Source organism: Anabas testudineus, chromosome 5, assembly GCF_900324465.2.
Source record: "Anabas testudineus chromosome 5, fAnaTes1.2, whole genome shotgun sequence".
Classification (NCBI taxonomy): Eukaryota; Metazoa; Chordata; class Actinopteri; order Anabantiformes; family Anabantidae; genus Anabas; species Anabas testudineus.
Genome location: NC_046614.1, coordinates 334,508 through 406,596, shown reverse-complemented (window position 1 = coordinate 406,596; position 72,089 = coordinate 334,508). Strand labels below are relative to the sequence as shown.

General features: G+C 42.2%; 3 protein-coding genes and 1 non-coding gene across 4 annotated transcripts in view; 2 read left to right on the top strand and 2 right to left on the bottom strand.

Moving 5' to 3' along the window:
* Positions 1 to 2,632, top strand: part of snrpe (small nuclear ribonucleoprotein polypeptide E) — a 3,754-nt gene extending 1,122 nt beyond the window's left edge. The window contains exons 4-5 of the mRNA XM_026344572.2: positions 407 to 485; positions 2,431 to 2,632. Coding sequence (XP_026200357.1) covers positions 407 to 485; positions 2,431 to 2,486 — 135 coding nt within the window. The 3' untranslated portion in view covers positions 2,487 to 2,632. The remainder of the gene's footprint in view (positions 1 to 406; positions 486 to 2,430) is intronic.
* Positions 2,633 to 3,154: 522 nt separating this feature from the next.
* Positions 3,155 to 14,423, top strand: cdc42 (cell division cycle 42). Its single transcript, XM_026344585.1, has 6 exons — positions 3,155 to 3,260; positions 7,711 to 7,851; positions 8,474 to 8,546; positions 8,778 to 8,887; positions 9,192 to 9,389; positions 12,591 to 14,423. Exons 2-6 carry the CDS (start codon positions 7,747 to 7,749, stop codon positions 12,678 to 12,680), a joined length of 576 nt encoding a protein of 191 aa, XP_026200370.1. The 5' UTR covers positions 3,155 to 3,260; positions 7,711 to 7,746; the 3' UTR covers positions 12,681 to 14,423.
* Positions 14,424 to 26,634: 12,211 nt separating this feature from the next.
* Positions 26,635 to 49,860, bottom strand: wnt4 (wingless-type MMTV integration site family, member 4). Its single transcript, XM_026344711.2, has 6 exons — positions 49,201 to 49,860; positions 34,058 to 34,139; positions 30,198 to 30,351; positions 29,759 to 29,890; positions 29,347 to 29,489; positions 26,635 to 28,537 (listed from the first exon to the last, which is right to left on the bottom strand). The coding sequence occupies exons 1-6, from the start codon at positions 49,275 to 49,277 to the stop codon at positions 28,067 to 28,069; spliced, it is 1,059 nt and encodes a 352-aa protein (XP_026200496.1). The 5' UTR covers positions 49,278 to 49,860; the 3' UTR covers positions 26,635 to 28,066.
* Positions 42,471 to 42,543, bottom strand: trnav-aac. Its single transcript has one exon. It is a non-coding gene; the product is annotated as a tRNA-Val (tRNA).
* Positions 49,861 to 72,089: the final 22,229 nt, after the last annotated feature.

The following is a 72,089-nucleotide window of genomic DNA, read 5'->3' as shown; positions in this document are numbered from 1 at the left end:
AATGTATAACCATTACTTGTTTCCTATTTGTTTTGTGTGCAGGCTTTACATTAAGAAAGTAACATTGTGTCTGTATAGAAGTTGTAATGTGAATAGTAGAGGGTGTAGATCATCCATGTTTGTGTATATATACGTGATTATCTGCTGATTTCTGACAGCAAGACTTGAAGGAACACAACAGGTGGTCTTACATAGCAGTTATGTAACTCTGATTATGCTAACAATCAATCAGATAACAACACGAGGTGGCAGTAATCAACCTAAAACAAGCTGTGTACAATAAGTTTGCACAGTTGGTGAATTCAGTAACGGCAAGCTTCATAAGAAAACATCAGCTAATACAGGTGGAAAGTGTATGTGGCCCATTGCTAAAAATGTTTGTCTCACCGTTACTTCTTTGTGTTAGGGATTTGATGAGTACATGAACCTGGTTCTTGATGATGCTGAGGAAGTCCACATGAAGACCAAGAACAGAAAGCCACTGGGTAAGATGCCATACCTGATTTTGTGACTTGTCTTCACGTTCAGCTTTGATGAGCTTTGCCATTTTGCCTTGCCATAGCAGGAAGAGTAGTCGGTGCTTAACTTTTTTTTTTTTTTTTTTCACCTTTTATGTTACAGCTACAGCCTTAAATTAATTATTTTCCTCAAATTTCTACAAAAGATACCCCAAAATGTCAAAGTGAAAGACGTTTGTTTGAAATCCCTGCAAATTTATTATAAATAAAAAAAATAATAATAAATGTAGGTATACTCTCTTTGCTTAATGTTTAAAGCACCTTTAGCATGAATTACAGCCTCAAGTCTTTTTGAGTATGATGCTAAAAGCTTGGCACACCTGTTTTTGTGCAGTTTCTCCCATTCTTCTTTGCAGTACTTCTCATACTCCATCCGATGGATGGAGGAGTGTCAGTACACAGACATTTTTAGATTTCTCCAGAGATGTTTTTAAATCAGGTTTAAGTTTGGGCTCTAGCTGGGCCACTCAAGGACACTCCTTTGTTATCTTGGCTGTGTGCTTGAAGTTGTTGTCCCGAGTCTGAGGTCCAGAATGCTCGGGAACAGGTTTTCATCAAGGACTCTCTGTACATTGCTGCAATTATCGTTCCCTCGATCCTGACTAGTCTCCCAGGTCCTGCTGCTGAAAAACATCCCCACAGCATGATTCTGGCACCACTATGCTTTACTGTAAGAATAGCATAGGCCTTGTGCTGAGCGGGGCCTGGTTTCTTCCAAACATGATGCTTTGCATTAAGGCCAATGAGTTCAATCTATGATTCATCAGACCAGAAAATCTTGTTTCTCATGGTCTGAAAGTCCTTCAGGTGCATTTTGGCAAACAGGCCTGATTAGTGGAGTGCTGTGGTTGTTCTTGCCGAACGTTCTCCTCTCTCCACGGAGAAACACTCGGGCTCTTTGACCACCGGGTTCTTGGTCACCTCCCTGACTAAGGCCTTTCTCCCTCCTTTGCCTGGGTGGTCAGCTTTAGGAAGAGTCCTGGTGATTCGAAACCTCTTTTAAGGATGATGGACGCCACTGCGCTGATCGGGATCTTCTGTACCGTTCTCCACATCTGTGCCTCGATACAAGCCTTTCTCAGAGGTGTACAGACAATTCCTTGGACTTCATGGCTTAAAGCACTGTTAACTGTGATAACTTATATAGACAGGTGTATGCCTTTCCAAATCATGCCCAATCCACTGAACTTCCCACAGGTGGACTCAACACAAGTTGTTGAAACAACTCAATGATTAGCTGTGCACCAAAACTCAATTAAGTGTCATGGTAAAACCATGACCATATGTATGTGTGTTTTATTTTTAATACATTTGTAGAGATTTTAAACAAATGTCACTTTGATATTTTGGGGTATTGTTTGTAGGATTTTGAGGAAAAATAATGAATTTAATCAATTTTAGAATAAGGCTGTAACATACCCAAATGTGGAAAAAGTTAGACACTGTATACTTTCTGGATGCATTGTAGACCAGACCAGTTTGAGCAGTCTTAACTTAAAACATGCATTCATTTCTGAAGTGTCAATGTAAATCCATCTGCATACTTTGATCAGACTACTGATGCTAACAAGCAGGTTTCCTTCTTGAAAAGAGAATTTTCGAGTGATTACCTCATGATCTGGGCAGTTTTATTCAGTCAATATGTCACCCATGGAAACACTCAGATCAGTTCAAGGTCCTGTTGAAGTCTTTTTAGATGTTGTTGGTCAGACAGGGCCTGTGTCTTTGTGTGCGTGTCTTGCAGTTCTGGGGCAATTTCCTTGTTTTAAAACCACTAATTTAGGAAGCAAACTCTAAAGTTAATTCAGATGACATAAGGAATACCATGCCCCAGTTTTTCTTATGCTAATCCAGAATATGCAAATATCTAAAAGTGAACTGACGCTCTTTCTCCCTCTGTCATGTCTCCCAGGGAGGATCATGTTGAAAGGAGACAACATTACCCTGCTGCAGAGTGTATCCAACTAGGACAATGGAGACGCCTGCAAATCTTGTCTTTAACAATACTTTCCCTTATTTTGTTTTTGCAAAACTTGAGTATGTTTGTGTTGGTTTAACATGAATATTATATTTTTTTTCTTTTGACCAAATGGATCAATTTTGGAATAAAGTGTTTTCTTATTTCTTACTGCTGTTGTCATGGATGAACTTGTTCCACTGTAAATAGAACCCAGGTATTTGGGTCATTGAACAACACTGTCACCTAGTGGCAGACACCAGTACTGCAGTTTAGTTATGTAGGTCAATCCTCAGGCGCTAATGCAAAAAATCAGAAAGTACAGTTGCTTGAAAGACAAATAACTTAATAAACGTCTTTGTTGTAGGACCTTTGCTATATGTGTAAAAGAGAGAGACGGCATTATAGTGGTGAGGGGCCAACACTGCATTTAATCACATGAAATAATAAAAGCTTTATACGTACGTAATGTATGTAGGCTAACACTGAATGAAGGGAAGTACTCTCACAAAGTGGGGCGGAACACCCAATTTACAAATAGCACCTGTAGCAGCAGTTAACATTAGTTTGCAGATTGTGATGATCGTGTTGAAACCAGACAGGAGCTGAACAGCTGAACAGTTTTCTCCGTGTGCGTGATGCTGGCCGCAGCCCCTCAGTCCAACTCATTGACGTAACTACGTAGTACGTCCCTACGCAGCTCTACGTGTCCCTGTTCTGTTGACTGGGAAGCCCCTAGCGCGGAGCTGCCAACGCCCGGCGTAAAGACACAAATAGAGGATACGGTACGGGAATAATGTTTATCTTGGCTATTACTGAGACGTAGTTGTGATTTGCTTTTAGTCTGAACTCTGTCAACGTGATCTGTGTTGTATGTCTGTGGTACATGTGCTGTGCGTCTTTAAGTTGAAATATGCCATTCAGCAACAGCATCCGCTAAGGGTAGCTCTGCCAGTTAGCTAGCAAGCTAATTGGGGGCACAGTAGTTAGCATTGCAGGCAAAATACCGTAACAGTGAACCGGCTAGTAAATAAACATCTCGGGATTGTGTATTAACCACATTTACATCAGCGATTTTAATGTTATGAATTTTTTATCTCTTCGCCTCTAAACAAAGTAACGTTATGTATCAAAGGATGCAACTAGTTACCAGTTAGCGCTTAGCTGGTTAACCAGCAGAATAAAAACGTAACGTAACAAACGCTAGAGCTAGTTAGCAGTATTTATAGTCTAAGCAGAGTCTCGGACGATGTGCATACCGTTATGGCACATTGATAAGGACTGTGCTGGCCTATAAAGAAGATACACAAGCGGGAAAGATATTAAGTTTATCCTTAGGGGTTAACCAACCGGCAGGAAATTAGGCCAGATTGAGGCCGGGATGTGGCCGAAATTCAGAAGCTAATAAAGCTAGCGCATCCAAAGTAACGTTAGTTCTTAATAGTTATCTCTGTGGTATATGTTTGGAGTGCTTCGTGTAATTATCGCTATAACATACGTATGTGCCAATGGTAACAGTCCACCACTCGTGGTGAATAGTTAAGTGTCGTAAGTATTAGCACTCTTTTGTAATAATCAATTGTTGGACAGCTGCGCATAGATTTTTATGTCGATGTCACAAAAAATGCGTATCAGTATTAATATTTGTATGTGTCAAAGGAACTTGCAAAGAAACTGTAATCGGTCACAATGTTGCTATATCCGATTTAATTCCTGTCATAACATTGCAAGTGTAAAATAGTGTATTATACATGTAATAAGCCTGGCAGCATTATTACAGCTGCAGTCACCATCTGTTGTCCATGGCCATCATCTTACCGAAGTTTTTAACTTTGAATTTGGCTTTCATATTTTACACATAATCCCACTAGAAGAATTTTTTCGGTTTCCCTCTGTGTCATAGTTCAATGAAAACCATTCCTTCAGACTATGGCAGGGTTTCACCTTTCTCAAAAATTGTTTTGATTTGGTGCCTAAGGCACAGCTATCTTTGTTTTTTTGTATTGGATTATTGTAGATCACAGAATACCCAGCCTAATAATCCATCTAAACTTTGGCATTCAAAATTTCGTGTAATGTGGTCGATTTACGTTAGATTTTTTTTCAGGGAACACTGAATCCTGAGCACATTACACAAATGTTTATAACACACAATGGATGAGATAGTGTGTTGTAGGAAAGTGAAATTTAATCTGCAAACAAACAGTCCAGTCCACAGCAGAAGTTACCAGAGCTCATATTATTTGTGATGAAGTCCAGTTAACAGACAAAACAAATATATAACTTTGAAATTATACCCAACAGAGAAAATTACATATCTCAGCACCTGAAGTTATTGATCATTTACAAAATATTGTGTTCGCTCAATGTTTTTGTTTTACAAAATAAAAATTTAACTGGTCTGTCACAAGCATTACTGGGTGGAAGTGGCAGTGATTAGCTCTGATTATGTTATGTTATGGTTAAGCTGGAGTGTATTGCTGCGAAATCTGGTGGAACTGTGGGGTAGCTGTGTGTGTGAAGTGAACCATCATGCATGTAAAAATCACAGATTTGGATATCTAAGACTGACTGGCTAGTCACTGGTCATGGTCCATTAACCTTAAATGCGTCGAAAGTTTCTACTGTGTCATAAATTAATGACAATCAAGCGAATCTTAATCTCAAAACTGACCAATGCTCATCTCAGGCTAATCAACTGGTTCATTAGAAACAGGTCAGTGTGGCGTTCTTTGCGGTGAGCAAAATACATCCTTTTGGAATGTTAAAAAGAATATTTTGTACTGCTGATTAAAAATTCTAACGCGTGATGGTTTCTGTAAATGTCTGAAACAGTGGGTTTGATATTCACACTCTCCTAACCCAGTGGTTGGGCAGCTGTGCAAAACTGAGAAAGGAGCTAGGGTTTGAGCATTCTTGACACAGCTATTTGTGGCACTACATATACTCTGTGGCAAAACTATAAATGTATTCCAGGAGATGATGTATCCTATTATCCATGTATATAAACAGTATCACATCATCCCCTCTCTATAATGGCTAGATTTTCACCCACAGTGTGTGACCCACCTGAACAACGATATACCCAGATGCCAAAACAACACCCACAACTACTTTAACCTGTAAACATATCACAATAGCGAATATTTTAACAGTTCATATAGTATTTAACAATGTTGAATAACAGATAAATCCTGCAATACTACACCTCCTTTGCTCTTTTCCTTCATTGGCACATGGAGGATGCAATTTTTTTGGACTTGGCACAGTGAGCTTGCCTTAGTTATTATGATATTTAATCTGCTTTGCAACTGAACAAGAAATGCTTCTTGGTACAGGTATTGGGAGAATTCACGTTACTCTACAGTTGGATGACACTTGATAAGATCTAGACTGAGATTTTACCCAGTGACAGTTAATCAGCCTCAGGTTTCAGACGTTTGGTCTGTCACTTCTACTGAATATTTGAAACACTGGACACTATATTATATTTAATGTGATGCTAGTCTGTTTTGCAAAGTGAGTAGTATCAATATAATGCATTTGTTTCTGCAGGACACCCACCTGTGTTCTGCTCCCTTGTTAAAACATGTTCATGCTGTAATATATGGTACCTTCAGCTTCAGTTTTGTCCCTTCTGCTTTTTTCAATGACATCCCTACCTCCTCTCACAATGGTGCAGAGCTCTGCAGTGGTTTAGCGCTAACATACCCTAAGTCGTGGAGGAGAATCAGGGGAGTACTGTGGTCCACATACTACATACCATATGTACTTATCTTCAAAACGCTCTGCATTGTCTTAGTGATTCAAGGTCAACATTTGTGGTTTTACTCAGACGCCTTTTCACCAAGGACTTGTCTTGGTATGAGAATAAAGACAGATGGCTGAATTGGCTTGGCTGTATTGCAGTGGACAGTTGATGTTGTTAAAGACTAATGTATATAAATAATTTTCTATTTCCATTACTTATTTAGTCTATAATATCTTTACCTCAGACATCAAGTGAAAATGTCTGAAGTGAAAAAAAAAGTTCCCTGTTGAGATTTCTTGTGGACAGCACTGTTTTATCTTGGTGGCAGTGGAAAAGGTACTTTCTGGTTGCTAGTGTGCAACTGAACAGTTTACTTTTTTAATGACATTGCTAGTCTTTAAGTCTAATGTTTGATGGTTCTTTGTTCTCAAGTCCCCAATTTCTTTTAATATATGTCTTGCACGGGCAGTTTTGCCCAAATACCAGTTTCAAGTGTTAAAATACGTTTTAATAGACATGTCACTGTTCATTAGGTTTACAGTAGGTGCCAAAGAAAAGCATACTACAGACATTCACAGTTAACTGCCTAGAGAGACATACACAGTTATTTAGTAGACTAGGGCAGACCATATGTCAGCTTTGATAACCAAACAGCTGTCCTTGAGTCTTAACCTCCATTGAGTTTACTATGAAATAGTGAAAGATAACATGTCACTTCTGTGCGATTGTTAAACTCATTTTTTTACCCTGCTGAATTTACTTATCTGTAAATATGAAGCCCTAATACATAGCCCCTGACAGTCATAATAATTTGTGTCTTAACACTAGAAGGAAATGAGAAAACACAAATTCAGTGTCCCTCCCCCCTTTCTTTCACATTTCCTCCACCTAAACAATGTTAAATATATGCTAGCATTGCCAGAATATGCCCAGTACCTAGTACATTACAGTATGTCGGCTGTGTCTGTGATGAAAAAGTGGACTGGACATCTAGACACTTTGTTTGACTCCTGTGGTTGATCAGGGAGGGTGAGTTATTTATCAGTGACTGGACAGAGTTATCTCCCCATAAATCTCTCCGGATCAAGTGGGTAATGAGATTTTTACACAGGGTTGCCTTAATTTTCAGGCTTTGGTCAAGCTTTAATTTTATAGCCACTTTGAAAAGTGTTTCCAACGAACCAACAGTTTGTCATTGACAGCTGATGAAAATGCCATCTGGTGTGTAGCTTTTCAAGGGCTTCCCCAGATGACTTGTTGTCCTTATCTTATATTGTCTTCTCACTCTGTGTGTCCTGTTCACACAAAATGTCAAATTTATTTTACTATTAAACTGGAAAAAAACACTAATGCATCTACTGCAAATCAGTATTTTCAAAGAACTCAAGTCTGTAGGGTGTGTACTCCTATAGGCAGGACTGTTTTACCTTTGCTTATGGCCAATGTGCTGTTAACTAATGAAATAATATGTTTTTCTGTTCCAGATCTTGAATGATTAGAGAAGACTGTAAAACACAGCTATGCAGACCATCAAGTGTGTTGTAGTTGGAGACGGTGCTGTGGGTAAAACTTGCCTGCTCATCTCATACACCACAAACAAATTTCCCTCTGAATATGTACCTACGGTAAGTCTATCAACGCCTGTTTTACTGACAGGACTAAAGGAACATACAGTTTATATTTGTATAAGTACATGCCCATAGTGGACAGATGATGATGTAACTTTAGAATTAGTCAATGGTGTTAATATTGTTCTTGCTACCAATTTTGTAACTTTTTTTGAGTTGAAACACCCTATGAACAAACTAAGCCTCTGTCATTGACCGTAAATGAAAAGTTTCAAAATTCCAGACACGCAGTGTCAGTCATTATGCTGGATTTAGCTTATTGTTTTTAGCCAGCATTACTCTTAATTGTGAGCATAGATAAAAATAAAAACAATCAGAATTTGAAGACCCAGATCATCCACTGTACCAAAGTATATGATCGTGGTTCTTTAAAACGTAAATTAATTTCGTATTTAAACCAAACTGTAGTTCTTTTACAAACCAGTTTTATTGTTATGTGCATGTATTAAGATGTGTAGTTTGAAAGATATTACATTATATTGACAAACAGATATAGCAGCTTGTATACAATATATATGGTTAAATAACAAAAACATGTTTGTCAGAATTTTTACTTTAAAAAATAATATAGACAACCCACAGCATAGGCTAACGATTGGTATTACTCTGTGTGTTGTAGGTGTTTGATAACTATGCTGTAACTGTAATGATTGGAGGTGAGCCCTACACTCTGGGCTTGTTCGATACAGCAGGTTTGTATTCTCTTTTTCACCTTAGGGTGCTTAATCAGTTAGTGAGTAAGGGGTGTCCAGACTCTGGAACTAGTAACTTTTCTTTATATTCCATCTACAAGGTAGTATGTGGTTTTGTTAACCCTGTCGTGTCCTGCTGACAGAGATCTTCTTCTTTGTCCAGTATATCATTGTTGGCAACTTGATGGCCAGACTGTGTGGGTTAAATATGTTTGTGTGTGGCTTCTCCAGGTCAGGAAGACTACGACAGGTTACGACCTCTGAGTTATCCCCAGACAGACGTTTTTCTTGTCTGTTTCTCCGTCGTGTCCCCGTCTTCCTTTGAAAATGTCAAAGAAAAGGCAAGTCTGGCCCATTGCGTTTTTAATTTCATATTGTCCAAGATGGTAATAGATGAACATTTTATATTGTATTGTGCATTAAATTTGTTATTAGCTTTTGACAAGTTATGTGAGCTTGTCAGTGGCCAATTTGTAATTAAATGTATCACAGATGTGATCACAGATCACATAAGATTGAATTTGTAAAGTTTCCAAAAAAAAAAAAAAACACAGCACAGACAGAATTTTCTCAAACAATGGGCAACTGTTGAAACTTCTTTGGCAAGATGTGTTGATTGGTGCATAACACTGTTTGTACATCCAGTGGGTTCCAGAGATCACACACCACTGTCCAAAGACCCCCTTCCTGCTAGTTGGGACTCAGATTGACTTGCGGGACGACCCCTCCACTATAGAGAAGCTGGCCAAGAACAAGCAAAAGCCCATCACTCCGGAAACAGCTGAGAAGTTGGCAAGAGATCTCAAGGCTGTGAAATACGTGGAATGCTCAGCTCTCACACAGGTAATAAACAAAATAGCAATTTATACTCACAAATAGATGCACTCTTTGTCACACAAATGTGATTCATACCCCATTGGCAAGAAATAAGAAAGTGGAGGAAAGAGGAACATGTCTGTTTACACCCTGGCCTGTGCATGCTGTGGTTGATGAGTTGTGTTCTGCATGCAGGTTTTGGTTTTGGGGCCTGCCCCAAATTCCCAACTCAGCTGTGTTTTTCAAATTCTTGCTTTGGGTCAGTGTCTCCTGCATTTAGTTGTAATGACAGCATTAAGTAGTAGAGTCAGCAGTGGATCACAGGGGTGTCTTTTAGGGTTTGACATGTTAACTACAAGCCTCTCCAGAATAAAGTCTGATTGAGAGTGATGTTAATCTTGTCCTGAGAATATCCCCACACACTCAATATGTTCCAGACACTCAGAGTTAAAGCTGAGCAAATAAAAATTAAATGAATAACTAGTGAAAGACTTCAGTTTTTCATTTGGATATAAATGACCCTCTGAATGAAAAGCTGTGTCATGATGTGTGAAAAGGCTGTTAGTGAAGTACAGTTGGCTTATTCAGTTGCATGTCTGTGTTTTTAATTTCTATGTACTGTTTTTCAAGAGAATTGTACTGGCTGTGTGATTCCTTTATTGAAAGTTTTAAAATGGAACAGAAAGAGGGAAGCAAGCAGAGGGAATGTGGCTCACAGAAAAGATGAGTTGGGCTTCACTCAGGCAAAGAACAATAGTGTTGATGGAGCTGAGGTGTAGCCCCCGCCTCCTTGCTATGCGCCTTCCTTCCTCTTCCCCTTTCTCTCTCTCCCACAACTGTTGCATAGCTGCTGATGTCATTTCCTGTTTCCTGCAAGGATCTGTGTTCTGGGTCCACACCTTACTCGCAGCCCACTGTTCACTGCCTGCCCCTCCACCTTTTGCAGTGTCGACACTTCACTCTTCTTCTCCTTTGCAAACCTGTGTGCCCTTTGACCTTTCTCCGTATTCGACACAAATCCTCTCCCCCTTGTTCTGTCATGTTCCTCTTATCCTCCCACCTCTCTCTTTTTTCCTCTGTTTGCTGTGTTAATGCTGCTGTTCTCTCCCCTCTCCTGTCTTCATAGCGAGGGCTGAAGAATGTATTTGACGAAGCTATCCTAGCTGCCCTAGAGCCTCCTGAGACGCAGAGAAAGACGAAATGCTGTATATTTTAAACTCTGTGCCACTGCTCTCATCTGTCTTTCCTCTAATTACCACTACTTTCAGCTTTTTTTCATTCTTCCATTTCATCTCTCTTCTGCCCTCTCTCTGTTTACATGCACTGCTTTTGATATGGAGACCAGTTTCTGACATCTAACTAACCAACTCATCAGTCACACACTGGTTGAATTGCACCCAAACTACAGTTATATTGTGAAAGTGCATCACGACTAATCTTTAACCTTTTAAAGATATTAAGCCCGAGCACCCTAGGTATCGGGGGCAGCCGGCAACAAAGCCCATTTAAAAGCCCATTTAAAAGCCTACTAATGCAGCCACCTAGACATGTTGCATACCCACATAAAGCTAAAGCTCAACTATAAGCCCAAAACAGCAATTTTGACCTAAAAAATACAACTCCAACACCAAGCAAGTAAATTAGTAAGCAACAAAAACATGTTAACGTGACAGGCCTGCAAAGTGGGCGCTAGTGATTGTGCAAGTCTAAGCCACAGGTACAAACAGCATATTGTACGAAGGCTAAGGCTTTTAAATGGTCTATGTTGCTGGAAGCGCAGCTGCCTCTGACATTGGGGGCGCTCGGGTTTAACAGGTTAAATAGCCTGATTCACTGACTTAAGGCCTTTCTACACTTCAGTGAGTTGCTGTATTCGTAATCTGTAACTGCTGACATTAGTTTTTTACTCCTGAAGTGGTTTATGTCTCTTTACTTTTAAATCCTAACTCATTCATAGTTTTCTGACTGTGGTTCAGTGCTTATTAATGTGGCTCCTGCCCAACAGCAGAGCCGTATCTCACAGAGGATGTAGGATGTAGCTATTGTGTTAGTTGGTCTTTCCTTTCTGTCCTGTGATCGCAATTATTATCAGGAGGATTTGAACTAAAGCGAGAGTGGTGGCTACACACTGAGAAATAGAGCTTCCATTTCTAATGCAAATGTATATTTTGTACTTCTGTCGATGTCTGAATAAACAAGTTTGGAGTCTGACTTGGAGTCTGCCTTGGAGTCTGAGTATACAGGGCTTCTAAACATCATATATAGAGTGTGCTTTGGCATTCCACACCAAAATTAGTAGTTTTTACCTGTTATAATTTTTTTGAATTAAAATGAAATGTCAAATCAAATGTGCCATTAAACATGGTGCATATCCAGTTGTACTGAAAGTTGAATTAAAACAAAAAGCTATAATTGTGTGAATTGACCTGTGAAATGAATTAATAAAGGATAAAGTAACTTGCTGACTTCTCTCTGGTTCCCTTCTTTTTCAGCACTTTGTTAGCAGGGTTAGTTGACTGAGTTGGGCAGCACAGAGGGGTTTATTGGTTCTCTGCATAGCACAGGTCTGTGTCAGAGCAGCAGGACCCTTCACATGATCAATCTCATGGTTGTAAGCAGCTCTGCTCATGGGCAAATACAAAGAGATGAAACCATTCACTTCCTGAGTTTGGAGTCAGTTTGTACTGATTGCTACTTTAAAATGATTTTTTTCCCTACATTAAATCTGGATGACCTTTTCACTCCAGAAAGCAGAACCAGTGACGTCAAGAACAAAATCAGAAAGTGTGGAATTAAAATCCTCCGGTTTAATTTTTGTCCTGTGTCAGGGTTGTTCTCTTTTCCCTCCACTTTCTTGTTTGACTTGCCTTTGATTTTAGCTGCATGTTGCACTCGACAGGCATGATTTGTGTTGACCCTTAACCTGCCTCACACCTAACTGCAAAATGTATTAGAAAACAATAGTCCCCTAACTTGATTTGATTTCAGCACATAGAAATAATTTTTTTGCTTACCAACAGCTCAAATCCTGTTTCTTGTGATATCCAACTAAATGTTTAATGCTGCCTTTGTTCACCCATTGTTTCTCCTCTGTTATGCCCCTCATGTCCCTCCCCAGCCAAAGTGTTTTTTTTTTGTTTTTTTTTATTCATTTATTTATTTTTTGACCTCTGTGTGCATTTGCGTTGCCCCCTTATTGAGCCTGTGTTTCTGTGTTTGTGTTCACAGAAAGGCCTAAAGAATGTGTTTGATGAGGCGATATTGGCTGCACTGGAGCCCCCAGAGCCCAAGAAGAAACGCAAATGTGTGCTGCTATGAGAGGCTCCTACCTTTTTTCAAAGCGCGCGTGCACACATAACACATTTTAAACACATACACACACATAACCACCTCCCTGCCCCCACACCCACCCCCTTTTCCCCTGCTCTGCTAAGGCTGGTTGACAGGATTGTCCTCCACAGTGAAGACTAGAAAGAAAACAGCCTACCAAGTTTCAGATAAATCTCTGCAATAATGAGAAGCTTCACCCCCCAAGTTTAAGATTAACCTGACTTGACCAACAGGCTGCTGTGGGCTCGGGGCAGGGCGGCATAACCTCCAGCCATCCAGACTCCGAGCTTACATAGACATAGAATTCATTCTGTTGAGCTTTTGGTAGATAGATATTTTTTTTTTATTTTTATGTTTTTTAATTCAGTCCGTGTTGTGGCCTAATCAGCTTTTAGATGCTGTGTCGATGTCCTCAGCCAGTGTGAAGGTTCTATGGATACAAGCTCGCCTCTGCCCTTCTCAACTGCCTGATTGGTGGCTGCTCATGCTGCTCGTCCCTCTCCCCATCGATGTGCACACACATTGCCCCACTCACCTATGTTCATTTCTCAGCACTACCAGAAGAGATGCTAACAGAATAGTGTTTTGTTTTGTTTGCCATTATTCCTTTTCTTCTCAAACACACAACAAGTCTGAGATATTTATTCCATGTTCCAGATAGACATGCTTTCAACCACTATGGTTGCTGTGTAGGCCTGACAGGATTTTGTAATTCAGACAATACAGTTAAAATGCCACAGCACTCTCTGCAAAGCAGTTGGTAAACATTGCCATCTAGTGTCCAGTCCTCTTAGTGCAGTTATTCACAGTGCAGAGTCCATTTGGAGTTTGGTAATCACTTGGCGAACTAAAGGCAACTAGTAGTAACGTGTCTTTAGTTGACCACAGGAATTGGCCTTTTAGATGCAGGGAACTTAAACAGTGTTAGCAGAACAAGTGGTGTGTTCTTCATGCATTGCCAGGGACCAAGGATAAGTGAAGCACAACTGCTTCAACACTGTCACCACCTTACACTTAGGACGGCTACAGCGGACACCTCCAAGCTTCACACTTCACACCAGGACTGGAGTTCCACACTCTGACATCTGATGCTTAAAAGATGAATTCCCACCAGATTTTTATGCCAGGTCAGAATCTGTAACGTTGTACACAGGCTGTGTGTCTCTGAGGCGTGAAGGACTGTCCAGTCTGTTGTACTCGCTCAAACTGTATGGTGCTGCATGTAGCTGCGCCCTGGTCTCTGTTCTAAATGATAGGTTTAACAGATGTAATTATAATGTAAGCTGGCACACAATGTTGATGTAGGCTCCAGGTGTTTTTACCAAAATCTTTTATTTCTTTATTATTTCTTTGTGTTTTTTTTATTTTATTTCATATATATATATATATATATATATATATGATTAGTCCTAAGTGGTTACTTTCACTCCTTTTCCATTTAGGGGTCAAAAATCTGAACTCTTATCTGCCAGTTTATACCAAGAAAACCTCCGATTGGTTTAGTGAAATGAAAACCTCCAATGGCAGAGAGACTGTTTAGTGAAGATTATTTCTGATTGGTTGGTTCTTGTTTTTCTTTACTGGTGGCTTAGAGTTGGGTCAAAATATAGCCCTAGTCAGTATAATTATTATAACCTGTTGTTGTTTTGGTGCAAAACCAAATGCTTTGTCTAAAGTCTTTGTATATGCATTCTTTTCAAAAATATTAAACTTATACCTTAATTGCCTTTACCACTTTCCTCTTGCAATTCTTTATTACTTACTGGAAAGGTTTTATTTATGATAATTTAAAAGTGCCAACGGGCAAATAAATATTTCTCATCCTTCTGCATTTTAAGAAAATAAGATAAAACCTGCATATACACAGGCCTTTACTATATTTTGTCAGGTAAAATGAGTGTGATTGATCCCCTAATCATTTTGCCTGTCACGGTATTTGTGGACAGCAGGAGGTGCTGTTAACCCAAACATTAGTGCTCCTGTTGGTGCCCTCCAGTGGGTCACAGTCACTTCAGTGCATGAATTCCTGTTGTACAAACTTACCGTTCTTGACATTACAGCTTTATTCATGCAGAAGTGTGGAGTACAAAGCAGGAAGTTGTTAAAGCTTAAAGGTTTAGAAACGCTTCAGAATATTCGTTTGCTGCATAAATATAATAAAGATGTGAGGAGATTGTGGACTAATAGAAAAAGTTCAACATGTAGATACATCAGAAGGCACCTAGAAGAATGCTCTGTGGATAAACAAGAGCAAAGTAGAACTGGCTCGAAGGTTATGATAAAACTGCATTTTAGCATTAGAATCTTATCCCATCTGAAATCTCTTTTGCAAGGGGAATTATGAAATAACTCTCATCCACCGGGGAAAACTCCAACACATGGCAGCTGAGCTGGGGGGCTATAAGCAAGCCCACCCCTGCCCGCCGCCTCTCACCATGGGCAACTCCAGAGTAGAAGAGAGTCCAACCTCTCTCAAGGAGTTGTGTTCCAGAGCCCAGACTGTGTGTGGAAGTGAGCCCGACTATCTCTAGCCGGTACCGCTCAACCTCCAGCACAAGTTCAGGCTCCTTTCCACCCAGTGAGGTGACATTCCATGTCCCAGTTGCCAGATTCTTTGTCCAGGGATTGGGTTGTCGAGGCACCTCCACACGGCTGCCACCCAATCCACACTGCACCGACCCCTTATGCGCCTTCCTGCGGGTGGTGGGCCTACGGGAAGGCGGTCCCACGTCGCTCCTTCGGACTGCGCCCGGCCGGGTCCCGTGGGAGAGATCCCAGCCACCAGGCGCTCGTCTACGTGCCCCAACCCCAGGCCTGGCTCCAGGGTGGGGCCCCGGTGACGCCAATCCGGGCGACGTACCCGACCTTGATTTTTTACTCGTCATAAGGGGTTTATGAATTGCTCTTAGTCTGGCCCGTCGCCTAGGACCTGTTTGCCTTGGGAGACCCTACCAGGGGCTTAAGCCCCCGGCAACATAGAGAGTTTGTTTCCCTGCGCCTTCGGGTAGGGGATAGGTCTCTCACCGTTGTTTGTGCCTACGGGCCAAATAGCGGTGTAGAGTACCCGGCTTTCATAGGGTCTCTGGAAGGGGTACTGGAAGGTGCTCCGACTGGGGACTCTGTCGTCCTACTGGGGGATTTCAACGCCCACGTGGGCAATGACAGTGATACCTGGAGGGGCGTGATTGGGAGGAACGGCCTCCCTGATCTGAACCCGAGTGGTGTTTTTTTATTGGACTTCTGTGCTAGTCACAGCTTGTCCATAACGAACACCATGTTCAAGCATAAAGGTGTCCATCAGTGCACGTGGCACTGATGGACGGAGCTGTGGCCGTAGGGTCTCTGGTGCCTGTCGTGGCGGCAATCCCCGAACCCGGTGGTGGACACCGGAAGTAAGGGAAGCCGTCAAGCTGAAGAAGGAGTCTAATCAGGCCTGGTTGGCCTGTGGGACTCCTGATGCAGCTGATGGGTATCGGCAGGCCAAACGTGCCGCAGCCCGCGCGGTCGCAGAGGCAAAACTCGGACCTGGGAAAAGTTCGGCGAGGCCATGGAGGAGGACTATCGGTCTGCCTCAAGGAAATTCTGGCAAACCGTCCGGCGCCTCAGAAGGGGAAAGCAGTTTCCTGCCAATACTGTTTACAGTGGAGGTGGGGAGCTGCTGACTTCGACTGGGGACGTTGTAGGACGGTGGAAGGAATACTTTGAGGATCTCCTCAAACCCGTCGTCACGCCTTCTGTTGAGGAAGCAGAGGCTCATTCGTCCATTTCCCTGGTTGAAGTCACCGAGGTAGTCAGTAAGCTCCTCGGTGGCAAGGCACCAGGGGTGGATGAAATTCGCCCCGAGTACCTTAAGTCTCTGGATGTTGTAGGACTGTCTTGGTTGACACGCCTTTGCAGTATCGCGTGGAGATCGGGGACAGTACCTCTGGACTGGCAGACCGGGGTGGTGGTTCCTCTTTTTAAAAAGGGGGACCGGAGGGTGTGTTCCAACTATAGGGGATCACACTCCTCAGCCTCCCTGGGAAAGTCTATTCCAGAGTGCTGGAGAGGAGAATTAGGCCGCTAGTTGAACCACGGATCCAGGAGGAACAATGCGGTTTTCGTCCTGGCCGTGGAACACTGGACCAGCTCCATACTCTTGCTAGGGTGCTCGAGGGTTCATGGGAGTTCGCCCATCCAGTCTACATGTGTTTTGTGGACTTGGAGAAGGCGTTTGACCGTGTCCCTCGTGGCATCCTGTGGGGGATACTCCGGGAATACGGGATTCGGGACCCTTTGTTAAGGGCCATTCGGTCCTTGTATGACCGGAGTAGGAGCTTGGTTCGCATTGCCGGTAGTAAGTCAGACTTGTTCCCGGTGCATGTTGGACTCCGACAGGGCTGCCCTTTGTCACCAATCCTGTTCATTACCTTTATGGACAGGATTTCTAGGCGCAGCCAGGGGTCGGAGGGAATCCGGTTTGGGAATCACAGGATTTCATCTCTGCTTTTTGCAGATGATTTTGTCCTGTTGGCCTCATCAGACCGGGACCTCCAGCAGGCACTGGGGCGGTTTGCAGCCGAGTGTGAAGGGGCTGGGATGAGAATCAGCACCTCCAAGTCCGACGCCATGGTTCTCAACCGGAAAAAGGTGGCTTGCACCCTCCAGGTTGGGGGGGAGATCCTCCCTCAAGTGGAGGAGTTTAAGTATCTTGGGCTCTTGTTCACGAGTGAGGGAAATAGGGAGCGTGAGATTGACTGACGGATTGGTGCATCGGCAGCAGTAATGCGGTCGGTGTACCGGTCCGTCGTGGTGAAAAAGGAGCTGAGCCGAAAGGGAAAGCTCTCGATTTACCGGTCAGTCTACGTTCCTACCCTCACCTATGGTCATGAGCTTTGGGTCATGACCGAAAGGACAAGGTCGCGGATACAAGCGGCCGAAATGAGTTTCCTCCGTAGAGTGGCTGGGCGCACCCTTAGTGATAGGGTGAGGAGCTCAGTCACCCGGGAGGAGCTCGGAGTAGAGCTGCTGCTCCTCTGCATCGAGAGGGGCCAGTTAAGGTGGCTTGGGCATCTGTTTCGGATGCCCCCGGGACGCCTCGTAGGGGAGGTTTTCCGGTCCTGTCCCACCGGGAGGAGGCCCCGGGGAAGACCCAGGACACGTTGGAGGGACTATGTCTCTCGGCTGGCCTGGGAACGCCTCGGTGTCCCCCTGGAAGAGCTGGAGGAGGTGTCTAGGAAGAGGGAAGTCTGGGCATCTCTGCTTAAGCTGCTCCCCCCGCGACCCGACACCGGATAAGCGGAAGAAAATGGAATGGAATGGAATTATGAAATAATGAGTAAAATACACATCCATTCAAAAATTAAAGTAGCAACACCTTGCCTGGTCTGTACAATACACCTTCTGTTCTAATAAGAGAAAAACTCCTTAAAACACTTAAATGGGGAAAAAAGTGGAAGGTGGTGGTGACACTATCAGGATTTGGAACCGCTTTGCTGCCTCTGAACCAAGACTGCGTACCATCATTGATGGAGCTATGGATTTTCAGTTTCAGCACAACAGAAAGTGGAGCACTCAGCAAGACAACAACCCTAAACACATAATTCACTGAATTAAGGAGGAATGGCTCGTGCAAGAAAACATCTAAATCTCTCCAAGCTGATGTACTGGAAACATCTAGTTGAAGTTACGGCACAGGTTCATATACTTTGGCACGCACAATAGTTGAAATAAAATGACAATGTCAGCTAATATTTGGTGGAATCACCACAATAAAATTTTGATATGTAAGTGTTTGACGTAGTCGTTACAAATATTTACAAGTGAAAACATTTAGGATACAAGCAGTTTAGGCTCAAGTTTCACCTGTGTGACCAAACCAAAACTTGGATACCGACGGGTCATGTCGGGTTCAGTTCGGGTATCCAAACCCCCCCCCATACACACACCAGTATCAGTGTATTGTGATGTAGGTGTTGAGAGATCTCTATCTTTTTCTCACCGCTTTCACAGATGTCCTGGAATTCCTCAAATGGCAGAAAATGAGGGTAATATCCCAGGTTCGGTGACCTGGATCATCTGCTAAAGATGGTTGCACTGCAGTCATACCCTACCCTTGGATTTCTCCTCCACCCTCATTCACCCCTGTGAGACGTTCACGCATTCCCTGCGTTTCTGGAGTGCTGTCTGTCAGCGCCTTCTTCTGCTAAAGAGATGCTGACAGCCATTAATTATCTCACAGGCTGAACGAAGGGCATTCCTCTCTGTTTAAATATTAGTGCACACACACACACACAGACGCACATAGAGATGCTTCTCAGTCGGCTGCATCCACACAGACACACATGCAGAGAGATACCACCTGGCCTCCATTGGTCTTCATCATGTTTGACAAATGACTCTAAATGTTTTGTCCTCTGGGGTCGTCTAATCGCCGCCGAGCCTGGCTGAGCGTCTCCACTGAGTGGGGCGAGCAGCCAGAGTTGGGGATGTAATGACCAGGCAACACACCAGGACACTTGAGAAACCTGAGAAAGACACACACGCACACACTTTACTGGAAATCTGCCTGTGTATGCTGCTGCACCCACTTTTATGAGATGATTTTATGATGATCTACACAGATACTGACTTGAATGATGATGAAAAGCACGCTGAAGATATTAGCAGTGTATCAGAGCTCAGCAGTAAATCAGCGCTCAGACATCTCAGCTATATACCCTATGAAGGCATGTCTGCTATGTGGGTGTGTGTGTGCATGAAAATAAATTATTGCTGGCTGAAGCTAGGCTTAGCCATGATGTACCTATGTCCTGAACCTTTAACAGTTTGCTGCTCAGTGTCCAAAGCGTTTGCCAGCCCATGGAACACAATGTGGTTTTCATGTAGATGTTGGCTGTGGGGTAGAGGCGCACTTTTGGCCTGCTCTGCCTGGTTCTGACTGCTCTCCAGCAGGTAGCAGGAAAAGGGGAACGGGGCCTTCTTTCTATTTAAGTCCAACCATATAGTAAATCATGTGGTAGTATCTCTTCTGCTAGATGAACTGAAAGGTGTCCTGTCCACTTCTAAGTTCTCTCTTGCCACTCTCTCCCTTCACTTCAAGTTGGTCTCACTCAGAAAATGCTTGTGTCCCAGACAACAGGACCAGAACACACAGAAGCAATCAAACTATAGTTTAGTTTAGTTTAGTGTCTGGACCAGATAATAGGTTAACATGTGACACAATGTTCTGTGGTGTGGGCTTTGGTTGGACAACCTAAGGATAGAAGTACGCTTTTTCCATCAACCCAGTTGGACCACCCAGTGTAGGCTCAACCAGCCAGGAGCAACACTTATAAAGAGACACTATTGGAGACCACTGTTGTTGCTGTGCTTTGCACTAGCATTGCAGATTTATATTGATTTATACAGTGATGTTCTTTAAAGGCTGTTTGATAAATCTAACCATTCTACCATGAAGTCATGTTTTGTGTGTTCTCCCATCTCTGCAGAGGACTTTGTCAGAGTGATCACAGAGTCTGGTCACTTCCCTGACCAAGGTCCTGCATTTGGCTAGGAAGTCAGCTCTAGGAAGGTTTATGAAGGTCATTTCAAACACATCCTCTGTTTTCAGTTGGCTTTGTGTGTTAAGTTCTTTGCATTATAAATTCAATTTGCAGCAGATCGAAGTGTGTAAAATGTATTTAAAAAATGTAATGAGAAGCTTCTAAACTGAATTACAGAGTGAGTTAAATATATCTTTTTCTATTTCCTATGACATCTGCGCGTGTGTGTGAGCAGATATATGTGTGTCCCATGACAGCCTGAGGTAGCTCTGTGTTTTCTACCTAACTCATCTTAGTGACGCTATCACTGGTCACTGCGAGGATTATTTTGACATGGCAGGTTGCTGTTGGTTAATAGACACATGTAATGCACACGCTTCAGCTCCCTTCACCTGCATATGCACACACACACCTGAAGATGTTAGTGTGTGTGTGTGTGTGTGTGTGTGTGTGTGTGTGTGTGTGTGTGTGTGTGTGTGTGTGTGTGTGTGTGTTCAGTGTCCAGGTGTTAAAGGAAAGTTCTCTGCAGTTCAGCTGAAATCTTCTTGATGACAGACACCCGGCTGTGACTACCAATGGAGAGCGTGTTATTGTGTGTGTGTGTGTGTGTAGAGAGGTGAGCTCACTCTGATGCCTCCATACCAGCATCCAGAGATGAAGCCCCCCATCAACAGGTTGTTTGCTGTCACTTTCACTCCTGTGTCTTTATCTGATTTGTTCACGCTGGGATAAAATTTAGGTCTGGAGATGAGTGCTTGGAATTCACATTCGCTCAGCACGGACAGATGTGAAAAACAGACATTAGATGCTGTTTTAGGCATTTTGTCTGAGTTTCTTCACGTGGTAACGGGGCATGTCCTGCTTATTATGCTTCCTCCTGTCATCACATCTTCATCCTTCGGACCAAGACGAGGAAATCAACTGGAGGTCCGCCATCACCAAGAATCATCCAAGTCAGGGGACCCTGACTCGGCAGCCCTCTCTGCCCCTTTCCAAAAAATGTTGGGAGGTGGCATACTGGCTGTAGCAAAGTCACAACAGAAGCAAACAGGTGAAAGTCTATGTCTGTTAGAAAAGTAACCGGGGGACCCTACAGATTTTTTATTTACCAAAATTTTAAGTCTACAGCAAAAAATATAGGAACTGACTTCACTGTTTCAATATTATTGGAGGGGTGTGTATATGATCAACATCATTAATACAAGCTCTATCTGTACCAGCTGCAATACTAAAGTAATGAAAACGTGAATGATATCATTGATAATCCAATGATATCACGACTTTTTGACCTTTTACTTAGAAAACATTTTAAATGGGATGATTTTTACCTTCATCAGAATATTTCTACGCTGTGGTATTGCTTCTCGTACTGCGTATTTCCAAGGTTTAGGCTGTAGCTCTCTATTTAAAACATTGGTGCAGCAGGACAGACACAGTAGAAGTAACACTGAGTGGAGGAATGTTGACAGTGAGCTGTCGTGGGTCACCTCCATCACTGCTCAAATTCAACCACCAACCCCCCTGTTATCCACCACTTAGTGGTTTTTGTCACAAATCCCTACTTCACGTGGCTTCACATTGATTGATTCGTCCTTGTCAAGTTGCTGCTCTCCTTTTCAAAGTCTCATGGATGTATATGAGGTATGTTACATGGCAACAACCCATTTTTTACCCTTTAAGTTATGTTCATATGCAGCTGATCATTCACATGATGCATCGTTGCAGCTGCAGTGCAAAATAGAAGTTGTAGGTTTAGAGGTTAATGGCTCATTTTTTTCTGATGATCTGTATTGGTTCTGATGATGTACTTTGAAATTGCAAAATAGAAGCAGAAGAACACAAGCAAAGCAAAAAGCGCTTAACACCACGGAGGTCCCGGTTTGCCTACCTTGTGATCCACCTTTTGTAATGTGTGCTTGGGATTGACAATTAGCTCTGTAATACAGCAACAATACAGCGACTTGAGACAAAGTGCACTGCACCAGTATATAGCCGGGCAAAGCTTCACGTCTGTGTCTCGATGCCCGGAGAAGGAAAGCCGAGAGGGAAGGAGAGGGGGCAGAGGACTGCGAGAAAAAGAATTGTAACTGTCATCACAAACAAGAACCATCTGTCTCATTTGTGTAACTTGTTTTCTTTTAATATGAGAAGTATGCTGAAGAGATCTGGGAGTTTGAGAAAGAAGCCTGGGAGGGCCGGGCCCTGGGCTAAAGCCAGCCTTCTGCTGGGTTCTCTGAGTGAGTGGCATTAATGTCCAGCCAACCGTCACTCTTAACCCTTCACACTCACAACACACACTACGAGACAGAGAGGAAAAGCATCAGAAAACCTTTAACCTGAGGTATGCAGAGCTACCTCAGGTGTATTATGAATGTGCTGCCTGTCTGGAAGATTCATATGAAATATCTCATTACCTCTGAGGAAGTGTCTGTTGCGTATGTACCTGTGCTTTTGTGGGTTGAGGGTAACACATGCTAATAACACAACACTGTTGGATTGCTGTGATTCAGAGACATTATCTGGTTTCTAATGATTACAGGATTTGTGTGTGGTGAGCAGTTAGTTATCTAATCAGTGACTGTGCTGCTGTCACTAAATACAGTACGATGCTTGCGTTGACATGCTGAGTAAAATGTCATTGAACTTCATCTTCTTAATGTTCAAGCACGTCCAAAAGGCCACATTGTGCAATAACCTTTAAACCTTTGTTGGTTAAGTGTTCCAACCTAATTGGATGAACTCAAAAGTCAAGTAAACTTGTGAGATAACGGTTTCGTTCTGCAGTGGATGCCAGTTTATCTACTAGCTTGGTTATTTGACTCAGTTTTAGACTAATCAATTAGATTAGGTTGACTTTTGTGTAGCTCATGTTATGTTAATAAGGAGCATCCTGTCCCAAAGTGATGCTGAAAAACTAGTCCATGCATATGTTACTTCCAGACTGGACTATTGTAATTCATTATTAATAGTTTGTCCCAATAACTCATTAAAAAGCCTCCAGTTAATCCAACATGCTGCAGCCAGAGTCTTGACTGGAATTAGTAAGAGAGATCTTATTTGTCCAACGTTAGCTTCTCTCCATTGGCTCCCTGTAAAATCCAGAATTGAATTAAAAATTCTTCTCCTCACTTATAAATCCCTTAATAATCAGGCTCCATCTTATCTTAAAGACCTCATAGTTCCATATGTTCCAAGCAGAACTCTCCGTTCTCAAACTGCAGGTTTACTTGTGGTTCCTAGAGTTTCCAAATGTAGAATGGGAGGCAGAGTCTTTAGCTACCAAGCCCCTCTCCTGTGGAACCAGCTCCCAGCTCAGGTTCTGGAGGCAGACACCCTCTCCACATTTAGGACTAGATTTAAAACTTTCCTTTTTTATAAAGCTTATAGTTATCTATCCATTTAAATGCCACTATTGCATGTCATTAACTTTGTGTCTTCTCTCTCCTGTAGTTGTGTTTCCTCCTCTCTGTACTTTTCTGCAGGTATCCTCGGCCTGGAGCTGTACATCTCCAGAATCTAGTTGACCTGCCCAACGTTCTTGCTGCCTGTTGTTGTCTTTATTACCTGCTGCTCTTTTCTCTCTCCTCTTTCCACTCGCCCCAACCGGTCGAGGCAGATGGCCGCCCACTATGAGCCTGGTTCTGCTGGAGGTTTCTTCCTCTAAAGGGAGTTTCCTCTCCACTGTTGCCTAAAGCTTGCTCAAATGGGATTGTTGGGTGTTCTGTGTCATTTCTTTGTATAAATATTCTCTGTAAGGTCTTAAACCTTAAACACTGTAAAGGGCCTTGAGATAACTTGAATGTGTCTTCTGGTTTTAGTTCAAAAGTTAGAAAAAACAAACATTTAAATGATCTTCCTGCACTTTACATATTTATGAAGCCTTTAACTTTTGTTTTATAACATAACTTTAGCTAAATGGTTACTCCTTACCCCAGTGATGAAGAGCACACACCGCGGTACTGTAGATACCAAGAGTGAAATCATGGGAAAACAAGTAGAGAACAAGTCAGTACTCAGTAACGTCATTTACACAGCAACATCTACGGAATGTACAGGGATCACTAGTATTCATGCTCTGTGTACCTGAAAACATGAAAGTGTGAGAATCATCATCAAGTAATTTTTAAATTTGGAATCTCGAAAAATAAGGACTTATCATGTAAGCATATGAGTGGGTACCGTGTTTCAGTCCAGTATCCACTCCTCATTTTACACAAATGGTTATTTCAGGTCCAACCATACAGTGGAAACAAAATGAAGGATGTGATGGTGGAACAGCTGGTGTCATTGGACTAAACACTGCCACAGATGTCTGTGTTACAGGTTTGCCTGTTTTAATACACTGCTAACAAAAATACAGGAAGACTTTGAAAGCATATCAGATTTCAATGGGGAAAAAAATTATGTTGGGTACTTATACTGATATGGACTGGATGATGTGTTAGGAACGAAAGGATGCCACATTGTTTGATGGAAACTAAAATGATCAACCTACAGAGGGCTGAATATCAAAGTGGAAAAATGATGCAGCAGGTTAGTCCATTTTACTGAAATTTCATTCCAGCAACTCAAAATGGTACTCTGTACTTTGTATGGCCCCCACTTGCTTGTATGCATGCCTGACAACATCGGGACATGCTCCTAATGAGACGACAGGTGATGCCCAGTAGTATCTGGTCCAAGGCATCACTGAGCTCCCAGACAGTCTGATGTGCAACCAGGCAGCGTTGGATGGATCAAAACATAATGTCCCAGTGGTGTTATTGAATTTAGGTCAGACGAGCATGGGGGTCAGTCAATGATATCAATTCCTTTATCCTCCAGGAACTGCCTGCATACTCTCATCACATGAGACATTGACGTGCACCAGGAGGAACCCAGAGGAGAGAAAATTTGGGCCTCCACCTGTAAAACCATTCCTGTTTTGGGGGTTGTCTCATTGTTGACCCTTTAGTTCACCTGTTGTTAATTTATTTAACATCTAAGCAGCTGAAACTGCTTAACAACCCCCTCTGCTACTTAACTGACCAGATCAATACCCTAGAGGTTTAACTGACTTGATGCTAAACTCTGATAAAAACTGTTGCTTTAACTTTTTTTGAGCAGTGTATATTTTGGGGGTTTGTTTTGCTGTGAAAATTGTCCATATGGATGCTGGGTATTAGTCTAAAATATCATCTGAGACTAGCTTGATTCCACAAATATTCGTATCCCCACATTGGTTGCATTTTAATTTTGACACGCTCTCACACTGAGCTGTAAAAACGCTAACGTCAGCCTCTTGTCTCTGCCACGACTGCAGCAAACCACAAGAGGCGTTAGAGTTCTCTGCCTGCCTGACTGCGCATTTGGGCGTCTCACACACTGAGTGCACACACAAACACAAGCAAAACACACGTGTTCCCACATTCCCAATCAGTGTGGCCACCACCACCCACCTCCTCTAGACCATCGCTGGGTTTAATGAAGTGGTTAGGGTTACACTTTCTGCAGAGAGGGAGCAGACTGGAACCAATGTAAGTCAAAGATATTGCTGGAGAGTGGGGAGTGGGGGCGGTGTGATAATGATACAGACAGAAGGAGGGAAAAACCTTGTGCCATGTGGTCTGCATTTTGCTGTAATCCCCTTTCTAGCCCAGTGTTCCTGCCTCTGTTGCCTCTTCAGCGCAAACCCAATCAGACAGTTGCTCAAACCCAAGCGTCTGATCCTTCCTAAACGCATTCTACTAGGTTTCCAGCAGTCCAAAACCCACATCCATCTATCTTAGGTTGAGATACTGTGTGTGGAGATATACGAAACGTAAATTTTGTTTATGGGTGTCAGAGGTGCAGGGAAGTACCTTGGGGTGTAATGTACCTCGTACAAACAGCACACAAACTGCAGCACTTACATACTGCATGGCGAACACTGTAGCCACATAATAACGCAGCTGAAAGACACGGGAAATGGACTATTTTATTGAAATATGTCTGTCAGCAGGTCTGTGTGTGTGTGTGTGTGTGTGTGTGTGTGTTAGGTCTTGTCCTGTTCTTATGTTCATTCTTTCCTTCTGGGCAACATTGTCTTTGTGGCTCTGTAAATTTTCTGACACCCACCCACCCACACACACATTTTTGTATGGCAGTCATTGTGAGGACACTCACTGACATAAAGCATTCCCTACCCCCCTACTGTCGTGTAGGCCATGCTAATCCACTCCATTTAAATTTATCTGTACTACCTTACTCTAACCCTAACCATCATAACTAATTGCCTCACCCTCACTCTTTAAACCTTCTCATTTGTAAAAATGTCCTCAGTCCAAAGATTAAAAATTAATGTTGGTCCTCACAATGAAACACACACACACACACACACACACACACATACATACACACACACACACACACACTTGATTGTTGAAATAAGGGCCAACAAGTCATTTTTTGACACAGCATATATTCCATATTAACATACATTCATAGGCAGTATAGTCTTCTTCAGTGTATAAGTCTTTACAGATCTACAGTATGTCTCTATAATGACAGCACGTTATTATAGGAAAGCTTGGCTTTATGGTGGTGGTACAGGATAACAAGACAGTGGCATGGGAAACTCTGTGTGTGTAAGAGAGAGAGGAATAGGGATAGCTGATTGTGTGGTTGGAAGTTTGTTGCTGTGGGGCGAAGGCTCTATGTGCGCTTGGAGAGAAAGTGCTTCAGTCATGCATGGTGAACATGCTTGGCAAACCTCTGATAGACCCCTTTGTGTGTTTGTGTCTTTACATTATGTGTATTTGCCAGGACATGCATGTCTCTGTGTGTTTACAGAAACACTAGCATTTGGCAGATAGCGACATGCAGGAGGACACTGAGCTCAACAATACTCCAAATTATCAAGCAACATGTTCACAATGATACTTTGATGGTGACAGATTATTTTAAAATGTGATCTGGAAACAGTTTCAATAGAAGGTTTGCAGGTAGCAGCTGTGGATGAATACAAGCATGGTTTTGGAGTTTTGGAGTCTGTTGAGTGTGTGTGTCTATTGACCATCACCTGCCAGTGATACATGCCTACAGAAAAGATAGGAAGAAGCTGACAGTGGTTTTGATCTGTCCATCATCATCCTCTGACAGAAAGACAGTGAGTGTGTGTGAGTGGAGCAGCATCAGGGCATTGCAGGGGGCAAAATAAAAGAATCAACGGCAACTGCCGCATATGCTTAGAAAGCAAATCACAGAAAGTCCACCTGTGATGCGTTCCCCGTATGTTGTTCATGTCTGTCCTCTGACAGTATCGGTGTCTCCCTTTTTTAAATCCAGCAGCAGCAGCGGCAGCAGCAAGGACAGAAGGCAAATAACCCTCCTCTTAAACCCCCCTCAACCCATTAATTCCACCCACCAAATTGCCCACCCGTGTGTCCAAATTGTCTTTTATCTCCATTTGTCCGTCCCCTCCCTCTAGATTCATACCCCCCGTGTCCTCTCAGTCTCAACCAATAAGTTAAACATTACAAAAATAAGAAGCATCAATGACAAACTAAATATGACAGTGAGGGAGAGAGACAGGGCGCGAAAGATGCTCTCTACTTGAGAAGAAACAAACTGCCTCTGTAGCTGTGTAGGAAATCCTGTGCATGACTACTGATATCTGTAATGGTGGCATTAAAATGAATAGGGTGACCTTTGACCTATCAGCCACTTAGTCTGTTTTCACTGACCAGTAGTAGAAGGGTGGGGCGGTTTTAAGCAGGGGAAGAGGGAGCTTCACAAGTCCTCCTTGCTCCCCCCCCGTCTGGGTAACTTAGCAGGAGAGTGGGGCGTTTGTTTTGTTCATCAGCAGTGCCCTCCATGCCCCCCCATCTCCCATCACCGGCAATTGTGCATCTCCACCGTTTTGTGGCACTGTTTGCATTTGACATAACAGCACCAGTGGAACTTGCAGCTGCACCTGTCCACCACCTCCACTTCCTGCGTCTGAAAACCACGGCCACAGCACATCAACTCGCAGCCATCGATGGCCTTTGACGTTCTGTTACACTGGCGGCCCACCGTACCCAGCATACCCGGCGTGCGCGGATCATAGTCGCAGAAATCTGGACTGGGGTCCAGATAGACCAGGTCTTCGTCTGTATGAGGTTTGAACTGGGAGTTGCGAGGAACCAGGACTTTGGTGGTGCCTATCTTGCGCTGCTCGACCTCAGTAGCACCGTCAAATTTCTCCTTAATGATGTTGCCCACCTTGCGGAAGGGTGGCATGGCTTTCCAGCAGGTCTTTACCTCGCAGGAACCTGACACACCATGACATTTGCACTCCACATGCATGTGGGACAGGATGGCCTGCAGACATGAAGAAGAACCTTTTGATTAGATGACAGACTATGAAATAAGGTCAATATATTCGATAACTAGTTGATGGGGAGGCCAACATTCACGTCTCAAGCTCTGACTGCCTGAAGAGTGTTCTGAGCTCAGTGTTTTTAGAGTTCTGAAAAGGTGCAACTTAATTTTCACTGACCTCTCTGGCCAGGATTCAGAGATTTGACAGTCTTGTAATTTAATACTAAAGGACTTCTAAGTGGGCAGCTGTGTGTAGTGGTTAGCACTGTCGCTTCACAGCAAGAAGGACCTGTCTCTACACCATCTGTGTGGAGTTCTCCCCGGCTTCCTCTCTCCCATACAAAGACATGCATGTTAGAAGGTTAATTGGTGACTCTAAATTGCCCATAGGTGTGAATGTCTATCTGTCTCTATGTGTCTGCCCCATATTAGACTGATGACCTGTCCACCTTCACTGTGTCTCAAATAACTTGGATGCTGTAGAAGAAGAAAGCAGACGAAAAGTTATAATTCTAAAACCTTTTTGCTCCTTATTAATATGTTGGCTATATTGTTAAAGGCAAAGAAGGAAGTACTTGTGCCAATCACCAACATGAGGAGTTGCACGCAGTTTCAATAATTGAGAGGCACGCCCCCCATGGACGAGGTAAGTGTGACGCTCATGGGGAATTTCAACACCCTCCACAGAAAGCATGAGTTGGCCCCCTAGCTTGAAATCTTTGATACTTTACCTATGCTCAAAGTGCTCTAATTCTATTCAACAAAAACACAAACAGATATTTTACAAATAGATTTTAGAAGTGAATTACCTTTCTGCCAGCCTCATTGTTATGCAGGTTCATGAGAGCCCGACTGGATGACTGGCCCTTACTCCTCTCCCTCACATCCACAAAGGACTGAGAAAAGGCTACTCCATATGCAATGTTATCACTACAGCCCGACCACTGGAACCCTGTGACAAGATATTCAAATAGAAATAGGACATTGTTGTCTGTATGGCTGTGTCATCGCATGAACATCACACTGAAACAATAATTTGAAGCATTTACTGTATTTTAACACAGAATGCAAAACGTATTTATAACTAATAATAATAAATGTATAAAAAGCATTTTAAATGTTAAGTTTGAAATATTTTCTTAATTACTGCATTGTAATGTACAAGATCCGCTGGTTTGGTTTGCATGTGTGTGTGTGTTTGTGTGTGAGAGAGAGACCTACCCTCTGGACTGGTTCCATGGACATTGTGGTCGCAACCACATTTTTCCAGCTCTCCACTGCTGCAGGCCCGTGTGACCGCAAACGCCACACTGGCTGCTGAGATGGCATACACAAAGGCTGCCTCACGGGTGCCTAACACACACACACACACACACACACACACCATAAAATATAGTTTCATCTTGTGACTGGAATTAGCTACCGATTGCAAAAAAACAAACAAACAGACAAACAAACAAAAAACACCATGTATACAGATAAACAGAATATAAGTCCAACTGAAAGAGATCAGATGTTAATATGCAGGGGGTGAATCCAGTACAAATGGAAACAAGCTTTGGACGCAGTTTTAAAGTGATATCAAATACATTCACTTGCTCTACTATTGCCCATCATATCAGCGTCTCCTCTGGGTGCTGATGCAGGTTTATTATCTTACCTTGGGTGACCACTTTGCCAAACACAGGCATGGACTCCAGAGTGGAGCAGTTCCATCGGCGGTTGCGAAACTGGAACTGGCACTCATCTATGGCCAGCTGGGCACCACGACGCACTGCATCCATCACCTCCACACTGCGCTTACAGATCTGAACCTGAACACAGAGACACACAGGAGCTACAGTATGTCAGTCACAGACACAGTAAAGACACTAAATGTATTAATGTGTCAAATTCATTGTGGTACCAATTTAGTCAGTCATAGTTTGTTTTAGGATATAGTGTATATTTTGATTAGTTTCTTCCTCACTGAGTATTTATGAATTTAATGCTGCACTTGCTTTGGCTGGTCTATACACAACTATAATATCAAATAAGATAGAGTGACATATCATCTACATAAACAAGTGGCTCACGCCCTCATCATTAACTAAGAATAATGGTTTTCACTCAGTCTCACCAATATATATATCTTCTTCTCTTTCGGCTTTTCCCATCAGGGGTCGCCACAGCGAATCATCCTTCTCCACCTAACTCTATCATGGGCATCTTCTACCCTAACACTAGCCAACCTCATGTCCTCTGTTAGGACATCCATATATCTCCTCTTTGGTCGTCCTCTTGCCCTCCTGCCTGGCAGCTCCATCTCCAACATCCTTCTACCAATATACTCACTATCCCTCCTCTGCCTCTGAACATGTCCGAACCATCTCAGTCTGGCCTCTCTGACTTTGTCGCTAACACAGGCAACGTGAGCCGTCCCTCTGATGTACTCGTTCCTTATTCTGTCTAACCTGGTCACTCCTAAGGAGAACCTCAACATCTTCATCTCTGCTACCTCCATCTCAGCCTCTTGTCTCTTTCTCACTGCTACCGTCTCTAACCCATAGAGCAGAGCTGGTCTCACCACTGTCTTGTACACCTTTCCTTTGAGTCTTGCTGACACTCTTCTGTCACACAACACTCCTGACACTTTCCTCCACCCGCTCCAACCTGCCTGCACTCTCCTCTTCACCTCTTTTCCACACTCCCCATCACACTGAACTGTTGACCCCAAGTACTTAAACTCCTGCACCTTCTTCACCTCAGCCCCCTGTAACCTAACATTTCTACCCTGATCCCTCTCGTTTAGACACATGTATTCTGTCTTACTACGACTGACCTTCATGCCTCTTCTTTCCAGAGCAAACCTCCACCTCTCCAGCTGTTCCTCTACCTGCTCTCTACTCTCACTGTAAATTACAATGTCATCCGCAAACATCATTGTCCAGGGAGATCCCTGTCTGACCTCATCTGTCAGCCTGTCCATCAACATAGCAAACAAGAAGGGACTCAAAGCTGATCCTTGGTGTAGTCCCACCTCCACCTTGAACTCCTCTGTCTGACCTACAGCACATCTCACCACCGTCATACTTCTCTCATACATGTCCTGAACTAGTCTGACGTACTTCTCTGCCACTCCCGACGACCTCATACAGTACCACAGCTCCTCCCTCGGCACCCTGTCATACGCCTTCTCTAAATCTACAAAGACACAATGCAGCTCCTTCTGACCATCTCTGTACCTTTCCATCAACATTCTCAAAGCAAAAATGGCATCAGTGGTGCTCTTACGGGGCATGAAACCATACTGCTGCTCACAAATCTCCACCTTCTTCCTAAGCCTGGCTTCCACTACTCTTTCCCACAGCTTCATTGTGTGGCTCATCAACTTTATTCCTCTATAGTTGCTGCAGTTCTGCGTGTCACCCTTGTTCTTAAAGATCGGAACCAGAACACTTCTCCTCCATTCCTCAGGCATCTTCTCACTCTCTAGAATCCTATTGAACAAACTGGTTAGAAACTCCACTGCTGCCTCTCCTAAGCACTTCCACACCTCCACAGGTACGTCATCAGGACCAACAGCCTTTCCACTCTTCATCCTTTTCAGAGCCTTCCTAACCTCATCCTTTCCAATCTCTGCTATTTCCTGCTCCACAACATCCACATCTTCCTCCCTTCTTTCCCTGTCATTTTCCTCATTCATCAGATCCTCAAAATACTCCTTCCATCTTTTCTGCACACTCTCCTGGGTTGTTAGCACCTTTCCATCTCTGTCCTTAATCACCCTTACCTGTTGCACATCCTTCCCATCTCTATCTCTCTGTCTGGCTAGCCTGTACAAGTCCTTCTCTCCTTCCTTTGTGTCTAACCTGTCATACAGCTCATCGTAAGCTTTCTGTTTGGCCTTTGCCACCTCCCTCTTCACTCTACGCTGCGCTTCCTTGTACTCCTGTCTACTTTCCTCAGTCCTTTCTTCATCCCACTTCCTTCTAGCTAACTTCTTCCTCTGGACGCATTCCTGTACTTCCTCATTCCACCACCAAGTGTCTTTACCTTCTTTCCTCTTTCCAGATGACACACCTAGCACCTTCCTACCTGTTTCCCTGATAACTTCTGCTGTGGTTTCCCAGTCATCTGGAAGCTCATCCTGACCACTCAGAACCTGTCTCAACTTCTGCCTGAATTCCTCACAAGTTTCTTCATTCTTTAGCTTCCACCACTTGGTCTTCTTCTCTGACTTCCCTCTTTTCTTCTTCCTGACCTCCAGAGTCATCTTACACACCACCATGCGGTGCTGTCTGGCTACACTCTCTCCTACCACCACTTTGCAGTCACTAACCTCTCTCAAATGACCTCGTCTACATAGGATGTAGTCCACCTGCGTACTCCTACCTCCACTTCTGTATGTCACTCTATGTTCCTCTCGCTTCTGGAAGTAAGTGTTGACTACAGCCATTTCCATCCTCTTAGCAAAGTCCACCACCATCTGTCCTTCCAGATTCCTTTCCTTCACACCAAACCTGCCCATCACCTCCTCATCACCTCTGTTGCCCTCACCAACATGCCCATTGAAGTCTGCTCCAACAACAACTCTCTGTCCTCTGGGGATACTCTCTATGACCTCATCAAACTCACTCCAGAATCTCTCCTTCTCTTCTAACTCACAGTCAACCTGTGGCGCATACCCACTGACTACATTCACCATCACCCCTTCAATTTCTAGCTTTAGGCTCATCGCTCCGTCTGAGACTCTTTTCACCTCTAGAACATTGTTCACAAACTCCCCCTTCAGGATCACTCCTACCCCGTTTCTCTTCCTATCAACACCATGGTAGAACAGTTTGTATCCTCCTCCGATACTACGTGCCTTGCTGCCCTTCCACCTTGTCTCCTGCACACACAGAACATCTACCTTCCTTCTCTCCATCATGTCTGCCAGCTCTCTGCCTTTCCCTGTCATTGTACCAACGTTAAGAGTCCCTATTCTCAAATCTATGTTCCTGCCTTTTCCCTTCTCTCTCTGACCACGAACTCTTCTGCCTCCCCTCTTTCTTCGACCAACAGTAGTCAAATTTCCACCGGCACCCTGTAGGTTAACAGCATCGGTGGCGGTCGTTGTTAACCCGGGCCTCGACCGATCCGGTATGAAAGTCTTGTGAATGATTCGCATGGTTATTTTGGCAATTTTTACGCCGGATGCCCTTCCTGACGCAACCCTCTCTATTTATCCGGGCTTGGGACCGGCACAGAAGTCACTGGCTTGCAACCCCTATGGCTAGATTTCTCACCAATATATATATATATATATATATATATATTCCAACATTTCATACACAAGCCCGTGTCTGTTTCAAAATGACTCAAAGTGATAACTAAACAAAGTTTCTGCTTGTTTAATCAGTTTATTTAGTAAATCTCTACAGGTACTTCAAGGACTTCCACTGATTTGTGTTTAAGTGTTTAATTTTCACTTTGTGAAAGGAGCCACCTACGTGGAGTTATAATTATGGGCTCATTATTTTTGAATGAGGTGTGTACCTGTCTCTGGATGAGGCCTCGTAACCTCTCACACGTCTCCTCATCCCTGATGCTTCCCACTGATGACAGCTTGGCCAGGTACCTGAAAAAACACAAACACAACAGGGCGGCTTTAGTTGTTGTTGTCATGAAATTGAAATGATGACATGATCTGAATTTGAAGGTTAAAGTGTAACAGTCTGTGATGGATGCATGAGCCGTGTCACAGTGGGTCAGTTATTATCACAGTTTAGGTTCCCTTTCAGACCAGACATGGCAGAACTGAACAACACCATTCAGATGAGGCAGGTGTAGGGGGGATTGGTTCCCATGACGTTGTGGGAATGTTTTGGATAAATATCTGACTGTGAGGACACTGAGAAGAGGGAAAGTGGCTTATCATACACACCACCTCCAGGCCAGACAGGTCAGGGAGATATCTACACAGACACACACACACAATCTAAGATGTGTGAGAAAACGGCATCGCTCTGGATGCCCTAACCCTCACACATCCACCTCGACTCACTTCAGTTTCATATCTCATCGCCCAGCTGCACCTTACAGAAATAGGCTTTCTCATAAGCTGAAAGTGGGTCTCCCACAGAGGGAGCAGCCCTGATTATGTATTGTCTACGCTGCTCAAAGTGCCCTAATATGTCATTTAAATACATGTTGTGTCTAAAAAATTGAGTTTGTATAAAACAAATGTCCCTTATTTCCAGTTTGGTTTTACTTGATGCGATAATTGTTCTATTGAAAACAACATTTCCAAGAAGTCTCTGTACAATGCAAAAAGAATTTGTATTTTGTACACATTTGTAGTGTTTAATTAATTAGAATAAACTATAAAATTTCAACACGTGTTTGCAGTTGTTTCTTTTTGCAGCCTACACACTGTTTTGTAAAACTTGTGCACACATTCAACACTTTCCAATGCACACCTGGAGCAGGAAGCATTTAGCCTAGCTTAGCATAAAGACCGGAAGTGCCAACATCTGTAAAATTTGATAATTAACCTGATGTGTCTTGGTGGTTTAACTGGGATGGAAAAGAATGTGTAAAAGTAACAATTTGTTGATTAAGGCGGAGTTACATCAACTCAAACTATATCTTGGCGACTACCCACTGGGCGTAGGGACTGGGCACAGCTTCCTGAAGTCTTGCCAAATAGATTGCCAGGGTTGGTATCATTGTGGCTCAAATACCTCAAAAGACGTAGACTCAAAAACCTACGCTTTGCAAGAGTGTGAATGTGAGTGTAAAAATGTTGACCCTCAAAGAAAAGTCAAACAAAATGAACTTTTAGGCCACTCTTCTATATAAGTAGACATGCTTTTCCTTCAGGTTTTTCAGTCTTGTTTTTTTTCTGAGTCTCGTGTTATGAGTTCCCAAGACCACACATACCTCTGTAAAGCCCTGTTTGCCTGTCTCAATCAGGCTGTGGCCCAAATCTAGTCTGCAGAGAATTCTGCTGTCAGATTATTGGCAAAGCCATAATGTACAACATAAAGTCATTCTACCAATGTTTTAGACCAGCATGGTGCTATAGCTTTTGCATTAGTGTGTTATGATTAACTGATTGAAATGTTGTGGCATAATTGGACCATCATCCTTCCAGAAAGACAAGTTAAACACAAACTCCTCTCCTCCTCTCATCTGCTCTTCTCAACACTCTAGATAAATTGTCTTTCACTTTCTCTCTGTCTCTTTGATGGCCTTCTCCTTCTCTTTCCACCCAGACAGTGTCACTATTTAGCACTCATCACTATGATAACCCCTGCTCTCTGCCACTCCACCACACCTCAGCCACATCCGCTCACATCCACCCTGGAGGGTGACCTCACTTTCTCATTAAGTTGAAGCACCACCAAGGCCCCATCCTTGGCTGCAATGTTTTCATGTCAACAACTTTACATATTACATTCAGACAGTGTAAGGCCACAGCCGGGATTCAAACCCCAGTCTCCTGCATAGAGAGTGGCAATCTTACCACTTCACTTTCCAGCCACAATAACTTCCAACCGTTTCATTAAAGCTGCACAGATCCAGTATTTCTAGCACTGGATAAAGCAACCAAGATGTTGATGTGGTTACCTTCAGCTCTTTGTGGTTTGCAAGAAATATGACTAGTTCTGATTACCCTAATGTATGCTGTCAGCAAACAAGCTCAGTTATAGAACTACTCGAATATAGTGGGGCACTATATGAGCATGAAATATCTCGCTCATGAAGTGGTGGAGACCAAAGACAGAGCTAAAAGGAGAGAGACATTGTTGGACATCAGGTGAACTGAAACACAATAATAAATGCTAAGCTAAAAACATGTACGTATGCTGATTCTGCTCCATGTCTACTGCTTGGGTAAATAAACAAGTGTTTGCTAACACATTGTCCATAAAAACAAGGGTAGAGAATGTCAGTGCTGTTTTTACAGCTTTTCCCACAGGGCTCATTACACCAAGACTATTACAATTTTAGAAAGATATAAGCAAGGCTACAACACATGCTCAGTAGTATAGCTGGAGAGAAGGTTAAACGTGACCTGAGGAAAACCTACCTGAACACAATGTGCATTTAAAAAAGACAGCTGAGCACAGTAAGACCCCAGATCTAAATACAGACACTGACAACACTGACAGACCCTAACAGAGAGGGGGCATCAACACATTATAATAATGACATAACTGATTGATCCCCTTGGGGAAATAGTGGTAGGATAGCTGCCAGACAGTACATGTTGGTGCTACTACAAGTAGCCATGAGGGCCTGGGTATCAAACCTCCTCCTCCTATAATCCTGGGGTTCATAGATGCCAACTGAGCTACTGCCGCCCAAATGCTACCATAATCTAGATTTTCAATTGTAGAATGGAGATTTGCTGGGAATACAGTGAAGCATTTGGCAGTTAAAAAGAGATGGTAGTGACCAAAAACAGAGCTGGAAAAGAGGGAACTGTTCATCATTTGGCCCAAAACTTCAAATGAGTGATATGATGCTAATGATTATGAAGTGTTGCATTCACAACTTGTTTCTGCTGCCCCCAGTGGACAAAAATCTTACACAGTAGAAGTAGAGTCATGGAGCTAGCTGATGTCATTTAGATAGCTATGTCTAATTTGTTAACATTAGCCAGTATTAGTGGGTCTGCTGTGGTGAAGTTGATGGGCTGATATCAAAGAACCCTGTTGTTGCTGTGGGTTCCTGGGACAAGACACCAAAACCCTGTTGTAGCACCATCAAATTCCCCATGGGGATCAATCAAGTAGATTTTCAAGCTAATTATGAACTTTAATAGTCATTTGTATGTGTAATTTCTTCTTTTACAAGTGACACACTGCCACTTTTAACAAACTGGGAAGGTCTGGGAAAGTGCCACCCTTCAAACTGATACGAAAATGTGGTGGTAAGATGATGCTGATGAAATGTTCCAAATGAATATTATCTGCATTTAACTGCAGTAAATATAAAGCGTTTGGGTAACCCTGTACCCCACTGTTTGCCCCCTGCTTCCTGTGGGTTTTTTTTTGTCTTCCCATTAACAGGTTCTGCACCCTCTCACCCCCTGATGCCCTGTGGATTGAGTCCAGCTCAGCTCAGCCCTGCTCCACTGCAGTTGCAAGGCTTTCATCAAAGCCATGTGTGGTGTTTGATCCCTCTCTGTTGATTAGCATAGCCTTGGGCAGAGTGCTACATTTGGGTCGAGGTATCCAGCTGGGAGAGCATCAGACATAAAAAACAACCCATGGAGAAAACACAAGGCGACATCAGACACAAACAGCTGGATGGCGTCCCGCTGGCCTGACATGTACAACATTTAATAACATGGAACATGGAAACATTTAATAAACATTGGATAAGCTGTTATTCAGGTGACTTTCTGGATGTGTGTATGTGGGTGTTTGTGTAAACATGCGTGGGAAAAGTTCGGCGCAGGCCTTGAGCGGGTGCGTGTGAGCGTTTTCAGGCACCTCCTCGCTTTATCTGTTCGCTCTGCTGTGTGTAACGTTCACTCAGACAAGGTTAAGAAAGCACCTCAACAAGGAGACGGAGAAGTCAGCCCGTAGAAGGACAGAGCAACACGCACGCACACCTTCATCCCTCTCATCTCATCCTCATTCCCCTCCGTAACTCTCGTGTCTCTGGTGGTTGTGTGATTAAATCCCTGGGGCCTAAGCCCAGTGGAGCCAGTGGAATTGGGAAGGCTGCAATGTGTAATGGAAGACAAACACAAAGCGGGCCTGTGAACGCACCACAGCCCAAGGTGGAATGCTCCATGCCTCCCACCCAGAGCCCCCCACGGCCTGATGGGAGGCTGAAACTGAAAATAAGAGATAATTCTGAACTTATGACGCAGGTTGTTATCTGTGGACAGGAAATAAAATCTAACATGGAAAGAGGTTTTTATGCATGTTGAGTTGAGAACACGTTGCAGTAACTAAAATAAGCATTTGGTGACATTGGAAATGAAAAGAGTGCACTGAGCAGGAGTGACTAGAAGATGGTCACAGCTGCATGACAGTAATGTGCTGCAGTAAGTGACAGAAAAGCGCAGCACACTTTCTGCCCCTCCATCATCTCGTGTGTATTTATATGAAAATATCCCCATGTTTGCCTTTCCAGTGCCGAGCACACAGCAGAGGCACAGTGACAGGTAAATTTAGCATAGACAGCAAATGCAGGGAAAGGAGCTTCAAGCAAGAGGCTAAGAAGTTGTTTTCTACTGAAGCCTTTGCACAAGAAATGTGGATTTTCTCTTTACAGTAGTTTTAGGCACATAAAGTGCAGAATGAATGAAGAGAATGAAGCTTTAAAGAGCTGAAGAGCTCAGCTTCACAGACTCACAAAAACAAAATGCTCTTACTGTCATTAGTGCCAGTTAAGCGGCTGCAGAGATGCAAAATGCTTGTAGTGACGAGAGTGACCTGATCTAACCCTCGCTGTCCCCTCTGCAGTGGACGCATCCAGTATGTCAAACATACAGAAACCTGTAGAGGGCACTCTTCTCTCAGTTTGCCATCTGACAGTATGCTGAACACTTTTAGATCCTTAACATGTTCAATGCCCTGAAGAAAGATTATCCTCACAAGAAGATCTCTGTTTTCTCAGGCTTTGTTCACTCCATGTTAGTGTGAATAAAGCACTGCTTCTAACAGGCAGGTTTAAGATAATAAGTAAAATTAAATTAGTATAAGTTAGAGTTTTGAATTCTACTTCTGAATACTTGCTGGTGCTTAAGACAACAGGCCAAAAAGCACAACATGCTCCTGTTGGCGTCACTTCCTGCTGTACCCCAGAGCTGTCGCAAGACACTTGTCTTGATCACGTTTTCTCACGAGTTAAGCTGAGACAAGTTGAAAGGAGAAGGAAGAAGGAAGAAGAAAAGGGAGAAGCTGGGGAAAAACAGAAACCCTGCAGAGCTCTGAGCTCTCAACCTGTCAGTGAGCACCTGCTGCTGACCTCTGGACATCATTGCCTGGAAGACACCAGCTCCATTTGGTAGTTGAAATTACAATTCTGAAAAAAAAAAATGCTCTCTATAAATTTAATTTCCATTTACAATTTCAGAAAAGAGAGAGGCTGAATATGGGTGTATTTTTAAACAGTACAGTATATGCAAGATAACTGATCATTCTCTCACTGTACAGTCGTTTGACATGTGACTATTATATTAGACTGACTGGAAAAATGTAAGGCTAACCCTGTAGGTGTGGTGTGGGTTTACAGCCACTTTCCAATCAGTTCCTCTACTCTATAAAACAATCTGACTGGCTGACAGATGTGTGTTAACACTCCAATCAACAACTCAGCCACCATAAGTGAGGCGTATTAACCGACCACAAGTACATCAGCTCTACAGTATGTTATGTTCAGCCCTATGCCCTGTGCCATTAACCCTGTTTCAATCACTAATTCACCTTTGCAGGAAACGTAATTACAACTAGACTAACTTTTCGGGGTTGAGGAGCACACTTGAAGTTTGTAACTTCACTGTGGTGTGAACTTAACGGTTGCTGCAGACATAAGATGTTTTTTACTGTAAACTTAACCAAAACAAAATCTTTCTCTAAACTCAACCACGGCGTTCTGTTATTTGAACCCAACCAGACACTGGACTCAGGAGTTGAACTGCAGTTTGACAGTGTCTTGCACTGTACATCCTCCACCCCCCTGCTTGCTATTTGCTTTCTGCTAACAGATGCAGCGCTTTATTCAATCATTAAAAAAACAAAAAAACAAAAACACTGCATCATAACATGATCACAATATGATTAGGTTCGCTCTATCAGAGTGATCAGTTTGGACCATAAGTTTTAGGAGATACTGCCAATTTCAACACAGTGCAGAGTTTTGTCTTTAATCTGTTTAGTCACATGACTGTCCATGTGACTAAACAGAGTTAACTTCACATCTTGAATAAGCTGAACCTGTTTAGACAAATTCAGTTAACTCAGCTATGTTTTTTTATTTTCACGACTCATAAAAGGAAACTGAACTTGACTTTTAAGCCTTTGCTCAGTAAAACTGCATTTTTAAGGTAGCAGGTGATCCTTTTCTAAGTTAATTTAACTTATTTTTATGTTAAAAAACATAAAAACTTAAAAATAATTGACAATGTTGCAAACGTCTGAAGACCAAGATAGCGTGGCTCAATTCCATGCCATATTATTTCACCCTAGTGCATTACTTATCAATGTAAAATCCATTGGTGTGGGTAAATCAAATGTGAAAGTGCTGTCAAGTGGGAGTTTGAAATATAGCCAATGGATGTAATTAAGAATTTGCAGAATCATCCCATTTGAATGGTGTCTTTTTGGCCTTGAACGGGTGTCACTGGTTTTATGTTAACTTATGACTCATCAAGCTTATGTCTTTACAAGGAAATATAAAGATAATCTAAGATTTGGGAACAAAAACCATAAAAAGCTAATGTCACCCAGTTGTTGGTTCAGGAACCTTAGGGTGGTGGTGTTGGTGGTGATAACGATGGGTGGATGTGAGGCTTATTGTACTGTCAGACTAGGTGGATCTAATTTTGAGTCATAACACTCAAAATAGCTGTGCTCTTATGCGTTCAGTGACAAAACAATATAAATGTTGGAGGGAGACAGTACCTTCAGTGGAAAGAATGAAAGATAAGACGGAGGGAGGATGTGAGCGGAAAGAAAATGGAAAAAGGTCAAAGGCAATTGTTTTAAGACAAAAGTGGAGGAAAGAGAAGTGTTACAAAAGCAGGGAACGGTGAAGTGATACTGTTAAAGGGGAGAGGTGAAAATGTGAAGTACCTGAAGACTTCAATTAACATGTCTACTGAGCAGTATTGTGTGTGTGTGTGTGTGTGTGTGTGTGTGTGTGTGTGTGTGTGCCCACGCGTGTGTCTGGGTTTATTTATAAGCTGCTGGCTCCACTAGAGCTCATTTCCCCCTAAAAATAACATGCTCTGCCAACACCACAACCCTAACACACACACACGCACACACACACACACACACACACACACGCACACGCACACGCACACACACACACATAGACACACACACACACACTTTCACACATATTTGGGAAAAGTGGCAATAAAAGCCATGAAATTAACCTCCTGTCTGGTGTTAGTGCCGCAGCCCCAAAAAGGCCACAAAGCAAATAATTTGTGTGACTATGTGTCAGTGCCTCATCTCTTCAGCTTGTTTTGATATGTATGTCCTCTGATGTTTTGTCCTGTGTTCTGTCGTCTTTCAGGTGACAGAACAGAAACTCAGGCAGCCACGTTGGAGGTCTGTAGCTCTTGGGGAACAATAGCTGCGAACAGCTGATTGTTTCTAAATGCAGGACTTGGCTTTAGCTGGCTCCTGTGCTGTGTACCTGAGACTGTTTCTGATTTTAGGTCAAGTCAGCTTGTTGTTTAGCCAACCAACCCAACAGCAAAGAGAACTGGTTCAAAGTGTGTGATACCACCAAATGGGATGCTTTTGGTGCTGTTGCGTTTGCCAGGAAAAGATGGAAGGCATGCATGATCATATCAGCCTATGAACAAACAAGTCTATATATCCCTGTCAAACCAATCATCCATTCAAGGACATGTCTAGAACATGCTGAAATGGGCCAGGCGAGGTCTCAGGATGAATTGAGAATCAGACGTTGACTATTTTTTATAAAACATGTATCAGTGCTTCAAATAGGGCCTCTGACGTTGGGCTAAAAGGCATGACGCAGCCAAAGTCTCCCCATATTTCCAGGTTAGGTTCTTCTCCACTACAAAACATAATGCAGGAATTAAGTGTAATCAACTGAGCTTTTCTTGTTAACTTGATGTGAATATGTAAGTTTTACTAATTTTAAAATCATGCAGCTTAGAATGTGTAGTTTTCATTTTCAGACCTGTTCTGACTTGAGGTCTTGAAATGATGTGAGAACTTGTTAAATTAAGTTTTTGTTTTGTTTCTACCTGGTGTCAAACCAGGGACCTTTTGCATGTTAGGCGAACGTGATGACCACTACACTACAGAAACCCAGTGGCTGGTTAGTGTAGTGGCAAGATCTCTGCCTTCTATGTGGGAGACTGGAGTTTGAATCCCAGCTGTGGCCTACCTCCAGTAGAGGGACCTCCTTACACTTACCCTGCCTGCCCTTGTAAGTTGCTTTGCATAAGAGCCTCCCATTGGATAATTACTGCATAGATGATATTTTTTTCAGCTAGCAACAAGTTATTTAACCCTAACTGATGCAGTGAGTAGCTTCTCATTTCTTAAACAACCATGTCTGAAGACAATATGTGGTCGTGGAAAAGATGTTTCAGAAGTGTCAAATTATTGGCATGAATCAAGTAAAGAAAACATAAGGAGATTGTTGAAACTACTAAAACTGGGTTAAGAACTGTCCAATGGAAGAAGGTCATGTGGTCTGATGAGTCCAGATTTCCCCTGTTCCAGACTGATGAGCACATCAGGGTAAGAAGAGAGGCAGGTGAAGTGATGCACCCATCATGTCTAGTACCTACTGTACAAGCCTGTGGAGGCAGTGCTATGATCTGGGGTTGCTGCAGTTGTTCAGGTCCAGGTTCAGCAACATTATTTGTCCAAAGAATGAGGTCAGCTGACTACCTGAATATACTGAATGACCAAATTATTCCATCAGTGGATTTTTTCTTCCCTGATTACACAGGCATATTCCAAGATGACTACCAGGATTCATCAGGCTCAAATTGTGAAAGAGTGGTTCAGGGAGCATGACACATCATTTTCACCATGGATTGGCCACCACAGAGTCCAGACCTTTAACCTCCTTAATCTTTGGGATGTGCTGGAGAAGACTTTGCTCAGCGGTCCAACTCTCCCATCATCAATACAAGATCCTAGTGAAAAATTAATGCAACTCTGGACGGGGATAGATTACATCACAGAAGCTTATTGAAACGGTTAATGCGTGCTGTAACCAAAGATAAAGGTGGTCCAACAAAATATTGTTGTAGTGTGTGACTTTTTTTTGGATGGGCAGTGTAGGTGTAGGTAGTATTGAATTCAGTCCCTATATACCTTAGAATAAATAAAAACCTCTGAAAGCATTTGACGTCAATGGCTGCAGCTCCAAGTTCTTCACATTAAATGAAGTGAACTGATTCTTTAAAGTGAGAAATGTAAGAGAAAAAAAAGATTCTATCATTTGATCTATGATTTGCATACTGACAATGTCACTTCTTAAAATCCCAAACACAGAAGAGGAATTTTTATTTTCACATTCACTTTAGATACTGAAGATAAGCTTCCTTGTGAAGTTGAAATCATTCATGCACAGTGGGCACGTTTGGACTTGCACCATTTTACCGCTCCTGCTTACTGTTTACACAGTTAACACACGTGTGTAAACTGTGTGTTGTACATAAGTTTTTATGTATAAAGAACTCTCTGTGTACGAGATTAGAAGAGTCCCTTCCTTAAAAATCTTTAGATTTCTATATAAATCAAAATAAAGAATCTAAAGAATGCTATTTTAAATATGCTTGAATGTTGCTTATGCTCCAAAATGTCTTCTTGCATTAAGTGTTTACCCCTGAACAGCAGAATTAATGGAATTCCAATGCCAATGGCACCAGAGATGAGGTGCTGTCTTTTAAAGTGTAAGTCATAGTGAACTTTTATGTCATGTGTACCATGACTCTGTTCCTATTTGACTGATTATGAATATAAGAAGTGTACATCCAGAGATGCATTTAGCTGTTCACACTCAGAGAGAACAGTCTCTCCTGTGTCCCACCTCTCTCTCTCTCTCGTCTTTCAGCGACCCTGGTGTTTCCTCATCAGCCCAGAACTACCCTGGATGTAATCTGGTCATGAGTGCTTCCCCGTGGCTCCAAGCGTGGCACGATAATTGTACACACCCTGGTGACAAGAGGACTCGAAATAACAAGCCACAGCTTTACCACATTCACATGTGTGAGACTGTGTGAAGTGTGAGGCGCCAGCATGTACCACAATGCCAAGGTCTCTGCTTCCTCTGGTTACCCATCAGCTGCCATCTCTTTAGCACCTCGCCATGGTTGGTTGAAACAGCAACAACAAAATTTTGAAATCACAAATATTCTGCCCGATCCAGAACATTTAGCCACCGCATATACTCCCGTTCTCTTACTCTTGTTGCTTTGTTGTCATATCTTTTGCTTCATGTTGACAGAGGAACATGGCATACAAACTTGAACCCTCTGTTCCCTACAGAAAGTGAAGTGTTTAAAAAGCAAACACTTTCCAGGTTTAAAGGGGACGCACTTTTCTGAGCAAATAAATGAGGATTACAGTCCTTTCTCCAGAACAGATTAAGGATTGTTTAACTAAAAAAACAAATGAAACTGAGAAAGGCCGCTCTCTTTTTGTCTTGTCTTTAGATGCAAGCCAGACATAATCCTTCTTTTGCTACAGTAGTGGTGAGAATAATTATTTACAACCACTGTGGTTGTATTTTCTTAGGTCAGTGGTGGAGGTTTGTTATATTTCAAACTCATTTAGAATTAGGCATACTAAGATACACATTAACAAATTGATTAAGACATCACAAGAATGACTGAGTGATGATGATCCATCCTCTAGAAACAATGAAAATCTGGACTAAATCCATCCAGTAGCTGTCAGGAATAACACTGAAATAGCTCAACAACTATTGAATGGACTAGTATTACAGGGTGAAAACCTAATGACTGACAGAGAAATACTAACATGTAATGACAAAGCCATCCAGGTCCCCAATGCCTTTATTTGTCTAAAGTTTTGGTTTATGACCATATTTGCAAAGCAAATTAACACTTTCTGTGGAAGTTGGAGCAAAGAGCCACTATGTTCTGTTTCCAGTAGACTTGTACCATACAACATTAAATGTAACACCTATGTTCTACATGATTGTTAATTCACTAATTAACTTCATTAATTCACACAACCTTTCTGCTTTCTCACACGGCCAACACGATGTTCAGCTGTGCACTGCGTGACACTGTAAGTGGAGCCTATGTTCTGCAGTCAGAGTGGTAATTACTCAGTATGTGCTACTGCTGAGCATTCATAAATCATAAGAAAATAATCATACACGCACACACATGCACACACAGCATGCAGGTGCAGCAGAACCAGTTAGTGCAGGGCAAGAGCCAAGAGGAGGAAGAGGAGAAGAAGAGGAGGAGGGCGAGGAGGGACACACTAATGAAAAAGTAGCATTAAAGTCATTGATCGGAGGCAGCTCACCAAACGTGATTCAGCAGCCACAGAGGTTCAGCAAACTGTGTGTTGCTATGAATCAAAGTCAAAATGTTTCTCATTCATCAGGAGATTATTATGTTTTTATAAACAAATTGTTGGTCCAGAAAATGGCAGAAATATACTCACCTAACATTTCCCAAACCCCAATCATTCTTACTGTTTTATACCAGGGTAAAACAATAATATATATATTAAAAAAAAACCATGGGATGCATTTCTAATTAATCTAAATGGTTTGATTAATTGATTAAATTATTAATATTATTACATGGTCACAAAAAGTCTATGCTTGAAACCTGTTGTAAATCTGAGCATGATTCAGACAAGGGAGTAAATCAGAATATCTTGTCTCCTGCTGCTTCCATTATAACCATCATAATTTTAAAATGTGTCTCTTCAGAGTTATTCAACTGTTTGAGTCAGCGTAATGCCCCTTTAAGCTGTACTGACCTCATACTGCATGTCCATCTCTTATTTTTTGTTCTGTTTCTGGTTTTGTCTCAGTCTGTTTGCAAAGCCCGCACGTCTTTATGACCCGACACCTCATCCACTGCACATGGCAGCATTAGATTAAAAACACACTGTTTCGTACAGTGCGATGTTTGGCGTTAACCAGCTTACTGTGTGTTGTATCAACAGCTTGTGGGTGCGGGTGAAAAATCTCAAGAGCTGTGACATTTAACTTATTAGTTTAATACAGGTTAAGAATATTATGTGAATGCTTCTTTAGTTTTGTTGGTCTAGAAGATAAGTGGCATGGTTAAAACATGATATGAGCTGTTACGTCAGGAAGTATTCAGCTGTCAGTAGACAGCTTCACTATTTTATTGTACTCCCTATGTGCAATGACAATAAAGGTTTATTCTATTCTATTCTATTTTTTTGTGTAGTAAATTTAGTTTTACACGCACATGAATCTGCACACATATTTAATAAAAACATTTATTGAGTCAATAAAGAAATCTGAAATGTGCAAAAAGTGAACTCATCTGAATGCTGCGTTTTATTGATACTGTGCTTTCTGAATACTGAACTTGTTATGCAGTAATCCTCTACTGTGTAGAGACATTTGGGATGGCTGCGTCTGACAGCCTCAGTTATCATATTTTCATTAACATATAATAAAAACACAACCAGTAAAACCTTCTGATGAGTCACATCTCATTCCTGATCCCACAACTGAGTAGTAGAACTGATCTATGTAGATTGTAAATGCTTGTCAGTAAGCACACATCATTGTTGTAGAAACATGAGGTCAAATTATCATTATTGTCATTATTAGTATTACCATCTAATGCTACTGGCTATTACAAGTTGATCCAAAAGAGGCCTTGTCATGGTTTTTGCCAGCCCTCAGATTAGTCACACTACACAATTGTACATAAACACGTTCCACAAATGTGCACTAGAAGATATGGTTGCAAACTCCTGACAGCAAGAAGAAGAGCTTCTTTGCTTTGTGGTCTTTGACTGAATGATGTAAAAACGTCAAATAAAAAGCACGAAGGACAGGAGGACTGAGGCTGAGGTGTACAGTGTAATTGGCGTGTGTGCAGTCAGTGTGCTCGCAGCATAGACAGTCCATGAAAGTCACATTACATGAACCAGTTGCTGAGATGGAAATGCCCTGCTCTGTACGTGCATTTACACTAGGATGCATACGGCCACAACCACCAGGATGCTAACTCATCTCACAGCTCGGGGTGTACCTGCTGCTGTGCGGACGTGGACATTGAACCTTGGGTGTTTGTAGTTGAGGTGTTGAGGGCTCACACAGAGTCCGCACAGCCCCACACTGCTTTGCTCAACAGAGTGATCCCATGGAGCAGGCTGGCAGCTCGGCAGCCTGCCTGTACATGCCTGCTCTAGCGCTGCTGTCACCACGCCTTTAGCCCCAAACAGCACAATTAGCCTGCACTCAGTGACGGAGTTCAAGGTAGGCAGTGCTGTTTGGCAAGGCTTTAATTTGACTCCTGCTGATGAATCTGTCAACAATATCAGTTAGACTATCTGCAGCACATTTGGAATAATAGATATTCATGTAGGAAGATAGTGTAAATATGAAAGTTGGCACTACAGTTTAACAGGAGGATTGTAAAAGTAGGGAACTGTGTCAGACACTGATAACTACCAAACCCTTCATGCTGTGGAAGGGAAAACTGGAAAAAAAAATTGGTTAAGAGGAATGAGTGGCAGTGGAAAATGGAGTAGAGGAATGCAGAAACCCACCTAACCACCTCTCACAAGCTGCCGGGGAGAGCAGGCACACACATGCGACCCAACCGACCGGCCCCTGGAGGAGGTGGCACTGTGCTGTTCAGATACACACTCGCACACTCGTGTGTGTGTTATTCTCCACGGGGATTTAACTGGACCCCCGTGGTCTGACTGCAAACATCCCAACAATATTAAAGGAACAGCTCAATAATGTGATGTTTCTATGTGGGCTTGTCGTTGGCTTTTCATGATTATTCCGGATCTTCAAAGAATTTTGAAGATCAGGAGTAGATGTACTATACAGCATTAGCATCTCCCTATTTGGCTGTGACTTGTCTTATTACAACAATGTGACATATTTTTAAAGCGTTCATCAGCTCAAACGCAGCTGAACTGTCCCAAGGTTGCTTAATATGAACTTAATCAGCGTTATTTCAATTTAATCAGCGGATTTTCTTTGTCTTTGCCTTCGGCACTGACTAAACGCAAGTGTAGGAGTTTTAAAAATCTTTTAAAGGCTGCAGAGCAGAGGTTTTACCGCTTTCCTCACGTTTCCTTAAGGACTTTCAGCTGTTCTTTTTATTTTAATTTACAAGCACATTACCTTTTATACATTTTTACTTAATTGTAATTCTCCTTGTTACTAACAAAAACTTCTGTTCTGGCTTCCTCAGAACAGCTTCTCTCATGCAATATGTGGTTGAGTGATATCAAAGTGAAGGTTTCCTACATCTGACACTGGCTTTATAAACCTTTTTTTCCTCTCAGGCAATGTGTTAGAATTATTGCTCACTTCCACCTGCCATTAAATACATTAGTCTGGTACATAAAACTTCTTTTTTGTGTTATTTTCAATAAAGAATATGAACTTACAGCTTTTATGGAAACCTGCACCTTTCCATAAAGAACATGTGCTTTTTCATTCGTGGGTGACTTTTTTTTTCTTCTAAATATCTTTGCGTGGTGAAACAGTGTTGGTAAGTTATTAAGTCTGGGGGAGAGAACGTGTGCGTGTGTGTTTGTGTATGTAGATGGTTACAGTGGTTAACAATTAACCTGCGCGCCTGAGAGAAACGGGGATAGATGAAGGTGATGTGAAGATGAGGAAGGATAGGAGCAGGACAGGTGACTGGTGAGAGCGGTGGTGAGAAAGAGTGAGAGATGTGGTCCACTCTCTAAAGCCAGGACCAGGATTTAAAGAGTCCAACTTACAGCCAGTTACTCGCGTTGGCCGAGAGCAGCACACAGCAGAGCATCAGGACGCACCGCACAACATATTCCTCGGTCATCTCGAGAGGGAGGCAGCGGGAGGGTGGGTGAGAGCTGAAATAATCCCGAGGTGAACGGGGGATAGAGGTGGCGCAGAGTGAAAACAGCAACGCGGTCCGTAGAGGACGTTAATCCATCGTCCCGCATCCAGTGGTTCATCCACCGGGGGTGACGCACAGCTTCAAGGTCCGTCCGCCCGGTTCTCCCGTCCCTCCCTCTGTCACTCCGCGCTCAGAAGGGACGGGGAGAGGGGAAAGCCAGGGATGCTAAAAAAAAATACGGTTCAAACTCTGGAGCTTCTCGGACTGAATCGGACCCTTCTTCTTCCTAATCAACTTGTTTGCTTTCATTCGCAGCCGCGCGTTAATGCCAGCCGGTGTAGAGCGCGTGGAGAGGCAGTGAAATAAAAGCCAAACGACCGAGTTGTGAGGCGACTCTTCCTCCTCCTCCTCCTCACTGAGGGCTTATCAATCGATGCCGGGTCCCGCTCTCAGATAAGCGGGGGCTGTCCTGTCAGCGCGCCGCAGGCTCTCCCAACTTTCTCCCGACGCATGCACACACACTGTGAGCGTAAGTACGCACAGTCCCTCCGCGCACAGCACCTTCTCTCGGTGAGTCTGGCAGAGGACAGAGTGTGTGTGCTGACTTTAGTTGAGGGGCGGCGCGAGGATATAGAGGTATGGCTGCGTGATGGGAGTTTTTTGGGGATAAAGGAGGCGGGTTTATTGCGCTGCTAAAGGTACAGTGTGTGTGTGTGTGTGTGTGGATGGGACTGTGTATGTGTTTTAGAGGTCTCCCGGGAGGATGCAATAGCACAGCCATTCACTAATGCCCTCCCCAGCCACCCTCCACTCTCCAACACACACACACTCCTCAAACCGCACACACTTCTTGGCAGCACCTCACTCTCCCTGTCACACACTCAACCAAATATTCTGCGGTCAACAGGCTATTTAAAGCTTGGCTGCAAAATGTCTGCATTTGAAACCAGCAAATCCCAATAATACGACAAACGTCAGCTACACACTGTTGATTGATGAAAACGGTGTAGGAGGATAATAAGGTGAAGCAGCCGCGCTGGCCTCACAGGGACTCTATATGACTCACCTGGTCCTGGCGAAGACGAAGAGCGAGGCCGAGGGCGGAGGGTTGAAGGTTGTGACTACTTACACAATACAAGCAGTACAATGAAAACACACGTTTGATTTGGATTATTCTTTATTGTAGAGAAATCAACACCGCCCTCACCCATCACCATAAATTTTTCGAAGCCACAGGATTTTATTTTTAACAGAAGTGAAGATCCCGAAATTTCCAAATATGTCAGGCTGAATTATGGGGAGAGGTGTATAAAAACATGCACAAACATATAGAGGATTTCTATTTAAAACGCCGCTGCCATAAGAAATATGTTAGTGGATTAGGTTGGACCCTGCACAGTGTGTAAAGTAAGTAAAAGCAGAATGAATGATGTTCTTTAAGGTACAATGAGAGTAACATTTAAACTGAAATACATATATAAAGCACACACACGCATAACATGCAGTATTAGAAAACAACATACAGTACCATATTCAAAATCGTTCGGTGAAACTTAATGGTTTTTATTACTAATGTCTGTATATTCTTATTAATCTAATTTACTGTGTAAAATCAAATTAGAAACATAAGATAGGCCTTTATTAGGGTTAGGGTTAGAAAATAACAACAAACATCTCCTTGCAATTGTAACTCTGTCATAATGTGTTGATTATATATTTATATTACTGCCTATTAGCGTAATATATTTTGATTAGCATTTACTGATTGAAAAAGGAGCACATATGAGATATGACATATTGATATTTGTTATATTAGATTTTCTAATAATGTAATGTAAAATACTAATTGCACAAATGTGTATAAAACATAGGAGTACATTAGAACACAGAATATATATATATATATATATATATATATATATATATATATATATATATATATATACTTAATCTCGTAGAAAAAATAAATAAATAGAAAGAAAATGTCACACATTGAAATGTTGAAACTAAGAGACCAGAGCAAAGCAGATGAAAACAGATATATTAATATGTTATGTTTGGTTAACCCCACCAAGATGCTGACTTCTGCTGTGCTGCCAAATTGTGTTCAAACCCGCAGAGCTTCATGCTAAGTTAGAGTGAATTCTGGTGGAGAAACCCTTCCAAACATACAAACATGATCATTTGCATTTGGTAGAATTGTGCAACCTTAAACAACATGGTTGAATTATGTGTAGCACCGATGAAGAGTTGATACAGGCCAGACAGTAAACTGTCTTCTGCTGTCAGACACAGTGGAATGTGATGTTTTTTTAAGCTTAAGAGAAATAAGAGGAAGATTATGTATTAAAGGAAACGAACATGTTTGTTGCATCAGAGCTGCTGTTTGGTCACAACACACACAGATGTGGAAACTTGAGAGACGGGGAGACATAGGCAGTTGGGGTTTGGGTTGTACTGTATGTGTGTGTCTCGCCTAATCTCATTTCACTTATTGAGTTTTAGGAAGCTAAGAATACACCCTACTGGGACGAGGTGCGGCAGCCGCCCCACAAGCTGTGTGCAGTGTGGCTCCTGCAGGCTGCCACACTCACTCGCGCACACACACTCGCTGTAGCATTGAGTAAGACAAGTCATCTGTCTGATTTTAGATACTTAAAGGTAAGACAAATGTGTATTGATCTCTGTGGGGACATTCTGCTGCAGCAGCCAAACTAAAGAAATTCAGCAGTGGGGAAAAAAAGTGCAACATGAGCCCAAAAAACTGAGCATCAACCGAACACTGAGAACAGCCTCTGAGAGGGGGGCTCTAATGTTTCTTCCTTAATCTGAGCGGAAAAGTCTGCAGGTTGTGCAGAAAAAGCCACAGCTCTAAAGCTCCTGGACAGCAGAGTGGGGCTTGTGTGGGAACCCGCTGACCTACATTCTGCGCTGTCAGTTTTATCTGAACATGTGCTCCCACTGAACCCAGGTCCTGCTCCACGGTGACACAGATGGCACCTGTGCCCAGCTCCGGGGAATGTGTCAGGCTCACCACACCTTTCACTTACTGTTGCAGGACCGAGAGGTGCCGCTCTAAAAGCTTGACATGAAGTGAACGTGTCATAAGAGCATCCGTCTCGTCTCCCTAGGGGTCACCTGCATCAGCTCTGTTGCTGATTGGCCAACAGGGGGTGGAAGTGAGTAAAGGAGCTGGTTGATGATCAGCAGGGCAACAGAGAGACATACAGTGCTTATACATAACTGAAATTCTGTGGTGCAAAGTAGCTAAATACACTTAAGTATTGTACTTAGATACAGTTTTGAGGTTTCTACTTTACTTCCAGTATTTCCATTTCCTGCTACTCTTCCTTACATTCCAAAGGCCAATATCGTATTTTTACTTCACTACATTTACTTATCATCTATAGTTACTAGTTACTTTTCAGAATCTGATGAGTAACACAAAATATATTTTTACTTATTTATAAATCAATATTTACTCAGTACTTTTGTTAAGTAAGATTTTTTTTCAACATTGTTGGACTGCATCTTTTTTCTCAAGTACATTATATGAGTGCTTGATCCTGAATGTACTTCAGTATCATGCTAAGATATCTTACAGCTGTTTGTAAAAGGTAAAAGAGTAAGAAGATGCTCCACAAATTCTTATTTAAAAGATATTTACAGATTTGTTCCAAAAATCACATCAATATTATTGCAAGTATTATGACATTAGTATTTTCTGGTACTGTGCAATAATCAACTGTGTTATTTATGTTTTTTTTTTACTCTATGTTTTTTAGCAATTCATTCTGACTTGTGCACTATTTCCCAGCAGGGCCAGGTCTAATTTAAAAAATGGGCTGACATTTGGAAAATTAGTTTGAAGGTGATACACTCAGAGGGGTTGAACCTGAGGTGAAATTTTGGGGGTGGCCTATGCCACATCTGGCCACCTCTCTGGCCCTGCCCCTGTTTTCCATACACCTCCATCATCTTTTGGGCAGGGGTTACACTCCTCAGTGTTCTCAGTGATCACAGTGAGCTCTGTCACTGTCAGCAACCGTTACTGTAATTACATTTGATTTTGCTGAATCACTAGCAGTAACATCATCATCTGCCTGAACGTGCTTGGCTGACTGAACGTTTTCCTTTGAAAACAGTCCAAACTGTCACACTGATATATTGATCTCAACCAATATATTAATATACATATATTAATTCCAGCAAATATGCCATGGAGAAAAAATAATGGATGTATCATAGTGACAAATATCTGCTTTAAATGAGCCACAGGATGATGAATAAATCACTTCCCTCCCAAACAGGAGACAAATCCAGGCAAATCTATAGAAAGAAACTTTATTAAAGAAAATAAATTCAGCTGCAACAGAGACACTGAAGAAACTGATGTACTAAAAAAAAGTGGTTCACAGGAAATTGACTTGAAGCAGCTAACACACAACTTGAACGGCTTGTTATAATAGATACAACATAACTGAGGAGCAGTGTGAGTGTGTCTATGTGGTCCATAATTTACATTTACATTTACATTTAGTCATTTGGCAGATAATAAGTTTGTGGGTATTACTTTAGGTGATTGGCTGAATACATTCAGTTTTTTTCTTGAGTAAAAGTACAAAAAATGCTTCATTTAAATACATATGGTCCTGCATGCAGAACTTTTTTTAAGCAAAATGCTTTATGTCTAAGTAGAACATTACATACTTTTTGGTTGTGAGTTTCAGTTGCTAGTTACATTTCCAAAATGTAGATTCTACAAAATAACCAAAACATAAATTATCATGTGTTGTTACGAATGAAGCAGCAGTCATACTACATACATACTGGATAAAACCAGCTCCACCTCTACCAGCTGCGGTTGGTTTGCAATAGCAACAGCGCAACCTAATCTGGAATTTAGTGGAGTACTTGTACTTTTATACTTTGAGTACATTTGTAGTGGTGTACTTTTTTTAAGCATGTACTTTTACTTGAGTACTAAGTTTGTGTCTTTCCACAACCTGTGCTGATAAATGGACATTTCCTTGTAATAGGATTAGTATTAACATTGGTCAAATATAGCTGGCGTTGCCATTCATATCAGCATGTGTCACCAAAGCAACCCGACCTCAATAATACTGACTAATTACAAACCTGGTTCTTCTTCTATTCAGCTGAAATGATTCGATGTTATGATACAAACAGCTGTCAGGTCACACAGTGTTTGACTGAGTCCTGACTTTGCAGCGGTGAGCTGAACTGATGCTGTGTCCTCAACTATCCTCTGCTGCTCACTGTCAGGGTCTAATCTAATTTGCACAAAACACCCAAACATGTGAGCACTTGCACCAGCTCTCCCTAGCCTCAGCCCTCTGCCTCCTCTCCAGTGCTCTGTGTGTGTGTGTGTGTGTGTGTGTGTGTGTGTGTGCTAGAATTACTCTTGAAGTAAGATCTACTCATACAGCCTATCTCTCTCTACCTCACACACACACACACACATTGCTGCCTGTGAAAGAAGCCATTATCCCCCAAAGAGCCCTAGACATCTGGGCTGGCTACACACAGCATGCAGGCAGCCCACACACACACACACACACACACACACACACACACACTCAGAGACTGAGAGATAGACAGGCATGGACGGTGTGTGTTCCCACTGGACACATGAAACACAGCAAAAGGGGGTCAATAGAGAGAGGCTCTGAGTCAGGACGTGCTACCCTAGCGACCCTCCATCTCCATGGAAACGGAAGCTGGCACACACGCCCAGCACAAAGACATTCTGCAAGAGGACAGGTTTTATATTGCCGCTGGCTTTACACGCCTGTTCCATCACCTCAGTAACACTAATGCCGCTCGGCCCTCTAACATTTACTCTCGGACGACACACTCACACACAGTCACACACAAATGAACTAATACACACACACACACACACACACACACAAATACAGCGTGTGACCTCTGGAAGAGTTACGACAAGTCTTTCTCTGTCTGTTTCCCCCTGTTTCCTAATTTGTCTCTCACGAAGAGATGTTTGAGGAAGACGTCAAGTAGGGAAAAGATAAAGTGACATGAAGGACGGCAGCTTTGGAAACAGAGGTAACTCAGTGGAGGTTAATTTAGTCAGGTGTGGAAACTTGGTGCAGACTAAACAATCATATAAAGGCCACCCGAACCTGGGCCCAGTTCAGTGAGACACTGGTGCAGTTTGTGGTGTGGAAACAAAGGAGGTCAACCGCCAGTTTTTTTTTTAACATTCATTGATGATAATGGGAGATCATTTCATTGAGAAACTGCTGCACTTGCATCATGATCTCACACCCAGTATTCAAAGTTCTTTCAGTATGACGTTGCTACACCTGTTTTTTGCACCATCCAGTGCATTTGTATTTTAGTCTAAACCACACCATGATAGTAATCCTTAATCACACTTTGCTAAGGAAACACAACAGATCAATACAAATTGATTTGCAAGATAAATTACTCTACTGTAGGATAGGAAACCACCGCACACTCAAAATAATGAAAAGAAAAGGTACTGTTGTTAACAGGGAGTTTTCATGGGGTTTAACATGAAAGAAGCACCCTTGATTGAGCACCCTTAGCAGCCCTGCCTCTCACAGATTTGGCTGAGAGGTTTATATCATAATCACTGTTGTCTAATGAAAACTCAACTCTCTCTCTCAACTCTAAAATATAACTTTTCAGACATCAGTCACTTAATGTTTTATTTTCCATTAATCGATTTTGGTTGATGTAATGCTTATTTATTTCATTTTCCATATAAACAGAAATGTCCAATATTGAAATAACAACAATTCCATGATTTTTTATTTTATATCCAAATTCCAAATCAGAATTATACATTAATGGACAATTACAGCTTTAGAAAACTGAATTCTATTCCCACTTTTCTAGTGTTTATTTTAGTGTATACAATTTAGACACTTGTGTTTCCCTTGATTATTTAATTTAATTTTTAATGAAAGTTGCATATCTATAGTGGCAAAGAAATGTATTTTATCATGTAACATTGCTGTCATTTACCAAAAGCAAAATTTTATTAAATGGTAAGTAAAGTGGAATGCCACAAATTAACTCTTGATCAGACAACTCCATACAACTCCAAACAAAGTACTTCATTTAAAGCTAATTTTAAACTGAACTGAGATCCCAAATCCCATCCATGCTCTGAAAGGAGACGCCTGTCCCATCAGATGTTGATCACAAGAGAGATACTCTAGGACTTTAAGAGGTCCTCACACCAACTGTGAGCTGCTGAAGACTGGGTCCTGGCACCTTACTATTGGAACAACCTGCAACACCCTCTAAAGTCAGAGACTTTAGAGGGTGGGGGATTGTAGATTTACATTTAGTCATGTGGCAGACCCTTTTATCTAAAGTGACTAACAAGTGAATTACAAGGCAAGCAAAATATCCAAAGAGAAGAACAAAGTAGAAAAGTGTTATGGGAAGAACGTCATGATTTGATAAGTGATTTTTTAAAAGAATTAACTGCAGACAAAGTTAAAAAATAGTTCTGTTTTCAGGACATATTTGAAGATTTATTTGTATATATGTTTATATACAATATAGGTTTGTTCAATTTTGTCCCTGTTAAACAGGCTTTGGGAAGTTTTTCCTTATCCAATCTGAGGCTGTTGTTGTTGTACAGGTTGTACATACTACTAAGGCAAACTGGTGTTTGTCTGAATCTGATGAGTGTTTGGATGGTTGAAATGTATTTTACACAACGTATGATGTATTTTTTAATTGGCACACATTTACATTACATTCCTAATTTCTCCTTGCTTTTTAGATCTAGGCTCCACTTTTCTCTGAAGATGTCTCTTAATGACTCCAAATTTCAATCTGAACATCTAAAGCACAAACAAACTCTTCACAGCTCTTCAAAAATGATTTGAAACAAACAAACACAGGCTCAAAACCAGGAAACTAGTGTTCAGGACAGACATGCTGAATTGTACAAACATGCTGTGTGCATTTCCTGTCATCACTCTTTAAACACAAGTTAAATCAATGCTGTTCAATATTGACTGTAGAAATCAATAATGGCATCAGGTTGACTTTCTCTCTGCAGTCTACAGGCCATTTGTTATACTGGTGAGTCTTAGAGTCCGGGTTCCCTCAAAACAAGTGGTTGATTGATGATTTAAGGTTAATCTCAGTGAAATAGTAATCTGATAATCAGATTAAAATAATTGTTTTCATTATTCTTTTTAAAGTGACAGTTTATAACTTTTTCTAGATAAACAATTCAAACTGTATCCCAATGTGGATGAACTGCTGTTGATGCCTCCTTGGATCCTGAGTCTCTGAACAGCACTTTGAGCAGTGCAGAAATACTCACTTTTAAAAGTTTCTGAGTTACACTCGCACTTTTAACCATTCCGAATTATTTCCTTATTTCAGGATGGCGACGCTAGGTGGAGTGAAACAGGGCTTAAGTTTCACATTGTAGCTTTAGAATCTACATATCTCTCTGATAATGGCTACACTTTTACTGCAGTAATGACTATATGACCCTGAAGGAAATGTGTTCAGTTTGTGTTTAATTGCTGTGCTTCCAATATAACGCTAACTGCTACTTTACAGCTTTGACAACACAGGTTTGTTTCCTGTCCCGCAGATAGATTACATTTAAACTGGACTGAATTTGGTTGTGCTTCTCTTTCTCTTTCAGTCTATTTGTGCGCTGTATCTAGAGTGTAGTTACTGATTAGCCTGGGTTGTTGTGTCCTCTGACCCTCCAGTGCCCCAGCCACAACACAGAGGTCAGAGATCAAACACCCTATGGCCTCCCCGTCCCCTCCCTTGCTTTGTTACTCATTCATCTTAACCTCCTTTTCGTTTCAGTCTCCTTTCTTAGTGTTCTTAGAAAAGAGATTCTCACAGGGTGGATGTTGATGTGTTTTCTGGTAAAAAAAGGGCAGAGGAGTGCGGTGAAGTAGAAGAGGATGATGTTGGAGCTGAATGCGTGTGTGGTTATGTGTGTGTGTCACGAGGGCTGTCAGGGGTTAGGCCAGCAAATGAACAGCTGAGAGCTGTGATTTAGTTTGTATAAAAGCAGCCCAACTGTCATAACAAAAACCCTCTGACAGCAGGCCAACCGGAGACAAAGAAGAGTCATCAACACCCAGTAGGCCCCCAAAGACCCCATTGGAGACACACACAGACATACACCACACAAACACACACAATTACACACATGCAAACAATGGGAAGTCGGCAGTGGGCTCTCAAAGGCATTGCGAGGGTCCAGGGTCCAGACTGGGCTAGGTTGAAAGGACCAGAGAGGCGTCCACTGCAAAGCCTGGTAGGCGTCACAGGAGCAACACAGTCAACGGGTCTCACATGTTTACCCGTTAATGGCACCCACAGTTAACCTAGGAGGGCGATGCTTCATCAGCTTCTTGAATGCAGAGCTGTAACGGGTGACATGTTGTTTGTCAGACTGCCTTTAGCTTGACTCAATTACTCACTTACTTGTTCATTTACCAATTTTTCACTCCTCTTCTATAACACTGACTTATCATGACAGCTTTAAAATGAGTGCAGCAGGACATAGACACAGATATTGTATTTTGTATCCTGCGTCCTTCATAAGTGTCAAAACCTGGCACCTACATTACTCATAATGCAATTTGTTTCTGGCATAACATCTGAGCAGTACAACATCTGGTTTGTCTGACTACAGCTCTTGGTTATGGTTAGGGAAAGACTATGGTCTGGCTTACTGAGTTAAACACTATAACCTGACTTTTGAACTAAAATTTTAAAACCATAAAGCCATTTATCAAAAGGCACACCCAATTCCCTAAACTCGAAACCTCGTGGTCATGTTGAAACCACTAGCATTTAATGTTGTTCACTCAAGTCAGTACAGCATGAGCTCAATTAGCACACTACTAGCCAGGTGAAAACACTAAGAGTCAAAATTAAACAAACACCAATCAGATCCTTAAATAGATAAATAAGAGGGTCCGATTTAGTTCATTGAATTTTGGAACAATGAATCGACGGAGAAATGAAAGAATAGGTGAGATGAGGAGGAAGAGGAAGAAGGAAGAGGACGTGGTAAATTCAATTCAATTCAATTCAATTTTATTTGTAGAGCGCTTTTTACAATTGACATTGTCACAAAGCAGCTTTACACAACCAAAGAACAGTACATGAACAGTGTATGTGTATGAGTCATAATAATGTGATTGTCCCTGATGAGCAAGCCGAGGGCGACAGTGGCAAGGAAAAACTCCCTGAGAAGGCAACAGGAAGAAACCTTGAGAGGAACCAGACTCAACAGGGAACCCATCCTCATATGGGTGATTACATGCTGTGTAGGCAGCAGTCCAGTATAACAGTTAAAGTCTTTTAAGTTAATGTGGAGTCCAGTTAGTTATTGCAGGCAGACTTGTTCCATTCCTTGACTATCGAGCGTTGAGTCGAGACCTCCAAGAAACAGCTTCCGTCGTCCGCCGAGGCCTGGACCGACATCATAGTAGCTTGTGACCAATCCAGTCTCCAAACGCATCCCAAAGGGCAAACGGTGGATCCAGGCGACGAGATCTCCAGCCAGAAGTTGGGCATCAGGACGAGTCAGACAGGTCCAGAGGGCAAAGGGTGGAATGACGTGTAGCTCGACAGAGAGACAGGAAGAGGGAAAAGAGAGAGGGAGAGGGAAAGAGAGAGAAGAGGAGAGATTGCAGTTAGTTGTATTCACAGTCAGATAAAGTTTGAGGTGAATGTATATTTAGTGTAGTGCAGCAGGGACTCCGGCAGGACTAATTATGACAGCCTAACTAAAAGGGTGGGTTCAGAAGAAAACACAGACATGAGGGCGCACTGGGATGTAGAGCAACCAAACACTTCACCATCAACAAACCCGAGTGATCAGTGAGAGTTGGGAAGACAGCATCTAAACATACCAGTTCACCATAATGCTCTACGTCCATGAGTTCTTCCCAGATCTATTTACTCAAATGCTTGACTAAATAGGTAGGTTTTCAGCCTAGACTTAAATACTGAGACTGTGTCTGAGTCCCGAACGCTATTTGGAAGGCTATTCCATAACTTTGGGGCTTTGTAAGAAAAAGCTCTGCCCCCAGCTGTAGTTTTTAGGATACGAGGTACTGACAGGCAGCCAGCATCCTTTGAGCGAAGTAGGCGTGGTGGATCATAAGACACTAGCAGTTCACTTAGATACTGCGGCGCAAGACCATTTAATGCTTTAAATGTCAAAAGTAGTATTTTAAAATCAATGCGAAATTTCACGGGGAGCCAATGAAGTGTAGATAAGATAGGCGAGATGTGCTCGTATCTTCTGTTTCTAGTGAGGACTCTCGCTGCTGCATTCTGAACTAACTGAAGCTTGTTTATGCACCTGGTTGAACAGCCAGACAGTAAGGCACTACAGTAGTCCAACCTAGAGGTGATGAAAGCATGGACTAATTTTTCTGCATCATTTAGTGACAAAATATTCCTTATCTTGGCAATATTTCTGAGGTGAAAGAAAGCTGTCCTGGTGACATTATCTACATGAGCTTCAAATGAAAGACTGGAATCTAGAATCACACCAAGGTCTTTTACTGTTGCACTAGATGTAACGGAAAGGCCATCTAGAGTTACGGTGTGGTCTAACATCTTGCTTCTAGCTGCAGATGATCCTATAACTAGTACTTCTGTCTTATCAGGATTTAGCAGAAGGAAGTTAATTAGCATCCAGTCTCGTATATCCTTTACACATTGCTCAACTTTATTAAGCAGTTTGATCTCATCTGGTTTTGATGAAACATATAACTGTGTGTCGTCAGCATAACAATGAAAGTTAATACCATGTTTACGGATAATGTTGCCCAGAGGAAGCATGTAGAGGGAAAACAGCAGGGGGCCTAAAACTGAACCCTGTGGAACACCAAACTCCACTGGAGAGCATGTGGAGTAATCGCCATTTAGATCTACATACTGATAACGATCAGTCAAATAGGACCTAAGCCAGGAGAGGGCCGTTCCCCTAATTCCAACAACATTTTCTAGTCTGTGAAGGAGAATACTATGGTCAATGGTGTCGAAAGCTGCACTGAGATCGAGTAGCACAAGCATAGAGACACTACCCTGATCAGAGGCCAATAGGAGGTCATTTACTACTTTAACAAGGGCCGTCTCTGTGCTGTGATGAGGCCTAAATCCTGACTGATAGAGTTCATGTATGTTATTTCTATGAAGATACGAGGATAGCTGCCCAGCTACTATCTTTTCGAGTAAAGGAGGAGGGTGAACCTTCAGGAAGAAAAACAGGTAGGTGTAACTTTTGAGTGCTGTGATAACACATACACTGTTGCACCATGTTACTGTAATAAAGAAATGCATCAAATTGCCTCACATACAGATAGAGTTTCATTATGTTTCCATTTTTACTTGTAAAAAGGACGTGTGGACAGTCGCAATAATGAGTGTGTATATTTTTGTAGGACACAGAGACAACCACCTGGTGGAGGCAGGTTAAGACCTTTGTCGGAGGAGCAATAGTGGGAGCTTGTAAACATGGTCATTGCCAATAATGTAATCCACCTGCGACAGATTTAAAGTAGAGTGATTGAGGATAATCATTTTCAACTGATAAATGCCATCGGCCTCTCCACAATTGATCGCGTCCTCTGAAAGCACCGGTTCTGAAACGGGTGTACCGCGTTCAGGTATGAGTTTTGATACCGTATGAAGTATTGTGTACCATCATAGTGTAGCAGTTTATGTTGCTATTTGTGCTCTCTTGAACTGTGCTTCAGGGTAGTGATTTACTCAACTGTGTTTCATGTGTTTTGAAGAGAATCTTTGAGAATGAAGACCGGCCTGTTCCCCATGAAATAATCTTTGTGGATGAAGCTGGTTTCAACCTGACCAAAGGATGGAGAAGGGGGAGGAACATAATTGGCCACCAGGCTATTGTTAATGTCCCTGGTCAGCGTGGAGGGAATGTCACTATGAGCCAACTGGGTGTACTCCATCGCCATTCTGGGACCCTATAACACTATGCTCCTCCTTGCTTTCCTTAATGCTCTTTGAGAGCACATGTTCCAGCTGGACCACAGGGAACCAGCACAGCCAGAGCAGCTTCACTACATTGTTGTTTCGGATAACGTCAGCCTCCATTGCACTGCTCTGGTTACTGACTGATTTACCAATAACCAATGATTTTAAACCCTTTTCTGCCTGCATGTTCACAACCCGATTGAGGAGTTTTTTTCGGCATGGCGGGGGAAAGTGTAAGACCGAGAACCTTACATCCGTGTTCATCTCCTCCAGGCCATGGAAGGAGCCTGCCTAGACACATTGTGTCTTTTGTGTTTGTAACCCAGGTTATTTTTTAGAGCTCAGATTTACATAGTCTTCCTGTCTTTGAACAGGTTGGCGCAAGATGCTTTCTGGGATACTGCGCACATGGAAGTTTCGACACTCCCATCATGACTGTAGCTGACCGCACAACTAGGACAGGTGTGTGAGCGGAGGAGGAAAGAACAGTTTAAAGTCATAAAAGTTAGGAAGAACATTTTTGACTAGACGTTTTCTGTTTTAGAGTCCATAGAAAGAATTAGAGAAGATAGCTAAATTGAGGGAGCGAGAGGAAAACCCCGACGGGCATTCATATCAATTAAGCGGATTATCCTGGTGAGTTAGCAATTCAACTAGCTGGTTAGCCATGTAACTTTATGGTAGGAAATTTAAAGTGTGTTTTGTTCTTTCGCATACATTTCTAGGTAAAACCAGTCAGGATATGAGAATTTGTGTTAGACTAAGTGTTTGAAATGTTTAATAACTAATTAGCCGCTAGGTTCTGCTAGCTAATTGAGGCCTACAGCTAAGCGACTGCCACGTGTTTAGCAATTATGGTAACTCCGGTAAGACATGTGACACTGTTTTATGTGTTAGAATTGTTATATATGATGTTGAAATGATTAAAGTAGATGTGTTTTTGTAAATTTGATGAAGGAAAGGAAATGTGACATCTGTGTTTTATGTATATGTATGTATGTTTTGTTGTAGTATTGCATTTTATTTAAACGTTCTTGGAGCCTGAAATAGGGTTTTGGACACTAATTGTTCTGCACGCTTGTGTGCAGGCTGGTTTTTTGTTTGAGGAACAGTTCTTCTGCTGTAGTGGAGCTGAAAGTCTTCTCGTCAGGACTCCAAGATCATCACTCCAAGGCAGTGGTAGGAACCCGATTAAAGGAGACACTCTTCGAGGGAAATTCACCCTTTCGTTCTATTTTTTCCGTTTGATATGTTGGCTATAATTTTGGCTGAATATTGAAACAAATGAAACTGAGACCGTAAAAAAAGGAATCTTTCAACAAGGAACTCAAGAAAAGAATAAGAACTGACAACTGAGTATTTGGGTTGACTTGAAAAGAATTGTTTATTTATGTTGTGTTAATTATTTTCTTATCATTTTTTAGTAATTGGTCTAAAATAAGTTATTTTGTTTGTCACTGTAATTGTTACATTTTATAAATATATTCCTTTTGCTATTTTCATAAGTGTGTATGTGTGAATTTCTAGTGGGATGGAGGTCTTTTCACTCTTTGTAGAGTTGCTACTGCCAGTCTCCTTACCGAACCCAGTGATAAGTGAACATGGAGAACCTTAAATTTGAGTACCTGACAGATCTGAATCACACTGTGCCCAAACTCAGTAGGAAGCATAGAACAGATAATCTTAGATATTCAGTCAGGTTCAGAAGTGTAGTTTTTAGCCAGGGTAGGGCATCAGCCTGCTAGGGGCTACATGTTCATCATGTAAAAAGGTGTTTTTAAGAGGGGAAGCACAGGCAAGATCTGTAGTTGGACACTTTATTTGCTTGTCATCTCCTTCCAACCACCTCTTTTCAACTCTATCTTCAATAATAATAACAGTAAATGCAACGCTTCGTTCATTAAAAAACAGCTTGTATCAGAACATAATCTATGCAGTGCATGCAGCCATGTTGCTCCTTAACTACTGGGTGTGTAATTAGTCAACATTGAATTAAAAACACAAAAACATTGTTTTACAATGAGTTAAAACTGCTTTGAACAATTAGTTTTAACTTTCACCATAGTTGAGTGCAAACAATACAAAAACCATACAGTTCAATTCAATTCAGTTTTATTTGTATAGCGCCAATTCACAACAGAAGTTATCTCAAGGCACTTTACAGTGTAAGGTTTAAGACCTTAGAGAATATTTATACAAAAAACAATTATAGACAAAACCCAACAATCCCATTTGAGCAAGCTTTAGGCAACAGTGGAGAGGAAAAACTCCCTTTAGAGGAAGAAACCTCCAGCAGAACAGGCTCATAGTGGGAAGCCATCTGCCTCGACCGGTTGGGGCAAGTGGAAAGAGGAGAGAGAAAAGAACAGCAGGCAATAAAGACAACAACAAGCAGCAAGAACATTGGGCAGGTCAACTGGATTCTAGGGATAACAGCTCCAGGCAGAGGATACCTGCAGAAAAGTACAGAGAGGAGGAAGCAAAACTACAGGAGAGAGAAGACACAAAGTTGACATACAATGGTGGTATTTGCATTGATACAGGAGAAAGGAAAGAGGAGCGTAGTGTATCAGTAGAGGTCCCCCAGCAGACTAACCTATAGCAGCAGAACTAAGAGATGGTTCAGAGTCACCTGATCCATCTCTAACTATAAGCTTTATAAAAAAGGAAAGTTTTAAATCTAGTCTTAAATGTAGAGAGGGTGTCTGCCTCCCGAACCTCAACTGGGAGCTGGTTCCACAGGAGAGGGGCTTGGTAGCTAAAGGCTCTGCCTCCCATTCTACATCTGGAAACTCTAGGAACCACAAGGAAAATATAGAACTATGAGGTCTTTAAGATAAGATGGAGCCTGATTATTAAGTGATGTAAAAGTGAGGAGAAGAATTTTAAATTCAATTCTGGATTTTACAGGGAGCCAATGGAGAGAAGCTAACGTTGGAGAAATATGATCTCTCTTACTAATTCCAGTCAGAACTCTGGCTGCAGCATTTTGGATGAACTGGAGGCTTTTTAATGATTTATTGGGACAAACTATTAATAATGAATTACAATTGTCCGGTCTGGAAGTAACAAATGCATGGACTAGTTTTTCAGCATCACTTTGGGACAGGATGCTCCTAATTTTAGCAATGTTTCTCAGGTGAAAAAACGCAGTTCTAGAGATTTCTTTGATGTATGAAGTGAAGGAGATATTTTGATCAAAGATAACTCTGAGATTTCTTACAGTATTACTTGAGGCCAATACTAAGTCATCAAGGGTGAGAATGTGATTAGACATAGTGTCTCTGAGATTTTTAGGCCCAAACAGTATAACCTCTGTCTTGTCTGGATTTAGGAGAAGGAAATTGGAGGACATCCAGGCCTTTATGTCTTTTAAGCATGCTTGAAGTTTGACTAATTGATTAGTTTCATTGATAGGTATAGCTGGGTATCATCTGGATACCCAGCTATCCAGATGATAGCTGGGTATCCAGCCTAACCCTAAAACCCCTGAGTCCAAAGTGGGCTTTTTGAGTAGGGGCTTGACTACAGAAACCTTAAAAGCCTGTGGTACGTAGCCTATTTGTAAAAATAGATTGATCTGATCAAGTATGGACAGATGGCTGATCAAAGGTAAGACACCTTTGAGGAGTCTAGTCGGGATGGGATCTAAGAGACATGTTGATGGTTTAGAGGAATTAATTACTGAAATGAATTCAGAATGATCTACGGGGAGGAAGCAGTCTAAGTACGAGTGTGGTCTTACAAATGAATCTAGAGTTGTTGTACAGTCCATGCTATATGCAGGGAGGATTAAAGATACATTTTCATGATTTTATTTGTAAAGAAATTCATGAAATCATTGCTGCTGAGAGTTGACGAAATACTAGACTCAACCGAGCTATGACTCTTTGTCAGCCTGGCTACAGTGCTGAAAAAAACCTGGGGTTGTTCTTATTTGCCTCTATTAATGAGGAGTAATATGAAGTTCTAGCTTTAGGGAGGGCTTTTTTATATATTATTAAACTATCTTTCCAGGCTAGGCAATATTCATTTAAACTGGTGGAACGCCACCTCCTTTCCAGGTTACGTGATTTCTGCCTTAAACTACGTATTTGTGAATTGTACCATGGAGCTAACTTCCTCTGACTCACTAGCTTCTTTTTTAGAGGAGCAACAGTATCAAGTATTGTTCCAAGTGAAGCACCAGTACTATTAACAAGATAGTCCACTTGTGCTGGAGTAACGTTAGGAAGCTGCCCTCCCCTGTCTTGGTACATGGCTCTGAAATAAGAGATGGAATTAAGTCTGGTACTGTAAATTCAAATGTTATTAAGAAATGGTCAGGTAAAAGAGGGTTTTGGGGAAAAACTATTAACTGATCAAATTCAATATGTCAGAATAAGATCGAGGGTGTGACAGTGAAACCTTCTTCCATGAAGAAGTCAATCAGTGTATAATATTCTTTAACTTGACAAAGAAACAGGAAAAGTAATTATTACTAACTATTTTACCTCGCCTCACGAGAACAGCAAGAGACAGGGCTGAGAATAATCTTAGTTCAACTGAGGCAATTCATCTTAAGTCTCATGGAGGACACAAGTGTAACAAATACACTTATACATCCCACTGCTGCAAAAACTGATATCCAGGAATCCTGTGAAGTTTTTCTCTTTACATTCTTGTCTGTTGTTCTGTCAACTTACTAAAAGGATGAGTGTGGCCCCTCCATCCTATTAGGCTCCGATTAATCGGCCTTTTCTTCCGACTCGAGGAGCGTGATGAGGAGAGGCATTGAGCCCTCTGTAACCCTGCGCCTCCCCTCCCTCCTCTTCTCCACAAAGCTACCCATCCACCTGCTGTGGCTTTGTCTGTGGCTTTGGAGGAGCTTTGGCTTTCAGCAAAAAAAAAAAAAGAAAAGAGAAAGAAAAAGCCAGCACTGACCACACACTTCAGCATGATGTGCACACACACACACACACACTCAAGCTGGCATAAAGACTGGAAAAATCAGCTGCCACAGAGTGCTCCTCTTGTCCGTCTGGAAATGCCACTGGAACTGAGTTTTGACCATGAAGGGACACTAAAACTCGCCTTGGTAACTCATACTGTTGAATTTTTCAAAGTTATGATTGCATGCAGGGCGGGGACACGGTTGCACTGAAAGTTTTATAGATTCTGAGAGAAATTCTCCCACACCACAGTGGAATGATGCCTCTGCTCGTATAAAAATAATCACAACACAGTCCTGGGTTGGGTGGTGGAATTTGATCAAATTATAATTAGACCTTTAAAATGACTTTGCCTGTCTGAGATTAACAAGAATAAAACGGTGTGGAGACAACCTTGTCAGAAAATGTGATATAATAAGAACTTTATTGGCTCTGAATACTGAAACAGTCCTCTCCTTCTTTTCAGTACCAGAACTTCCCAGCTCAAGAAAATTTTGCTGGTTTTTCTATTTCACATAATTAATTATTCATTGATTGATACACTTGCTGTGTTGAATTTAACTGAGTTTTGGGGTAAAATTGGGTTCATTTTGAGTCTCCATAATACTCAGAGGCCATTTCCTTCCCTGTATAACCAAATGCAGTCCAACACAACAGGCCATATCAGTATATGTTTATTGGTGGTGATGTGTTGGACTGCATTATATTCAGAGGTGTTTAAATTTCTTTTGGGCTCGCTAACATACACATGGAAGGCAGAATATTAACTACACCTCTAAATGAAATGTAGTCGATTACAACACTGAACACTATAATTTAACACCCATAGGACTCGGAGGAGTCGACAAAAACCTGAACGTTTAAATTTTTGTTTTGGATTGCATGAAATTGTGTAGGTGTATCTAGTAAAGAGGCCACTTTATAAATCAATATAAAGAAATGTTATTGTGCTAGAGTAAAAACAAATATATTTTGCAAATAGTATAGTATTGCATATAGGTTGTGCTATACTATAGTATAGTATAGTATTGCATATAGTTTGCGTATAGTAATTCAGTGCCTGCTTCGCTCACACTGGATAATCAACGAGATAAATATACATAGAAAGAAAACCAGGTGTTGACGACAGAGGTGCAGGCTTTAGTGTTGTTTGGCCCTCTCCTTCCCTACATTTACTGGCTGTGACTTCCTCTGTTTTTATTGACAGCAACCACAAACTACTATATATGTGCCACTCAGCAGTGACGGGGTTGAGGAATGAAAAAAATTAGATTAGTTTGTGTGGGAGGACTGTGTGCCAGTTAAAATTTTCTACGGTGACGGGAGTGTGCTATGTTGAGATGTATTTCAGCACCCCTCAGGATATGTTCACCAACCTTATCAAAACCGTTTCTGCAGAGGATGGGACATCAGATGGTTTTCAGATATTTGCCGTTTGTCCAAGTATCCCAGGCACTACCAACCCACACAACCAGTGTGAAAACAACAACAGCCGTCAGCTCCAGTCTGCTCTCACCGCGGGTTTCCCTTCTCTGTCCAGCCCAGTGTCACACACACACACACACACACACACACACACACACAGCTGAATTTAATTTGGTTCATTCCTCTGTTTTCTGAGGGCGCTGAACCGCGTCACCTCTCACTGTCACCACGTCCCGGTCGCCAGGGATTTACTGCAAATGTGCTCCTCCTTGGCTGCCTTCCTTCACTCGTACAGTCACACAATTCACATACACACTGATATTGGCACAAAATGAGCAGCAGAATACTTTACTTTTCTTTAACTAGTTTATTGATCTGAAATTGTTGTTGGACAGATGATGAGGCAACTACAGGGTTTCAGAAAAATGTAGTTGTGAGTTCAGTTTAGAGGCAGAAGTCTTGATATTGTCTTAGTTTGGCCGTTATTTTAACCCACAAGGGGGGGGGGGGCTGTAACCCTACTGTTCCTGTTAGCAACTGATAACGGCCTCTGAGAAGTTATACTGCAATGTTCAAAGCGGACGGCTGTGCCCCTCCATCCCCAACTTACAGCTGGTCCCTGTGGTTTTCCTCTCTGGGTTGTACTATCAAATGGCAGACAGGGATTTAGAGTTGGGGATCTTTGCCGTGTGAGGTCAAAGCTCTGGTATTTCCAGTTGGAATCAGAGTTCCACGGAAAACCACAGCACCAAACCCAGGGTCCCCAATTACCTGGGCACACACATAGAAGCAAAGACACACACAGACAAACACAAAGCACTGACTTAATTCTCTGTTCCAGCCTTGTAGACAATGTGAAGAGACACACTAAGTGCAGGCATATTAAATGTTTGAAAACTATTAATTGTCCACTATATGAAGTTGCAACAGCCACCGTCAGCCTCAAGTGAGGACATCAAGAATGCTTTTCAGAGTTGAACTTCATGTTGCTGCTAATGTTTTACACCAAAGTCATTCCTTCCCATCTATTTTTAACAGTTGATAAAATTAATATTAAGGTACTAAGGTAAGGTAAATTATTAAGGTCTCTGTACCTTTCTGCAGGTTTTCTTAGCCTTGGGGCTGTGTATCTCCAAAGTGCAGTTACTGGTCCTACCAACCTGCCTAATTGTTTCTGCTTGTTGTTGTTTTTTGTTGCCTGCTGTTCTTTTCTCTCTCCTCTTTCCACTCATTCATTTCATTTTGTTTTCTCTGCTATTTGGGAAGAATTATTTCAGTTGATTAAGTTGATTAGGTTTACTAGCTCGTACATGACTGCAGTAGCCCTGATACCATGTTCTACGAACCTTGGACCTAAGTTGGTCTGTCATTGCTGCTGGCATAATTGTAGAAGTTTTGTCTTGTTTTTTTTTTTTGTTTGTTTTGACTGAAGGGTCCTTATTTGTCCATTTTTTTCTAAAATTGAAATAAATGTTGTACTTTTTCAAGTATGTTGAGTTACCCACTTCATGTGCTATCAAGCCATTCTATGACTGCTGTTCCCAGCATAACAGATATGACACTAACACCCTAAGTGTTTTGTGTGCAAACCCAAACTCACACATGACTTGGGGTTTTCAGTCCTATGCATTATACACCTTTCATTAACCCCAAACACCTCCAGGCAACTTGTTTTCTGTTAACAAATGTTGTGTGTCATTCATTCAAAAAACACAATGTTAATGTTAAAAACACAGTTATCTGTCCCTGCTTAAACCCTGTTCGAGATATACCATTGACTAAAGGTTGGTTTGAAATGGAAAACAAACTGATGTCTTTGGTTTGGGAGTCCCATTTGAAGCCCACCCATCCTCTCTAATCCCCTACTATGCCTAATTTACATTTTTTCACAAATTGCTAATTACTGCTTCATGTTATATTTACTATGGCTCCCATAGTGTCACCTAATTATTACAGGTAATAATGACAATATGTCCTACTCCCCTAATGGCGAGGCGAAGTAGTGAGCTTACCAGACCACTGCAGTCACTTCCCCATCTCTGTTTGGGATAAGTAGGATGGTTACTTATACTAGAACCTGATACTAGGCTGAGACTCTCAAACTGTCCCCTGTAGAGCTGCATTGTAGGTGGGGTAAACATTGTCTGAATGTAATGCTGAAACTGTGGAGTACAGTGCACCTTCAAGCCTGGGTGAAGTTGTTAAATCTGATCTGCAGAAATGTGTTAAGATGTACTCCCTTCCTTGTTTGACTTTCAATAACTCTTTATTTCAGATGAATTCTGGACTTGAGACTGACAGGTTGATAAATGGAAGGAACTGATATGTCCTTGAGGGACATCGCTAGTAGTTAATAAAATTCATGATGAACTGTTGCTGCTAACATTGCTTTCATCATGGATTTCAATACACACTGCAACTGCTGGTGACACAGCAGCTTTTGGAGTGCCAATCCTCAGTGGAACATGACCAATGAGTCCCTCACACACACACACACACACACACACACACACACACACACACACACACACACACACACACACACACACACACACATACACACACACAGTGAGTGAAGAGCCTGCGTTTAAACCACAGCCCTCTATGGCTTTCTGTTAACCCTTCTCTATACTGATGATTAAGAAATAAAAGCCGGGAAATAAAGACAACAAATCTCTTTTTCTGGTACATGCCTTCAAATACACTCACACGCATACACATGCATAACACACAGAGGAACGTGCTCAGCCATAAAACCACTGGGCTCCAGAGACAAAAGCCTTGTCATGCTCTGGTGGGGTCCTGTCACTAATCCACACAGCTTTAGGGGTTGCAGACAGCAGACTCACACACACACACACACACACACACACACACACACACACACACACACAAACACACACACCACACACACACATGTTCACATGCTCACACACAGTGCAGACGTACATGAAAAAGAAATTTGACACACACATTGCCTGGATTTGTAGATACATTGTTACACACACACACTCACTCTCTCACAGACACAGGCGCAGACGGCACAGGTGGTGTTGTGTAGCCGGCTGGCAGGGTGTTAAGGCCAAGCAGAGCTACTGGCGACAGGTTGGAGAAAGGAGATGGCTCACTAAGCCTAATCACATAGGGGAATGTTGTCTGGGGCACCTGACCATCAGACCTCTCACTGAATATGTGTGTGTACGTGCATAGTCCTGCTAACTTACATGTAGTTTTGATTGTGTTTCCTGTGTATGTGAACTCTGGATGAGGGCAGTCATAATTGGGGCTTATCACCCTGAAAGGGGCAGAAGGAGAGGTGCCAGAGCAGGATTGGTGGTGTCTGACCTGAACTGGAATTGAAGAGGACGTGAAGTTGTGGTGTGTGTGGGTGGGGGGA

Coding starts and splice junctions, on each gene's coding strand:
- cdc42 (XM_026344585.1), top strand. CDS start 7,747: ATGCAGACCATCAAGTGTGTTGTAGTTGGAGACGGTGCTGTGGGTAAA. Junction 7,852..8,473: donor CCTCTGAATATGTACCTACG/GTAAGTCTATCA, acceptor TGTGTGTTGTAG/GTGTTTGATAACTATGCTGT. Junction 8,547..8,777: donor GGGCTTGTTCGATACAGCAG/GTTTGTATTCTC, acceptor TGGCTTCTCCAG/GTCAGGAAGACTACGACAGG.
- wnt4 (XM_026344711.2), bottom strand. CDS start 49,277: ATGACCGAGGAATATGTTGTGCGGTGCGTCCTGATGCTCTGCTGTGTG. Junction 34,140..49,200: donor GCCAACGCGAGTAACTGGCT/GTAAGTTGGACT, acceptor GTGTTTTTTCAG/GTACCTGGCCAAGCTGTCAT. Junction 29,891..30,197: donor TGGCAAAGTGGTCACCCAAG/GTAAGATAATAA, acceptor TGTGTGTGTTAG/GCACCCGTGAGGCAGCCTTT.